This window comes from Physella acuta, unplaced genomic scaffold (genome assembly GCF_028476545.2).
Source record: "Physella acuta isolate Inbredline_101_S28 unplaced genomic scaffold, ASM2847654v3 ptg000627l, whole genome shotgun sequence".
Lineage (NCBI taxonomy): Eukaryota > Metazoa > Mollusca > Gastropoda > Physidae > Physella > Physella acuta.
The window spans coordinates 494,692-566,780 of record NW_026732146.1 but is presented as its reverse complement, the minus strand read 5'-3'; the positions used below and the strand labels follow the sequence as shown (position 1 = coordinate 566,780).

General features: G+C 34.4%; 3 protein-coding genes and 1 long non-coding RNA gene across 6 annotated transcripts; all 4 read left to right on the top strand.

Annotated features, from left to right (window-relative positions):
- Nucleotides 1-15,398: 15,398 nt before the first annotated feature.
- LOC131948165 (uncharacterized) lies at nt 15,399-16,474 on the top strand. The gene is made up of 3 exons (XR_009387983.1): nt 15,399-15,454; nt 16,141-16,234; nt 16,400-16,474. It is a non-coding gene; the product is annotated as an uncharacterized LOC131948165 (long non-coding RNA).
- Nucleotides 16,475-20,841: 4,367 nt separating this feature from the next.
- On the top strand, nt 20,842-26,850 carry LOC131948164 (uncharacterized). Its single transcript, XM_059309696.1, has 5 exons — nt 20,842-20,956; nt 25,575-25,632; nt 25,770-25,959; nt 26,274-26,370; nt 26,718-26,850. Exons 1-5 carry the CDS (start codon nt 20,931-20,933, stop codon nt 26,848-26,850), a joined length of 504 nt encoding a protein of 167 aa, XP_059165679.1. The 5' UTR covers nt 20,842-20,930.
- Nucleotides 26,851-31,141: 4,291 nt separating this feature from the next.
- Nucleotides 31,142-33,012, top strand: LOC131948163 (uncharacterized). Its single transcript, XM_059309694.1, has 4 exons — nt 31,142-31,181; nt 31,471-31,536; nt 32,096-32,502; nt 32,818-33,012. Exons 1-4 carry the CDS (start codon nt 31,142-31,144, stop codon nt 33,010-33,012), a joined length of 708 nt encoding a protein of 235 aa, XP_059165677.1.
- A 2,018-nt stretch (nt 33,013-35,030) lies between these two features.
- Nucleotides 35,031-51,127, top strand: LOC131948166 (uncharacterized). Of its 3 annotated transcripts, none has more exons than XM_059309698.1 (5): nt 35,031-35,618; nt 37,191-37,256; nt 37,487-37,546; nt 37,817-37,882; nt 49,884-51,127. In XM_059309698.1, exons 1-5 carry the CDS (start codon nt 35,543-35,545, stop codon nt 50,792-50,794), a joined length of 1,179 nt encoding a protein of 392 aa, XP_059165681.1. In that variant the 5' UTR covers nt 35,031-35,542; the 3' UTR covers nt 50,795-51,127. The 3 variants fall into 3 exon arrangements, with proteins under 3 accessions (XP_059165681.1, XP_059165680.1, XP_059165682.1); XM_059309697.1 differs by lacking the exon at nt 49,884-51,127 and adding an exon at nt 38,432-39,601; XM_059309699.1 differs by lacking the exons at nt 35,031-35,618; nt 37,191-37,256; nt 37,487-37,546; nt 37,817-37,882 and adding exons at nt 45,310-45,378; nt 46,534-46,599; nt 46,819-46,878; nt 47,167-47,232.
- The last annotated feature ends 20,962 nt before the right edge of the window (nt 51,128-72,089 follow it).

Here is a 72,089-nt window from a genome sequence, read left to right as displayed (position 1 = left end):
AGAAAGAAGAAAGAAAGAAAGAAAGAAAGAAAGAAAGAATGCTCTATTGGGCTCCTTGTTTCTGAAAAGATCAAGTAGAGCAGAGGACCGCGGCTGATAGAAAAATTCCTAGAAATTAAACCTACGATCAAGACTTATCAAACGTACGTATAGCACACATTGAGGTCCGAAACTTACATTAAATTCCATCCCACGTCCCACCTCAATTCCCATATTTTCATTCACTGACTTTGATTTAATTTTTTTTAGTTAGTCGTTTTGTTTTACCGATATACTACATTACATTTAAGTTGTGTATCTGTTGTTAGTGTTAAACATTTTTTTAAACTTATTAAAAAACCTTGATTTAGCAGACTACATGTTTCAATCTGTAATGAAAAGCTAGATCTAGATTCGTAGTTATGTGATGAAGGTGTCCACCATGACCTAGTAATTTGTCATGAGTACCACTGAAATACTCTGCGTCGAGACAATGACAGCATTATAAGGCACTTAAGGTAACTCAATTTTATTAAGTCTCTCTTACTGCACGCAGTTGTTCCCCTTTATGTAACCCACCGCCGTATTGAGGCACTGTTCTTGTATTGATAAACAGGTCACAGACTATCTAATATGTGTTTAGTTTGCTTACGATTTTGTCCAAAACAAGTTAACAATTGCCTACGTAGTTCTTTTTTATTCCAGTAATATCACAAAGTATTTCATACAAATTTTAAAACCAATATTATTTTTACATGTTCCATGTTTTATAATATAATGCAATACTAACTATTAACTAATAAATTAACATTTTTTTTTACATTTTTAAAGATAAAGGGAAATTTAATAGAAAAAAAAAAAAAAAAAAAAAAAAGAGAAATTTAAAAGTCAGTAATTCTGATGATAAAATGTCATATACATTTACTATAATTTTATATTTAGCCTTATTTTTCCCCTTTTCCTATCAAATTAAAAACCATGGTTAATTAAAGGTTAAAACTTAAATTATAATTTTCCGATAAGCTAGTAGGCCTACAGATTATTACAGTAACCGTTAGAGTTATCCTAAAGATCATTTTGTTTTTAAATGTCCTGCCATATTTTCTGTTAGTTTAAGTGCGATTATAACTTTATATTTAAAGGTAGGATTACGATTAGTACAATGATCCGAGTTAAAGTTTTGGTGGGTTTTTCAGCATGAAAAAACATTCATGTGGAGAAAGTGGCTTGTTTATAACGATGTTGTTTACAGTCTCATGGTGATCATTGAGGTAAATGCCAAAAATGTTTTAAGAAAACCTACAATGGCAGAGTATTACTTTAACCATAATGTATTAAATACGTGATTTATTATAACTTTGTTAACATAATACGGTATTGTTTAGTTTATAAATTCGTATCGTTTCTGTTAATAGTTAAGTACCTTTCTCCCACAGTTTCTGTATTGATATAGCCCTATAACTCTGTCATATTAAGCCTCGTTGAGATTAGCCACTAATTTGCTTTATCTACACTGTTAAAAGACTGCGTCTGGTTGATTAATTATTTTTGTGTGGCGACTAGTGGTTGACGTGTTGGCTGCAGAGAGAGGTGTGGGGTAGTGGGGTAGTAAGGTTCAGGGTGTGGGGCTTAGATGTGGTTTAAATTGGAGTGTGGGCGTGATAGTGTAGCTTTTCGTTCGTGGTGGAGTTCATGGTATTGCTAGAACTGGGTGGTGAATTTTTGGGGTGTAAAGTGTGGTGATGTAAGGTGTGGTGTAGGCCTACTCCGTATGTGTAGTGTGGTGTGGTGGCGACAGTGGGGTGGTGTGAGGTTTGGACTACTTCGTGTGTATTGTGTGGTATTGTGTGAAATGTGTGGGGACTGTTGTGTAGTGAGGGATGTAGATCGTATGTGGATCATGGGGTTATTATGTGAATTGTATTGCTTGCGGGTTGGGTGAAGGGATGGCTCGATTAGGGGTTGGGTGTGGGTTTAGGTGGGTCTATGTGGTTTTTGGTTTTCATTACGTGATAACCCTTGCAGCTTAAAGCAATGTTATCCTTTGAAATTAATTAAATTAATTAATCCGATCCAGCCCCGTAAATGCATTTGCAGTTGTTTTTTTGTTTCATGTTTTTAAATTTAAAAAATTGATTTATAAAAAATATATGTAATATAAACACATATTAAAAGAGAATGTAAAGATATTTACTGATTTTATGAAGGTTATTTTCCTGGTAAACCAGTGTACTTAAAGTTACGGGAGAGATGCTTGTAGGTGTATGGTGGTGGAGTTTCATTTCGTTCACTTACTTGTTAAATTGCTTAACTCTTGCGATCACGTATTAAGTTTCCCTTTCAAACCTGACGTTCTATGGGTCAAGTGAAGTAGACTTTACTTGTTTCTGTGACCTCGGCATATGAAGAGATAGTGTGGTCAGCACTATGCCCGATCACTTACTTACTGACTCCTTATACTCTTAATACTACACTTGATACATAAACTTAATAGCATTTAGTTAAACTTCACTGAACGTAACTGATTCCAAATAATACCGTACACAATTTTCTCTATATCAGTCATTGCCAATATCACCACACTTTCCTTACTTTCACCGGCAGGCTAGGGGTCGGCGTGGTTGAGTCGGTAAAGCTCATGGTTGCTAAACCGAAAAGTCTCGAGTTCGAACCCTCGGGCAGATGAGAGCTCATTAGCTGGGGACAGCCACTCTTCTAGGAGAGACAACTCCAAAATTAAACAACTGCTGCCTTGTAGTTTGTTCTTGGTTGGACAAAGGCTATGGAAGCAAATCCAAAAAGAAAAGCAGGCTGAAATCGGAGTCAAAGGCCTCAATGGCGCAAAACCAGTTGACACGTAATCCTTAATTGTGATGGAAACATGGTCGAGTCGGCAAAGCTCATGGTTGATAAATTCGAAAAAATTCTCGAGTTCAAACCCTCTGGCAGATAAGGCTCGATCCCTCCAAACACTAAAAATTAAGAACGAAGAAGAAGAAGAAGAAGTCCGGCAGGCTGTTTTACAAAGAAACCTCATCTAGGCTTTTAATTGTCCAAAACTTTACTCGTAATTCAAAGTAAAATATGTATGTATATTCTCGTATTCCAGGTACTAGTGCCTCGCGGTGACGCTGTATATTTACCTACAAGCTGGGTTTAGTCAATGTTGAAAAAAGATAATACAAAGATGCAATAGTATGTTCTTTTCACAACTACTATCATGCGTGGACGCTCAACAATTAAATTTTTATTTTTTTATTGTATTGAAATTGTTTATAGTATGTATGGTCCACTGTGGAATCCCTAAACGCGTTGCTTCTCCTCAACCGCAATTTCTGTTTGCGCGTTTTCTGGTTTTCTGGCGCAAATTTCAGTTTAAGCTTTTTCCTGGTTGCGCATTTTTCTGTTGGCGCATTTTTCTGTGTGCGCTATTTTCTGTTTGCGCTTTTTTTCCTTTGCCCTTTTTCCCGTTGCGCATCTTTCTGGGAACCGTTAATTCTACTACTTACTTAATTAATTAACTAGGCAGTACCTTTATCATATTAGCTTTTGTTTTAAAACGTTGTATCAAATATATTGTGTTTTTATATCATTCATATTTCTATAAATTTAGTTCTGTTAACTGTATTTTGAATTTACAGTAACGTTTCCTTTACCATTTCGACCTTCAAATATTATTATTTGAATACTACTAAGCTATACCACGCTTCACTTGCCTTTTATAAATTCCATGTTTGAAAATTCGGCTGGTGTCAATATCTTCAATACAACTTCCTCTTTGACTTCCTTCTTCACTTCAGCGCGGCAAACTATTGAAAACATTCAAAACAGAATAATCTGACGGCAGTAAATCATTCAAGAGCAAAATAAACGTTAGGGGAAAGTTTTCGTTCTTTCATATGGTCTTTTTCTAAATGATTACATGTGAAAGATATCTGTTTTCTACTCTACTCTACTCTACTCTACTCTACTCTACTCTACTCTACTCTACTCTACTCTACTCTACTCTACTCTACTCTACTCTACTCTACTCTACTCTACTCTACTCTACTCTACTCTACTCTACTCTACTCTACTCTACTCTACTCTACTCTACTCTACTCTACTCTACTCTACTCTACTCTACTCTACTCTACTCTACTCTACTCTACTCTACTCTACTCTACTCTACTCTACTCTACTCTACTCTACTCTACTCTACTCTACTCTACTCTACTCTACTCTACTCTACTCTACTCTACTCTACTCTACTCTACTCTACTCTACTCTACTCTACTCTACTCTACTCTACTCTACTCTACTCTACTCTACTCTACTCTACTCTACTCTACTCTACTCTACTCTACTCTACTCTACTCTACTCTACTCTACTCTACTCTACTCTACTCTACTCTACTCTACTCTACTCTACTCTACTCTACTCTACTCTACTCTACTCTACTCTACTCTACTCTACTCTACTCTACTCTACTCTACTCTACTCTACTCTACTCTACTCTACTCTACTCTACTCTACTCTACTCTACTCTACTCTACTCTACTCTACTCTACTCTACTCTACTCTACTCTACTCTACTCTACTCTACTCTACTCTACTCTACTCTACTCTACTCTACTCTACTCTACTCTACTCTACTCTACTCTACTCTACTCTACTCTACTCTACTCTACTCTACTCTACTCTACTCTACTCTACTCTACTCTACTCTACTCTACTCTACTCTACTCTACTCTACTCTACTCTACTCTACTCTACTCTACTCTACTCTACTCTACTCTACTCTACTCTACTCTACTCTACTCTACTCTACTCTACTCTACTCTACTCTACTCTACTCTACTCTACTCTACTCTACTCTACTCTACTCTACTCTACTCTACTCTACTCTACTCTACTCTACTCTACTCTACTCTACTCTACTCTACTCTACTCTACTCTACTCTACTCTACTCTACTCTACTCTACTCTACTCTACTCTACTCTACTCTACTCTACTCTACTCTACTCTACTCTACTCTACTCTACTCTACTCTACTCTACTCTACTCTACTCTACTCTACTCTACTCTACTCTACTCTACTCTACTCTACTCTACTCTACTCTACTCTACTCTACTCTACTCTACTCTACTCTACTCTACTCTACTCTACTCTACTCTACTCTACTCTACTCTACTCTACTCTACTCTACTCTACTCTACTCTACTCTACTCTACTCTACTCTACTCTACTCTACTCTACTCTACTCTACTCTACTCTACTCTACTCTACTCTACTCTACTCTACTCTACTCTACTCTACTCTACTCTACTCTACTCTACTCTACTCTACTCTACTCTACTCTACTCTACTCTACTCTACTCTACTCTACTCTACTCTACTCTACTCTACTCTACTCTACTCTACTCTACTCTACTCTACTCTACTCTGTTCTGTTCTGTTCTGTTCTGTTCTGTTCTGTTATGTTCTGTTCTGTTCTGTTCTGTTCTGTTCTGTTCTGTTCTGTACTGTACTGTACTGTACTGTACTGTACTGTACTGTACTGTACTGTACTGTACTGTACTGTACTGTACTGTACTGTACTGTACTGTAATGTAATGTAATGTACTGTACTGTACTGTACTGTACTGTACTGTACTGTACTGTACTGTACTGTACTGTACTGTACTGTACTGTACTGTACTGCACTGCACTGCACTGCACTGCACTGTACTGTACTGTACTGTACTGTACTGTACTGTACTGTACTGTACTGTACTGTACTGTACTGTACTGTACTGTACTGTACTGTACTGTACTGTACTGTACTGTACTGTTCTGTTCTGTTCTGTTCTGTTCTGTTCTGTTGTGTTCTGTTCTGTTCTGTTCTGTTCTGTTTTGTTCTTCTCTGCTCGAGCAAAGATGAAAAAAGTAAACTTAAAAAAGATGGACCAAACGAGACACGGCCTTATGGGATGGCCACGGAAAATACTCAGACTCTGCCCCAAAACTCCCCACTAAAACAAAAATTGTACTAGAAATTGCTGAGTTGGGGACGAATGTTCAGTTCTTCGGCGATGTTGAACTGGTTGTATGATGGTTCCAATAGTAAAGATATTTAAAATAAAAAAGAACAAGATTGATATTTTTTAAAATTACCTATATACAAATATAGTGCAACATTGTATCATTTCTTTTCAAGTGGTTGTAAGCATTTTGATTTATGTTAGTTGTTTAGACAAGTATCCTGGTTTGAGTTATGCAGTGTGTTAAGTTATTGAGGTCAGTTAATAGGACAAAAATAAGGCTGGTTAAAGAACCATTAAAAAGGCAATAACAAAAAAAAACATCCAAATAAGAATTGGCGAATATAACATCGTAACGTAGAAATGGCAATTCCTATTTAAAAAAAAACAAGAGAGAACCGTAAAAAGTAACGAAAAGTCAGGAAAAATAAAAACTGAAACGGAGAAATTGCGAACTATTACATTGAACCGCAGCACCGGCGTAAAATAATGTCGCAACGGTGAATAGAAAACTAAATGAAAAAAAAAACAACCGAACAAACAACAGTCAAGAATAACTTGAACAAAATTAAATTTTTGATGTAGGCATACAGAAATTTCTACTCAATTTTTGCGCTAATTTCAATAACAGCTTATTGCATGTTAATTACATGATAGATTCGGCAGTTAGGTAAATACCGCTTCTTTTCACGCCGTTACCATCAAGATTGCTCAAAATCTGATGCATTGTATTTGAGTTATAAACATGATTGGGTACTTTATCTTAGTAACAACTACTTTATAGCGTTTATAACAATGACACGGTATACACATTTTATTAATACACTGATTATTTTTGTTTTGCGTTTTTTTTTTGTTTTTTTTTTTTATGTTCACATGTATAGTACACAATCATTGTTTGAAGCAGTGAGTAACAAAAAATAGCATCTAATATATAAACCTCAATTGTGTATGTAAAATGTTGGTAAAATGTTTGTCGTGGATACTTCGATGGATTTAAGTGTTAGATTATTATAGTGCTCATGGTCTAAATTTATGAGAAAAAAAAATATTATTGAAAGTCTTTAAAACAATTTTCATTTTATATACTTCGAATAATAATTTTCAATTATGAACATTACATTTGCATTTTGTCCTTTTGTTCTCATAACGTCCCTTGAATTGGAAAACACAGTTACTTCCCTTTAAAAAACCCATTAAATCGGGGGAAGAAAGAATTTACTTTTTATTACTTTGTTTTGGTGTTAGGAAAAAAAAGTACACAATTAGCGGGGATTGATTAAGTGCAATGTAGTTGGTATTTTTAATATTGCCTTTTATTTATCCTATACACTGAACATACGGTTTACTATTAATTTTTTTTTAAATCAATAACATTTAATAAGCCAGGTCATACAAATCCTATATGTTTATTTCTTTCCATTTACGGATAAGCTTGGAGTATTATAATTTCGTTCACTAAATTGAAACAGGCGCGACCGCCGGTGCCCCTGCACGGTTTGATTTGGCGCCCTGGGTTATCATATGAGCGCTATGCTGCATAATTTCGTTTTAAACAGTGCGATAGACTATGGATAAGAAAGGTTACTATAGTCTTTAAGGAAATCAAATCCGGGCGTCCTCCGGCACCCCGATAGTGTGCTATTTGGCGCCCCGGGCCTTCCTGTGTTCGCAATGGTACCTACGTTCGCGTAAGTGACTATGAATAAGTTGGGTACTATAGTCGTTTACTAAGTTGAATCAGGCGGTTACGCCGCACGTCGTCATGGTGCGATTTGGTGCCCCGGGCTAGACTGCGGACACTTTGAGTTTATATTTGCGTTTGTGTTTTCTTTGTGTTTAAGTTTGGGTTTGCGTTTGTGGTTGTGTTTGCGTTTGGATTTGGGTTTGCGTTTGTTTTCGTTTGCTTTTTTTCTTTGCGTTTGTGTTTTCGTTTGCTTTATTCTTTGAGTTTGTGTTTTCTTTGTTTTTGTGTTTGTGTTTGTGTTTGCGTTTGTTTTTGTGTTTCCGTTTGTGTTTGTATTTGCGTTTGTGTTGTGTTTGCGTTATTTTTTTGTGTTTTGGTTTTGGTTAGTTGTTGTTGGGTTTGTGTTTGCGTTTGGATTTGTTTTCGTTTGCTTTTTTGTTTGCGTTATTGTTTGTGTTTTCTTTGTGTTTGTGGTTGTGTTTGTCTTTGCGTTTGTTTTTGTGTTTTCGTTTGTGTTTGTTTTGTTTTAGTGTTATGTTTGCGTTTTTTGTGTGTTTTGGTTGGTTGTGGTTAGGGTGGGTAATGCCGGATAAATGCTGATTACTAAACACACAAGTTATGGTCTTTTACAGATACGTTTTTCAAAGATGCCAGTGCAAGGCTTGGCCGGGACGGCTAGTAATATATATTAAATCAACTGTATAGAAGACAAATGCAGCATTCAAATTTTTGTCAAATCAATGTAGTTATACTTATATTGTCAGTAATATAGGTACACAACTTTCTTGTAAAAACTAAAATAAAAATATGTTTTAACATATGTTACTCAATTTTGAAAATGGAAATCGAAATATTTTGTCAAAATAATTTCCAAAATAATTTTCCTATTTAGGAAAAAGTTTTTGGTTTCTTTTATATAACCGTTTAATATATTTTCTAATATATTGACACAAGTTCAAGCAAGTAACTAGACAAAGACACCATTGACGATCTAACCGTGCGTATAATTTAAGCTTTAATCAGCGATAACGCTGAGTCCCATTCCGCTAGCTTTTGGTTTGCTCGAAATACTTTGTCCCCCTTAACTGAATTAGTAAGGTCAATGTGATTTGTAGCATGGTATGAACGCTCAGTGGCATTTCTGTAATTTGTATGCAAATTACATTTGGGTTTTTAGACGGAAAATACAGTCTGAATTCGACATCTCTCATTGGCTGAGTTGCAACCAATCACATTAGCGTTTTAAAAGTTTAACATATTCGAACATTGCCTTCACCAATACACACTCCTACTTCCCGATTTAACGCTTTGAATACAAATCTTTTGACTATTGCACCTGTTCTGCACCTGAATAAAAGACACTTTCATGTCTTCATGTAAGCATGAAGCGGTTATTGAACCGATTAGCGGCCGGATGTTATTGACGCAATAGCACGCGAGGAAAGGTCTGGTGTGAAGGACACAGCCACAAAGACGGAGCAGCACAAACCGGTTGGTGTCGAACTAGCCGGCGCTGTTAAAAAAATTATTTTCCGAGTTAGTTGGTCACGTGACAAATAGACCATAAACCTAATATCGTCAATACAGACGCCATTATTTTTAAACACCTTTTACGGTATATCTAGTAATAATTTCTTTTTTTTAAATTAATTTTAATAAACACTTAGTTCATAAATGCGCGTTTATTTTTTCGCCATCATAATGTTAGTTTTATCTTTTTCGTAAACATTATTTGTTGGAAACAAAAATTTGAGGTAAACAGCTAATCTGAAAAAAAGGTAACTGTGCTTACTGCCGCCTTTATAAATAACTTAATAAATTATTTATTTATTAAAATTAAAATACATATTTGAAACACTAGCTAAATATAAATTCAATAATTGTTATAATGAAAAATGGAATTACTTTGTTTTTAAACTCAGCATATTAAACTATCTTAAACACCGACATTTTGACAAATTACAAAACTAATTTGTATTTGTTTGTGAAAATATTAAAGTTTTTTTAATCTATACTCCTTACATTTAAGTTCCTTTACATGTTAATTTAACTGTTTTCTTGAGTAACACCAAAACGAAAACCGTTAGGGGACTGTGATTGGTAAAAAGCTGCCCCCAAAATGACTAAATTGGAGTGTATGGCGCTTTTTCACCTACGTAAAATTGCTATATACAATGGGGAATTGCAAAATCAATAGGTAGCAGATAACCGCTGAATGAAATTGAATTGTTTGTGTATTGTGTGATAAAATTGTATTGCATAGTCAGTAAAACGCCATACCGAAAAGGAAAAATAAATTATATTCATTTCAAATAAATAATATATATATATATATATATATATATATATATATATATATATATATATATATATATATATATATATATATATATATATATTTATATATATAAATTTAGATCGTTAATATATTTTAAGACGTTTGTCCCTTTGGGTAAATGAATTTCATGCAAGTGGTTTTCGGACATTGCCCCATTTGGACAAACTTCCATTCGGGCGTTTGTCACTTCTGGAACTGTCCATCATTCGAGCAAAGCCCAGTAGGGAAAACGGCCGGCAAGTTTCTCTCAGGCGCTGGTTGTAAACCATATATATATATATATATATATATATATATATATATATATATATATATATATATATATATAGTGGTCACGCAGTGTTTGTGTATAAACCTATGCAAATCTGACTGATCAGGAAGTAGAATGTTGATGGTCGAATGGTTTGCACGCCAGGGCAAAATGGTGAAAGCAACGGCAACACAGAAGAAACGTCGATTGGAAAAGGCACGTGTTTTTTACGAGTAGTCTTCGTTTACCCCAAAAAAAAGTGAATGCGAGAAGATAAAATCGATAGCAAGATTTGAATGCAAACAAACAGACAAAGACTAAAAAGTAGAAAATAATTATCATTAATTTCTTTTTTAAAAACCCACGTTTTCTGATTGAACTAAAAGGTAGAAAATAAATGCTATACATCACAATAATGCAAGCGATCACTCTACTATAAGCGATCGCAAACACCAAGTGCACGCCTAATAAAATGTGTATAAGAGTGCGGGATATTATTATTACTTTATAAATTTACATGCGTTTTTTGAGAAATCGGAAATAGCGTAAATTAGTACTTCCGGTCAACGGAAATTACTAAAAATTTGAAAGTAGGTAGAGAATTAGATCTTTAACTTACGTGTGAACTTTCATGCATCTATCTAAAATAGTACGCAACTTATAGGCTTTTGAAAAATTCAAAGTAGAAAAAGTATCACTTCCGGTTATTGGAAATCGCTCAAAAGTTAATCAGGATCAACGATTTTGATAAAATACTTATATATGAAATTTCATCAACCTAGCTGTAACGTTACTCAAGTTATCGTGTTTACACACAGACAGACACACAAACACACAGACATACGGACAGAATTGCTAAGTCCAGTTTTTATGACTCGATAACGCATAAAACGCTAAAACGTTTATATATTTGTATTTATAATTTTTGCCTGATTAAAATAAGTCCTCTATACTCCGAATGTGATGAAGGACTGAGGAGTAAAACTGTGAAAACTGTCAAAATTTCATGTTATTTTTGTGCACGATTACAATACTTTCTCTATACTTCGTATATACGAGAAAGTAAAAAAAAAAAGTTTTGTGGTCGGACGCGCGTCTGCTAAAACTCAACTCTAGACCGTGGGTCCAAAGTTTGTGACAGTGAGAAGTCCCTCTGTCACACATAGTTAAAGTATTGGGGCATAGAACGTAACCAAGCTATCCCTTTACAAGGTCACAGAAACAGTTCAACTCTCTTTCTTTTGCTCAGCCTTTAATAAAGGAGTAAAATTTTACCAACCCACCCACTATATTCCTCTATCCCGCGGTGCCCTGAAATATAAACCACCTCGTTTGGTTTGCATAATGTATGCAAAAATCTAGCTCCATATATGGGAATATTCACACACTTCTTCCCTATTTCGATTAAACAGATATGATTGGTTAATCTATGGTCCAATCAAATAATATTATCATGAAAAATTATTATTTTTGTATATTCGTGTTGGTGCACGTGGTGTAACTTCCTCAATACTCTGTATATAAGCTGGCCAGTCGTCAGTGTCAGGTACCCGGTGTGGCAGAGCTGTTCATCAAGTTTGCTTGCAATCTTATGGGTAACATTTTTTACAGCTCTAATTTCTTTTTTTTTTTAAATTACATCTAGAATTTAATGTTTTAATTTTATCCATCATTTTTTTAATATGCTAATCGCAGTAAATGAAATGTTTATATCGATTTTTTTTTCTAATAAATATTTGGGATTCAAATGTTAAGAAAAAATAAATTTTAAAAAAATGTTGTTTGTTTACTAGATGATAATTAATTTCAGAATCAGCATGCTCTATTGCCACGAACAATAAATTGTAGAACAATTAGAGTCATTTTTGTACAGATCAGCATTGCTTTTGTTTTTATTGACTTATACAATATATTACAGCGTCACTTAACATGGTGATTTATAAATTAAAAATTATTGTTTATTTCCTTTTATGTTTTTTTTTTTTTTTACTTTTCAGTATCCAACTTCCAAACGAGAATGATGCGTACTGTTGTATCATTGGCTGCTGTCTTGTGTGTTGTACTTCACGGTACAAATGGTAAGTATTTTTTGTACCGTCTGTCGTTCAATTATTAATGTCTTCCAATTCTCTTTCAGGTATCTCTTGGGGGTGGGGAGTGGGGCGGACACCAGAAGCACATCTACTGCCCACACCCCAACGAACGAAAAAAAAAATATATATAACTTTTATAAGTTTACTAGTGTCCACCCCCATCGGAAAATTTTGTCCGCAAGTTTCAAATCGCCCCCTCAACTGAAAAAATCTGAAATAAACATATAATTATATGCACAGTTTAAAGCAATGAGACTTTCTTGTGCTCTGTTTTAAATATTTAAAAAATAATATATTGTCGCATTTTTATACGAAATTATTGGGAATATGTTCCTAAAATGTTTTTATTATTTTGTAATGTTATAATTCATACAGTTTACATCTTCCTGTAATTCGATTTAATTTAACCCTTCATTTCATGAATTAATTTTGTGAAAGCTTTTTGAGAAAAAAAAAATCTTACAAGGTGGGTTGTGGTGTGTAGAGAGCATAAATAATGAGGAAATTGAATTATTTTATCAAATAATGTTTATTTTGCAAAATAACAGTATGTATCAGATTTGATACAATATGCAACGGTGGGTACAAATTTGTTAAAATTGACAAAAAATTATTTTTTACTTATAATTGAAAATTTATTGAGTAATTATTGATTTGAGTAAAACACTAATTCATCCCAATCTGGAGCATCAGAAATTCATTTACAAGATAGCAATTTACATTTTTTTTACAATATTGCTATTACCAGTTATGTCATATTTCTTGGTAATCATGCATCTTTTTATTGTGTAAGTCAATAAGCAGCCTCACTTTGCTCAGCAGGACCTCTATCTAGTATAATTTGAAATTGTTATTGTTTTAAATGCAAAGTTGTTTTCAATTACTCAAACTTGTTGATATGAAAGAAATTAGAATATATCTACAATTCTGATATTTGGCCATTATTAGAACTTTTTCCTATGCAATGAAACCAGAGACATGACTGTTAGAAGCCAATGAATTGATTTATTTCTGCTATATCAAAGACTTCAAGCTTTATTTGGATTCCTCTGTGCATTGTAGATCTAGAAAATCCTTTCACCCAGTATACTAAGATAGTCTTTATCCATGGTGTGAAATAAAATAATCTTGAACAGCCGGAAGGCCTTGCACTAAAAACTATGTTGGTCAGTTCCTATTCCTCACAAATAATAGAAAACATTCATGTGTTTTAGTTAACCACTTTGCTGGACTAGCATCTGCTTACATCTTATGAATGTACATCTTATACATGTAGGCCTAAAGCTTATGAATGTATATCAGAATAAAAGTCTACCGCTTTACTTGCTCCGAACCAATCCCTTTATTCTCTCTACATTACTTTCTATGTGTTCAATTTCAGTTACAGTAACACCTTCAACATCAGGTAAATGAAAAGATAAATAACTAGACATTAGTGACCAAAGAAATATGCAGTCTCTATTTCAGACAGAATTCTTTTGTGAGAATCTTTACCCATGCTGTAAAAAAAAATATTTCATTACTAAAAGAAACTATATATTATTTTTAGATTTATTTACTTTATCTTCATGCATGCACAAATTAAATTATAATTTAAATAAAAATAATGTATAACTGCTACTTTTTATATACTAGAGGATTAGGATTTTATTTGCAAGTATAAATACTATATGCAAGAATGTCAATCAAATATTATTATGCCATTTTTTTTAAAACAATAATTGCAAGTAATAAGTACAATATGTACTATAGGCCTAGTTATTAGATTGTAACTTCATAAGATAAATATTCAAATATTACACCAACTTCACTTTCATTTACATTCTCCTTGAAGTCTACCATCTATTTCATTCAGAACAGTTTTGCGACAAAATTTATCGCTCAGTCTAGACAAAAAGAGATCCTGTAAAAATAAATAAAACACTGTCAGCACTAAAACAATCTCTAATCATTCATGAACTTCATGGATTTATAAATTAAGTTTTAATTACTATTATAAACATAAGGAAACCACCACTGCCTATAGTAATTGTTACTGTTTGCGTACCGGTATGAAGTAAATAATAAGTAGACTAAGTATGTAGGCCTATGCCTAATATTATTACTATTTTTCTTCCATAATAATTACTATACTACTTTCTAAGCTTATTAGACCCAAACACTGTCTCTGGGTATGAATTAGTATGATTAGAGAATTATCTGCAAGTTATTCTAAGCAGCAGCTAGTAAATATCAGTCTAATACTATGTTATTATTGTTATACATTATGACACTTTTTTTGGTCTTCAATAGCAGCACTACAATGTACACCCTATATTATAGGCTTATTATAGTAGCACACTGATCATCTGTATATATATAGTACTGAGTAAGTGCTAAATCTAAGTAAAATTAGTATACAATAGTCTACAACTTGACTATGTTTCTATTGTTACAGATTTTGACACTATTTTTCTTCTATAATTTACATATTATTATTGTAAAAATATGAAAGAAAAACAAACCTAAGCTAGTGTAAGAACCAACAGTTGACTAGAGTCTACCTACTAGATGTTAGGAATTGTTCTATCAACTAATTATTATACTACAGAAAAGTCACTATACAGTAGTCCCAGCTAATGTCATGGTCATACCGTTGCATGGTGTATCAAAACTGTTACATACCGTAATTGGACATTATCAGCACAAATATAAAGAAACAGTATGAAAACAACTTATTTTTAGGTAAAATTACTCACCTGAGATTGGTGAATATTTTTTTCAAGAAGAAAAAGACGGCCTGTGAATTTTTATTATTTTCTCAAAAACACCTCGATCACAGCTGTCAGACCAGTGTAAAAAAACGGAATCAAACTCGAATTGTGTGAGACGAAACACACCTATAGTCTGTTTCGGGTACGAATTTGGGTCAAAAGTGATCAAGCTAGAGTATGGCATATTAAAAACTCAGATTTTAACATTTGTGTAGATTCAATGTGGGTTATTTCACTTTGTATCAAAATTGATACAACATGAAATGAAGGGTTAAATGATGTAAACCATTGCAGCTCAGTCCTATGTAGTTGAGGTGTACGTGGCTGTTGAAAACAAAATAACTACAAAGTAAGTCAAGTTACTCTCCTAAATTCATTGTTCCCGTGTTAACATATCACTTACAACAAGCTTCACCAACCTCTGGTACAAGCTAGCTTGGTTTGTCCAACTTCTAAATATGTAAGCTGGTAGACATCCCCTAAATCTCTAGCATAGCCAACCACTGGGCATAGCGCTAACCAGAGTTTCTTCCAGGCATCTTTTCGGGGGGGGGGGGAAGCCCCATCGAAGAAAGCCTACCGCCCCCCCCCCTCCGAAATGGAATTTATTTAAAAAGTATATAGCTTTAACAGTGTCCGCCCCCACCCCCCGCAAAATTTTAATCCATTCCCCCACCTTTCCGAAAATTTAAAGTGCTCCCCTTAGAAAAAAGTCCGTAAAACCACTTGCGCTGACCACACTATCCCCTTATATGCAGAGGTCACAGAAACAGGGAACTCTACTTCCATTGCCTCATACACCGCTGGGTTCGAAAATGGAACTTTAAACAAAACAAGATTAATTTGCGATAAAAATTAATTATTTGTATTCGATATTACTTAAATAGCGTATTTTGCATAAAAATATATGCTAATACTTAAAAAAAATGTTTCTAATAAATTAACGAGCTAGCGATATAAAATCTTAAATCAAACAGTTGTTTTTACAAAGTTCTATATTTTTATATTTTTTTTACTTCCGTGTTTATTGTTCAGCTACATGAACTACGTGCCATATAGCTACACTGGTAACAGAAGACAACTGGCTCAAGACAACATTAGCAAAGATGTGCAGTATGCCTTGGCTGAGGTATGGCTAACTTTTGTGTATTTAGTTTATATATATATATATATATATATATATATATATATATATATATATATATATATATATATATATATATATATATATATAACATCTGATAATAAAGATTACCGAGTAGCTTTTTTAACGCTAATTTATTTGTTTATTAAGGTGAACAAGATGTTGTCTACCTTGAGCATCTACGGACTGAATATTGACCTACGTCTACGTAAACTGGATTTTCTGGTAATTTCTGCTGATTATTTTACTTTACCTAGTAATGAGTCCTGACAATTTCACCTGGTTGTATCCAGGCTCCACCCCCCCCCCCCCTCACCGAAAAAAGTCCCCTCCCCTCCTCCCCCCCCCCCCCCCCTCCCCCGAACGAGATGGAATTTATATAGTAAACATACACTTTTATTAGTGTCCGACCCACCCGTAAAATTTCGACCGCCCCCCGAAAATATCAAGTGCCACCCGGGAGAAAAATGCCTGGAAGAAACACTGGTTGTATCATTCATTTTCTTAAATGCATTTATTGGTTTGTAATCTATTCCGCTATATTTTAAAGGCAAATAAAAATGTGATCAACTTCACTTATGTCTCTATACAAAGCTGTGCACCATTTCGCTAACTAGATTTATCTCACATGTTCCTATCTAACCTTGCTGTTGTTTCTCTACACTATAGATTAACATTTCGCTAACTAGATCTAACACACTATAAATAAACATGTGCTTAATTTTAGTTTTTTTTTCTTCAATTTTGTGCACCAGTGCGCTAATTAGACCTAATACACTCTATATAAAAATGTGTTTAGCTTCTGTTATCTCTCTACAATGTTGTGCACCATTTCGCTAACTTGATTAATCACACTCTATATAAACATGTGTTTAACTTCACTAGAAAATCTCTACACTCTGGTGCTCCAGTAAATCTATCACACTCTATATAAACATGTGTTGCACAACATATGTTGTACACGTAATCAGACTCTACATGAATAGACTGAGAGTTGATTATTACTTTCTCCCCAACTTCAAATAATACTATTAGTAATGTCTTCTCAAAATGTCTCTCTACAATTGTGTGCACTATTTTGCTATCCAGACTTTTACACTTTGTATAAACATGTGTTTAACTTCACTAGAAAATCTCTACACTGTAGTGCTCCCGTACGCTAACTAGACCTATCACACTCAATATAAACAAGTGTTTACGTTCACTGTTGTTTCTTCTACAATGTTGTGCACCTTTTCACTATATAAACTATAAACAGACCTCCGACGTCCTCACCACCTACATGGCTGGCACCACCAACACCGTCAACAGCGCCACTGGTAAAATCACCTTCCAGACCTGGCTTCTACAGACTGCCGCCTTTGCCACCTACAGCTACGACTTCGCCTTGTTGCTTACTGGGTAAGTTGTTTCACGTGTCTTGTTGTCAGAGTGCGTCGTGGTCGAATGGTAGAGCGTTCAACTACTATCTCGATAGTCCTGAGTTCGGATCTCAGTCCGGACCCGGGTCTGCAAGACGTTCCGGAGTCCACCCAGCTCAGATGGGTACATGACTTAAGTTGAGGAAAGAAATGGTTTGGAATTATGTTGAACTTACCATCCCTTCATAAATTAAAATAAAAAATATAGCAACTCTACTCCGTCTGTCGTATGCATCTGTAGGTATAAATGTGGATGTTAACTTTTAGTATTGTCTTCATTCTCTTATTTAAGGAAACGACCGTCCTTATAATACTTTGTATTCGTAGAGGAGATGGAGCGCAGACCAATTGGCGATATGTCACGTGTGAAGAGATGTCACAAAATCTAAAATCACAATTTTGCTTTTTTTTTAAAATGTTGTTTATCACTTAGGTCGCAATTTAAAAATATATATCTGTATGATGCAACACATAAGTTCAATATAGGTTTGAATTACCCAGCCAAGTTAATATTTTTAGAAACACGCACATTTTATATTTGCAAGATACATTCAATCAAAGATGTTACAATACCTTTTAATGATTAACGTTTTGTCTTAGTTCTTCCATACATTGTGACACATAATCAACCCCAGCAGTCAGTGTTTCTTCCAGACTTTTTCTTGTGAGGGGGGGAGGGGACTAAAATTTCTCTATATTGTCTACATTTTCTCTAAATAAATTCTGTTTTGTTGTATGAATGCTCCATAAAATATATTTCTTTTATGTATATTTTTAAATATATTATACAGAAAAAAAATCTTTAAAATTATATTGACATAATGTTTCTATTTTGTTTTAAATTAAAAAATGTGTGACTTTAAATAGCATTTCATCGTCAAAGTTTTATGAATGGACTAAAAATGTTAGTGAAAATTCATAAATGTACTTAATGTTTAATAACTATTTTTTAGAGCGGATTTGTTTGGCACAGGTGGTTCAGGAGAATCAAGTGAGTTGTCGTTTATTTAACAACTACGTCATTCATCGTAGTTCAGTGTTTCAAAACTATGCCTTACATTTACATTATTCATTGTGTTGAGGATCATTTCCCTTCGTTCTTTAATGTTTTTAAAATTTATCAGCTCACACAAACGCATACAAACCGAGATGCACGTATACATACATCACACACAGACACACATACAGATGATCAAATAAACCCTCTCACACATAGCCTAGACACCTATACATACACATATACACACAATTAAAAAAAAAAACACTCGCACAAAAACATGTGTACAACATCAGATACAAACTCACAAACATAAATTTGAACAAAATTGAACATTAATGAGTGCAATTGATTATTATTATAATATTCTGTTTTAATATAACACTTTAAAACTCCAGGTAACACCAACATTGGCTCCGTCTGTAACGGTTTGTCCGCTGTGACCATAGCAGAGTTCCAGGGAACATACCGTGACGTCGTTTCTCTTTCCCACGCTATTGGCTTCATGTACGTACGCCGATGTCACAAAAAAACTAGTAGGCCTACTGTTAAAACAGACAACATACTATATGCAATTTGTTTTTTTAACAATTAAATGCTATTGTGAATAAGTAGGCCTATATACCTAATCTACGTTCTCTAATTTATGATATCGGTGATATTGAAATAAACTGACATTCTGGTACGTATGTTTATTAGGTTGAGTGCCAACAACGACGACGCCACATCTACCTACATCATGTCGCCCTACAACTACGCCACCGAGCCCAACCGTTGGAGCTACTCCAGCATTACAGCAGCCTACATGAAGCTGTTCTTCAGTCAGCTCTCGTAAGTGGCGGGGATTTATCACTTCAAAGCACTAAATCCCACCCTTAACTATATTTTCACAACACTAAACTCCATCCCTCAACCATAGATTCTTAGGACAAACTTCCATCACTCTTACATAGTACCACATCACTAGTTGCTGTCCCTTGACTATAGCACCACATCACTAGCTGCAATCCTTTAACCATAGTACCACAACACTAGCAGCTATCCCTTAACCAAAGTACCACATCACTAGCTGCAATCCTTTAACCATAAAACCACATCACTAACAGCTATCCCTTAACCAAAGTACCACATCACTAGCTGCAATCCTTTAACCATAGTACCACATCACTAGCTGCAATCTTTTAACCATAGTACCACATCACTAGCAGCTATCCCTTAACCATAGTACCACATCACTAGCAGCTATCCTTTAACCAAAGTACCACATCACTAGCTGCTATCCCTTAACCAAAGTACCACATCACTAGCTGATGTCCCTTAACCAAAGTACTACATCACTAGCTGATGTCCCTTAACCATAGTACCACATCACTAGCAGATGTCCCTTAACCAAAATACCACATCACTAGCTGATGTCCCTTAACCAAAGTACCACATCACTAGCTGATGTCCCTTAACCAAAGTACCACATCACTAGCAGCTATCCCTTAACCAAAGTACCACATCACTAGCTACTAACCTTTAACCATAGTACCACAACCCTATCTTCTAACCCTCCCTTCAACAGCCCCAACTGCCTGCTGTCCACCAGCTACCAGTCCACCAGACTGACCGTCTCCTACGGTACCTACACAGGTGATGAGCTCAACCCTGACATAGTCTGCCAGAGGGCACTGGGCACCACTCAGACGTCATTCTGCAGGGTAAATACACTATTAATTATCTTTTAACTGCTTGGGCTTTTCTAAATATGCACAAGATTCTACAGGCACTTAAAATAAATACATCATGTTGAAACCTTCACTCAACATTTAATGTAAGCTCTGATATTTTACTACCTTGACACATCCACGCTGAACTGATCATTTTAGCCAATACAAACCATCTAAGAACTTTGAACGTTTACTACCTAAACAGATTTATAATTTACTCTAAACACATACTACCTATAGACAACCCCAATGAACTTGGACCTTTATTTTCTCCTTTGATCTTAAATCAACTGAGACCTTTTATTTCCTCTACAGACCCTCTAACTTTGTTACTTTACAACCTCCAGAAATTATCAATTAACTCTGACATTTATTTCCCAATGCAGATCATTAATAGTCTTTGACTTTTCATTACCTTTACAGTCAACCAGTGAACTCTGACCTTTCATTACCTCCCCAGACCCTGAGCCCACTGAACGGTGACGACGTCTGCTCACAGATCTACTGCCGTGTACCTGGTACCCTGACCTGCACCGCCATCTTTCCGTCTGATGGGACCCCATGTAACAGACAAAGGGTAATGTCACAGGCCTTTCTCCTACCTTTTATATTACACATACAAAATCAAAAGACAAGCCTTCTTTTGCAGTTTTTCATATTTATTTTGTTTTCACACAGGCAGCGTGTTCACTCAAGCTACGCCATCTTCTTGCCTCCTTTTTCTCCGTCCCTTCCTCTCGCGCATGCGCACAGCCACTGTCTCCCTGATGCAATATCGCCTTTTTCAACACACACACACTCCCAACATACAATCCACTAACATTTCACTGTTATACGCCCTTTCTCCCGTTTAAAAAAAATTAATTTATTATTTTTTTTTTGTTATATAGATCACATTCACTATAAAATCTTCATGATACATGTAACAGTGAAATGAAAATCATGTTGAAAAAGAAACTTGCTAATAAACATCCTAAATTATTGTATATGTACACTTTTTAAATTAAAACAATGATATACTTAAAATACATGGCAATATGCAAAGTTTCACTTATCTAATAAGTATCACCATTAAAGAAAATTGTAACTAAGGTAAACCTTCTTAGTTTAATAAGAACAAGTGACTCTAACTAAGGAACATCTCTTCTTAGTGTAACAAACAAAAGAAATCATTAAACCTCACTAAGGAATATTGCCTCTTAGTGTATCTCAAAATAAATCTAACTAAGGAAAACTCTCTCTTAGTAGAACAAAATCATAGCTATGAAATAGCTCCCATGGGCAAATCATATCCTTGATTTCCCTACTTCAATGGCTGAGGTACACTCCTCATCATAACATATGTAAATTACCACATCTGTCAGGTCATACTGCCATAATCATGTTCATTACTTAACAAGATATACAGTATACATACAAATCATAAAAATACAACAAAATGTATGTTCATTTTCATTACTAAATTAAAATAGTGGTAAAACATATTTATACAAGACATTTTATGACTTATTCCTATCTTGCTCACATTTTTAAAATGTTAATGTTCTCTGGAAGTACACATCACATACTACATTATTCAAAATCTCCTTATAAGAATTGGCTGATATGTCTCAGGTCATTATTTTCTTTATTCAGTTCCATCTTTGTTTTTTCATCTTCAATCTGTCTTGATAAAAAATTCAGCTAGTGTATTGTGCAGTCTCTTTACAGGTTAGCTTATCTTGACATAATGTTCTTAGACAAATCCATTTTCCTTATGAAAGCAATATTTACCAAGTCAAAATTCCAAACACATAGTTAAGCTCTGTTAATTGAATACAACTTTAAACAACAATAGGATCCATTAGCATTACCATATAAAGTGCACAAAAATACACAACTGTTATGTTCATGAACATCCGTTAACAAAATACAAGGTTCTATAACAAACTAAACATTTGTTGACAAATTATGATAACAAACTCCATGCTTTACCTTAAATGGTTTTCTAACTTACAAATGTTCCTAAAGTCAATAACATGTAAAATAATGTATGTTAGTAGTCCTCAGTGTTGGTAGCTATACTTTATATCACTGATGCTCAAGTACCAATGCACACAACATAAAGAGTAACAGATTTTGTTAGCCAAAAAAGGAATGTGTAGAACTAATCAATGAAATAAAAATTTTAAACTCTTGAGGTTGGTGATACACTAAAGTGGTTAAAAATTATATTGTTACATCCACCAAATCAGGTTCTATATGCATGATAACTGATGTTATATATTAAAGCTTGAAAGTAAAATCTTAAAGGAGTAGTAAGTTCAGCATATTTATCCACAAAATATTATAAAATTGCATAGTTCAAACAATGATTTCACTTCTTTCTTTATACTAGGAGTTTTGATATTTAATATTTTGTCCTTATTTCCTTCAGTAGGTCTAATTTCTTTATTTCCAACCTTGAATCCTAGGAATTCTACTGTATTTACTCCCACATGCAGTTTCTGTGGTGCTATGGTAATCCCATGTTTTCTAAGTCTTTCCAGTAGTTCTTTTAGTGTTTCTATGTGTTCTGCCCATGTGTTATTATGTATGCATATATCATCAACAAAGAAGACCAGGTTTTTCATTCCCTCTGTCATTTTATTCATGAATTTTTGGAACGTGGCGGTACTGTTCACAAGTCCGAATGGCATCACCTTCCATTGACATAGACCTTTGCTAGATGTAAAGGCGGTGTATTGTCTTGACCCCTTTTCCAGTCCTATTTGCCAGAAGCCTCTGTTCAAATCACAAGTGGTGAAAATTGAGGATTTACTGATAGTTTCCAAAATGTCTTTAGGATCATTCATGGGTTCAGCATCTATCTTGGTCCTTTTATTCAACTCTCGATAGTCACAACATATCCTTACTTTGTTGTTCTTTTTTCTTACTATCACCATGGGTGATGAGTATGCTGATTCTGTTCTTTCTATTTGCCCAGACTCAAGTAGAAAATCCAGTTCTGCTTCAACAGCTTCTCTATAAGCAACCTCTACTTGGTAATGCTTCCCTTTCATAGCACTATAATCAGTCAATTCTATTTTGTGTTGAATTTTTCAGTAAAACCCATTTCTGTTGTAATCATATCCTTGTACTCATTTATTATTTTGTCCATTATGTTTTTCTCCTTTACTGGGATATTATAAGTCTTAATTTCTTGTGTATTACAGCTTTCACTTATTATAGTACAGGCCATATGTTCTTCATCTATCAGTTTCTCTGGCTCTACATATAATTTCTTCATTCTGTCTATGTGTATAGGAGTGCTATTTCCCTTTATGTTTATTTCATAATTTACATCAGATAGTTTCTTGATTACTTCAAAAGGTCCTTGAAATGCTTCTATGTTTTCTCTGTTTGGCAGTTTGACAAAAACTAAATCTCTTCTTTCAAAAGTTTTTAAATATCTATGTTTGTTTTTTATATTTCTGTGCCTTTCACTGGCTAACTGTGCATTCTCTCGGGCTGTCTGGACACCATAAACTATCCTCTCTCTAGTCTGGTTTACTAGTTCATGAGGATCAAATTCCTCTTCCTGTTTATTTAATAATTCAAGTTCAAAAGGAGAAAAACCTGTTGCCTCATGTTTAGTCTCCCTGTTTGCGAATAGTACTTGAGATTGGTTACTTTTACTTTTTTCTAACTCTACCTCATGCTGTCTCTGTTTGTCTTTGTCTTCGGCCTCCATTTTAACTTCTGCTAGATCTAGTTACCTATCAGCCACCCTTTTAACTTTTTCTTTCTCAGTCTCCATTTTAAGTTTTTTCACCTCAGCCTTTATTTTAACTATTTCTTGCTCAGCCTCCATTTTAATTTTATCCATCTCAGCCTCCCTTTTAACTCTTTTCTTCTCAACCTCCATTATAAAGTTATTGAATTCCCTCTCTAACGCTCTGTCTTCCCTTTCCATTTCATCAGCTACCTTCTTTTCTACCCAATTTGCCTTCTCTGCCCCAGTGTATCCTAACGAATCAGCCAACTCAATGTATTTGGCATAGAACTCGAACTCCATCATAATGATGCAAGAACAGTTATTCAGTTACACTACTAAATCTAGATTTAATTCTTTCTTTTACGGTGCAGAGCACCGACCACTTCTGACACCAAAATGTCACAAGTTTTTCTCCTACGTTTTATATTACACATACAAAATCAAAAGACAAGCCTTCTTTTGCAGTTTTTCATATTTATTTTGTTTTCACACAGGCAGCGTGTTCACTCAAGCTACGCCATCTTCTTACCTCCTTTTCTCCGTCCCTTCCTCTCGCGCATGCGCACAGCCACTGTCTCCCTGATGCAATATCGCCTTTTTCAACACACACACACTCCCAACATACAATCCACTAACATTTCACTGTTATGGGTAAGAGTTAACTTATCTTGATTTGTAATGTACTTCACATAACATGGCATACACCAACTACATGGTAAGGATCAACTTTACATTAGATGTTATACAACAATACTAGGGTAACTTTCATCTTCATATTAGATGTCATACAACACTAAATGCGGAAGAATCAACTTCACATTAGATGTCATACCATAACAAAAGAGCAGGGATTAACTTCACGTTAAAAAGCATCACGATTGTTTTGTGTCTGTATGGATTACCTGATATTTTCTTTTCAAAGAAGCTTAGGATTCATCTTTTTAAAATAAGTTCGGTTAAATGACTAAAAAGGATTTAGCCGCTTACGACACAATAAGAATATTTTATGTTTCTGAATGAGAACATCAAGTAGCCAATGTGTTTTGTAAAGGATTATTGTTTTGTCATTACATTTGATTTTTTTGACCATATCAAAAACGAGTATATATTCATAAAAAATAATTTATCAGCTATATCTTTGACATTTAGGTTTACGTGTTTACAAATATTTTAGAACTGTTATTTTTAACGAAGAAACCTCTATTTGTCTTTACGCGATTAAATCTGTGCTTGTTCATTAGAGAAAGTATAAGCGTGAATTATTACTTAACATTTGATTCTCGTTTATTATATAATTTAAGCTTCCATTTTTTATATAGTATCATAAAAACAGAAAATATGTTTGTAAAAAAAGTGTATTATTCACATATAAATTGAACTCAATTATCTACATAACGCTATTTGTTGCGAGAGGATATCTTCATATTCTTTCATAATTTAATGCTCTATTCTATTTCAGAGATGCAACTCAGGAAAATGTCAGCCCGACTCTACTCCAGCTACGCAAAATATTGACCGTAAGTCGAAATAAAATAATCTTAAGAAATTATCTTACAATAATTTGGCAGGTTGAAGTAGGTATAAATTAACATTAAAATAATGTATGCTGTATTGCATGGCTTTAACTAATACCTGCATCTTTCTACCTGTACAGCCAACTGTGTCTGGAATGACCAGAGCACTCTGGAACTACCGTCCGTCCCCTACATTGGAAGCTGCCCAGGGTTCGTTGCCCTCTACAAACCCATCAACTGCTACGTCACATCACTACAACAGCAGTGCTGCGGCACGTGCAAGCAATACTACACTGGCCGTGTTGGTGAGTCGTTGTTTGATGGATTTAGGTTAGGTCTAAATCGTATCGCACTTGTTGGTTAGTATCATAGAGTCTATAGATATAGCCTACTCAATTTGGTTTAAGATACCGTGTAAGTTGTTTGCCTTTACAAATAGGTTTTTATAAAGAAAGAATTAGGAATATGGATTATATATATATATATATATATATATATATATATATATATATATATATATATATATACCTATAAACAGTGGATACTGTTTTGATTTTTATTAACTTAACCAGTAATATGTCTAGATTTATATGATCATTACAGTGGTTTCACTAATTATTTAATGACTCGACTTCTCCATCTAGGTTGTGAGTACGGCGACAAGTCCCTGGACTGCACGAAATACAGCAAGGCTTTAGTCTGCCCATATTATGGGAACACTCTATGTTGTGGCTACTGCTAGTAAGTCTTTTTGGTTTTCTACACAATGTCTTGTCTTATAGATATGTTATGTAAATCTATTTGTCTGGTAGCTTTGTTGTTTATGTCGATAATCTAACTTGGTGTGCCCAGCGTAGGAAAAACAGAAATCGTATCAGTTTGTTAAAAGAAGGACCCATATAATGTATCTCTCTCTCTCTTTATATATATATATATATATATATATATATATATATATATATATATATATATATATATATATATATGAGTGTGTGTATAAATGCCTGTTAAATTAAAAACGTATTATCCTATTTATTGTGTACACGTAGAATTGAAATAATGAGCTCAACTTCTCATCTTTCTACCAGTGGCTATATGGGCAAGCGTTCTATCCTTGACGGCGACGGTCAAGCTCGAGTTAACATCACCCTCACCCCACCGGTCAAACCACGGGGCATCATACGACAGGAGAAGAAGGAGAGGATCAGTGGCCCTCATTAGGTGGTCATTAGTGGACCTCATTAATTGGTCGTTAATTAAACTCCTTAAATGATAGTTAGTGGACAACATGTTTAGTTAAGAAATGATAGTATAGTCTAGCTTTTTTAAAAAAAAAAATTTCTTTAAACTAATTTTGCTGTTATTGTTATTATTTTTTTTATGATGTAATTTACAGGTCAATTATATACATATCACACTCATGTTTTAGCAGTAATCTGAAAATACTATTTTAAAACTATGAAATGTAGAAATTCATTGTTTTTACATTTTTATTTTTGTAAATATTAATTTAAAAAGTTCTATAATTACATGATACAATTTTAATTTACTAAGTTCGTAGGATAACTATTTATCTTTGTTTTTTTAGTTTTCATTTTTTTCTTTAAAGTAAATTTGATTTTTTGCAAAAAAAGTTCTAGACAGTTCTCCTTACTCAAGTATTTTACTATTTTAAACAGCCTTTTGAATTAGTTATTTTTCAACAATTTAATAAGGAATTACCTTTATTTTATCTCTTTAAACTAGATTTTTTTAAAAACACATTAATTTAATTATTTTACAACAATATAATTTTCAATGCAAATTGTTTTGTCTTCGCATAAGTTATTAACCAAAGAAAAATGTCAATAAGTTACTACGCAAAAATTTTAAAACTACTTCTTCATGTTTTTTTATTTCGTTACATGAGATTTTTTGAAATGTTGTTTTGCAATGGACCTTTTAATACAATCTGAAAAATTGTATTCTTATTTTATTACTTACTGTTCATTTTTATTAAAAACTATTTCAAACAAGTATTTTGCAACAACTTAATATAATTCATACTAGAACAGCGTAAGCTACATTTATTTTTTAGATTGATAGTTTCAATTAAAAGCTTAATTCCTTCATACCTAAGGTTTTTTTTTCAATGTTGCTTTTGTTATCTTCACTGTTTAGGAGTGGTATTGAAAATCATTCTAGTTAGTTAAATGAATGTTGCAATACAACGCAAGGATTTTTTACATTTAACTTGTCATAAAAGGGCTTTTGTTGGAGCCTTATCGTATATTACCTGTGATGAATGTAGGGCCTATTTGTGTAAGCCATCACCATGATCAACCCCCCCCCATACCCCCATACCCCGTGGACAGCCCTTTTGCTGTGGTCAAATATCACAGGGACTAATCACCTATGCGGCATTGATTCTATGTGTGTACAATCGTACAGAAGCAGCCTGAATATCGTTGGCCCAACTTGGTGGAATCGCCCAGAACCGAGTACGATGGAGAAGTGTGTTTGCTCCACAAGGGATCCACAGCAACGATGATGATGATGAAGCTGAATGATCGGTATTAAAATTGTAAAATAGATTTCATTTCTCATCTTTAAACGGGAATATCCGGGCCTCGTATTTGGTAGCTTAAAACTGCTTTCGACGGTGGACAAAGATCGGGAAAACCTCACATTACATAAAGATGGCTGAAAAATCTAAAAATAAACCTATGTAATATCCAGGCACCATCGCCATTTTTCAGCAGTTTGCAACGAGTGGTACGTTCTAGTTAATCGTTGTGCTCCTTCAATATTGTATTTTTGAATAAATCCCTAATATTATTCTTAAATTATATAAATATTACCATTCATACTAGAGCAAAGTATTGCACGATTGGATGTACGAAATAAGTTATTGATATTGAATTTGCAATTTTAAACTTCTGAACACCGCTACCCCATCTTATTCTACACATTTCTAAAAATGTGTATCTAGTTTGTCTATTATTCGAGTGAAATTGCAATTATATTTTAATGTGTGTTTTTAATTAGTGTGTGTAGGGGAGGGGTGGAGGGGGGGAAGGGGGCAGAAACTAAATTAAATCTCATTTTTTCTGTTTTTGTGGCAAAATGGATATTTAAGAAATAGACAAAAAAAGTATATTTTATAGCGTATTTTTATCACTTCATATTGAATTCGAACATATTAGTTACATTTACATAAACTAATTATTCTCTCGTGTTTATTCTAAGATTCGACATATTTTGATAATTTACATACAAATAGCCTTTTGAAGTTCTTTAACTGTGAAAAAAAATGTTCTAATTAGGCCTAGATCTAATTATATTTTAATATTCGCCTAGACTTTAAACAGCTAAGCCTAATAATTCACTTAACCATCAGACACGCTATTTAAGATGTAGTGCTTCTTTTTTTAAACATGCTAAATCTAGTATTAATTGTAGTAAATCATTTTTAATTAGGCCTAATCTTTTTCTTTTTCAAATCAGGACAGACAGAACCTTAGTGAACACACAAAAATTAATCTAACCCACAGTCAAATAAAAAACTGGATATTTAATATTCATTCTTGCTAAACTAGGCCTAATCATAATCGATTCAATTATTTAAAAATCGAGTTTCACCAGATATAGCGCTAGTTTTAAGAAATACTTTTAGGCTTAAGATGTAATTAATATTGTTTAATCTAGTTTTAGCTTTTTGTAATTAATTATGTATAGGACCACTTACCTTTGAATTACACTGAACATTCAAACAAAAAGATAACAGTTTTGAACTGGACAGTCCAGTATTTGAGCAGACTGTCCAGGATAAAATAAATATAAATACTGGACAAGTATATGAATAATACTCTGTTACCCCCCTTCTTCTGCTTTGCGACATACCTGAGAAGGGAAGGATGGAAAGGTGTCCAGTATTTTCGGAAAAGGTATCTTGCAACCCTAGGCCCAAATCCAAGTGAAGCACGCCTGCTAACATGACTAGATCTCACTTGGTTAAAGTTAAAGAAAAACAATAACATAGATCTATATCTAGATCTAGTGACTAGTCTAACATGAATTCATAACACATTTTTATGAATTCATGTTAAAAATGGAATGAGATCTAGATTCTAGAATCATATAGATCTAGATCTCTAGTCTTTTCTAAAGTCTAAAGTAAAGACTAGAGATCTAGAGACGTATTGAGAACAATTGAGTTAGTGAGTTTGCCACGAACATCAGAATCTAATCTAATCTAGAATCTAGTCTTAATCTAGATCTAGATTCTTTCTAGAATCTAGATCTAAGTTCTAGATAGATCTAGATCTAAGTACTAAAATCTAAATCTTGTAGAATCAATCTAGCTAGATTTAGAGAATCTAGTTAATGTTTTTAATATTTCTTATCTAGATCCAGAGGCGTAGCGAGGGGGGGGGTTGTGGACCGCACGGGGTGACACCAATTAGGAGGGTGACACCAAGGCAAAAAATAGCTAAATATATAGAGAAAAACTAAAAACTTGATGCTGAGTGGGAGGGGGGGGTGCAAATCGAAAACTTGTCCCGGGAAGGGTCGCTACGCCTCTGGGGAGTGACACCATTAAGTGCCGCTCCGGGTGACACCCGACCTTGCTACGCCATTGTCTAGATCTACATTTCTAGATAGAACTAAATCTAGATCTATACTCTAGGCCTATTTAACTATTTAGTATTTATAGTCTATTTAGTTATTACTATAATTAGCCAGTGTTAGCTAAAAATCAAGTCTAGAGACTAGCTATCAGCTTAAGACTCTAGATCTAGTCATGTTTAAATCTCCAGCATCTAGATCTAGATCTATCATAGCTTTGTCGCGCCTAAACCTATCTAATTAATATGGCTCTAATTAACTAATGCTGTTAATTCCAAAGCTACGATCTACATTACAGTGTTTTGTCGCAATTAATTTAAGTGAATTTATTATTATATAAAGGCCTACATATCTAGAGCTAGTCTATCTAGATGTAGATCCTTTAGACTTTAGGGGCCGATAAATAATGTTTTGAAATAATTAGGTATATTTATTGGAGTTTAAGAATTCTAATTAATTAATGATAAAGAATTTGTTAAAACAATAAAAAGTTTAGGCTATGGCAACTGTTAGTCAGTAGTTTATAAATCAAACAAAGTTAGTTCCATATTTTCTAACTGCCACTCTACCTGCATGATACAACGGGACTTTTATTGTCTTGATGTCTGTCTTATGTTTCTTTTAACTTCCATACAGAGACCTCTTTTTGTCCTGACCTTCTGGTTATAGGTTATTACTCTAATTTGCTGTAGTTATTTTTTTTTCTAATCCATTCTCTATTTTAAGCTGAATATATTTCTATTGATATCTTTACAATGATTTAAAGAAGCACAATCACATACAACAAAATATGTTACTTTTTAAAGCTGCAACATTCTCTCAGTAAAAAAAAATATGATAACCTTGTAAAAATTATCACTATCATGCGATAATATAAAAATTTTCTGACACAGCTCTGCAAGACATGGAAACAAATGAAGAGAAAATTGAGCAAGTTCCTACAGGTAAAATATGTGTATGTCAATCAGCGAAACTGTCAGATTTGTAAATATTATGAAGTTAGTGGAAATCTGTGTCGTGTAAGAATAAGCCCTCACACAAATCAGACTTAAATAATTAAAAATTGTGATTGTTGATTCAACATGAGTATGTTTTAAAACAATTGTTTATAGAAAATAAAACTATACGTATTATTGAATGAAACTGCTTTATTTTATTTTATAAAATATTAATTTCCTAAAAGAATTTGTGTTCGTTTATTTGAATGGCTCTTGCATTTAATTTTTCTTTTAGGTGTAGCCATAAAGAAAATCGAACAAGATCCATCAAATTCTAGGATGACAGATATTTTTTATCCAGGTAAAAATTTAAACAGTAATTAAATTAAATTCAGATGGTTGACCTGATGTTTAATTTCTTACGGTCAGATTAATGGTAATAGGCCTACTCCTGTCTCTATATATATGTGACCGTTTAACTTTTTGTTTTCTATTAGGCCTCTGTTGCTTATTTTGTTACAATGAAAGAGGAATTGTGTTAAAAATAGCGTCCTGATAACTCATAAGACAAACTTTAGTTATGACATGTTGCAAAAAAAAAAATCTATGTCAATTCCCAAAGAATAAAGCTATTTATTTTACTCAGACATGAAATTTTATTTTTTAAAAGGTATGCAAGCTTACGAATATTATCTACATGGTCAATAAACACATTGAAATTCTTCAGATCTCCATATTAATATGGTCCATCTATTGCTAATTTTTATTGCACTCTATTAAGTATGATAAGACAGTAAAATTAAAAACATACCATAAATAAACTCACATTTTAAAAACTTTTTAATGTTTACATATTTCTTTTATATGTTTTCTTTTAAATTTAAAAACCTTTATATTAAAAAACGTTTTTGTTCCTGTAGGAAATCATGAAGCTGAGATGTGCTATGGAGGAGAAGCTGATCTACACAAACATGTTACTGGCTGTAAGAAGAATCCAGGTCACAAAGGTTTTATACCTCTTAAAGATTTCAACGCAAGTTATCTCCCCTCACGTTACCATGACGACAAGCTCATGTCTGAGACAATCAAAACATTGGCAGCCCTAACTGTCCAGGTAAAGACTAAATTCACCAGTCCAGAGAGACCAGAGTTTTACCCAGGCACTCAAATTCCATATCCATGTTATAAAGACAGAGGAAGTCACGTGATGAGGTTAGGGACGGGGAGGGTATGGCGTGTGGATAAGTACAGAGAGAGTGACAGAACTTGTCCTTGGCATTGTGTCGAATTTCAAGTCTCTGCTACACCCAGCAAAGTGTGGGGGAAGGTTTGTGTGGTGACAGCCAGACACGTGGTGTTTGATGACATTGAGGGGAGACAGACCAGGTGTGTTTTAGGTTTTGATAACAATAAAAGTCCAGTGGTCAGTCTTGATGGCTGGCGGGTGGATGAGGCAGACATTAAGGGAGACTGGTGTCAGTTGAGTTATGTGACATATGACTTAAAATTGGTTGATGTACTGGACAAGATGTGTCGGCGCTTTGATGGTCTATGTGGGGAAGTTGAGGACAAATACAGGAGATTTGTTGATGTGGACAAGTTGACCGTTATAGTGTCACATCCTCATGGCTGTCCTAAACAGGTGTCTGTAGGACAATGGACACACAGACGTGAGAGGGATGGCAGGTACTCCAGGTACACCAGGTACTGGTACACAACATGTACATGTCCAGGCTCCAGTGGAGCGTTTGTCTACAGGCTGGGATATGACGGGTTGTTGTATCAACATCCCCACAGTGGATCAAACTCTGAAGGAAATTATAGTGGGGAGATGTGAGACTTATGTAACTGTTAGTTCTCTCCCCTTGTCTACACAATATAAACAAACAAAATGGCGGAACTGTTACCGTCTATATCGCCATGTACAATGTATTTAATGTCTTCTAAAATATGTTATACACTTTACTAATTGATTGAAATGCTTTGTTTCTGTGATATGCTTTAATCGTCATCACTTTCATCTCTCTCTCTCTCTCTCTCTCTCTCTCTCTCTCTCTCTCTCTCTCTCTCTCTCCATATCTATCTATCTATTCTTACTTTTATCTTGTAGGCCTAAATATGAACATTATTTGTTTTATGAATGTCATGTGTTGAATTGTTTTGCACATATTTTAAAATGGAGCATGTTTTGATTCGAATAAAATAATTAACAGAAAACTTTCTCTTTTGTCTTTATTGTTGTTTACTTTTGTAGCTGCTGTGATGTAACCTGTACATTTTGTGTTTGTGGTGGATATTGTTATAAGGCTCAGTTAAACAATTATTGTTGATTTGTCGCTATATGTGTAAGTCTTGTAGTGGATGTAAAATGTAGGTTAAATTTGACAACAAACCCGATATGTTTGAACAGCTGTTAAGGTCGGGTCGGTTAAGCTCATGGTTTCTGAAAAGTCCCGAGTTCGAACCCCCATGCAGATGAGGTTGGAAACAGCAACTCATCTAGGAGAGAACTCAAAAATCAAACCACTCACCACTGTTTTGTAGTTGGTTCTTGGTTGGACAAAGACTATGGAAGCAAATCCAAAAAGAAAAGTTTGAGCCAACGGCTTTTATGGCGCATTAGTTCATACGTAATACTCTAATGTGTTGGGTGGAATCCCTTTCAACAATTGGATTAAGAACGAAGAAGAGGAATAACAGCTATACAATTGTATAGATGAAATACTCAATGTTGGTTGATCACATTGTCTTACCCGTACTCAAAATAAAACAAAATCGGTCAAGATTTGCCGCCGTTGTTTTAATGCCTTAATATCTCAAATGAAAGTATGTAGTAAAAAAGAATGCGATTTTATGTTCTTAAAACAAAACTGATTTTAAACGTCCAGAAATAACTTGGGATCTGTTAGGTCTGGTTTCTTTCAGGCAGCTAGATTTGGTTTCTTTTCCATGGTTAGTGTTGTTTGCTTTCCGGCAGTTAGGGCTGGTTTCTCTTCGGAAGTTATGGCTGTTTTCTTTCCAGCGGTTAGGGCTGGTTTATTTCCCGATGTTAGGGGTGGTTTCTTTCACGCGGTTAGGGCTGGTTTAGTAAAATTAACACACAAAAGTAATCAGTAATCAAACAAGTGAATATTGTATTTCAAGGGGCCTGAGTAAAAAAAAAACTTGTTGTAAACAAAATGAAAAGTACTTTTAAGTGGTTTTGTATCGATTCTCATTGTAACATGCCTTTAATAAAGCCTTGAAAACAGCCTACATAAAGGTTTAATATTTAATTAGATGAAAAAAAGTAACAACTACTGTCACTTTTTTCCAATTTGAAACTGCGGAAAGGGTAGATAGTATACACAAGAAATTGGATTTCGAAGAAAATATTTACGGTCTAAGGGGTGTAACAAAGAAAGAAAATTAGAATGTCATTGAGGATGGCATTAATTACTTGTCTTGTTTTATTTTCTTTATAATCGTTATTGTTTATCATATTCCTTCATGCTCGAATGTATTTTGATGTATTAAAAAAAACTTGCAGCTGCTCAACAATTAGTTCAAGTTAGCCACAAGAAAAGAGGGTGGGGTGGAAAGTAAAGACAGCCTAAGCATAGAACAGGCTTACTCTGCTATTAGTCACATTACTTCAATGAATGGCACGTGAAGTTATTTAATTTGACACGTTATTTATTGGAAAACCTGGTCCTTGTATCAAATAACTAAGCTAGAATTATATGATAAAATTTTAATTAACTCATTTTCTGCACATACAAAAAAAAGTGTTTTTTCGCAACAGTTTACTAGACAATTCTCCTTACTCAATTTTTTTAAGTCTTATTATTTATTCTTTCCCAAACAGCCTTTTTAATTAGTTAATTTTCAACAATAGATTTTTTTGTTGTCACCACATACATCAGTCTGGGCACATCATATCTGGCATCGATAGCCAACTCTACTCAATTCCCGAGCCCGACGCCAATATTAGCATTTATTGAATCTCCTACCTCATTATCTTTTCTCTTTTGTGCCTAAGACACTTATGGCCGCAAAAAAAAGCCTCTCCGCTTTTGTTGGTCTATTTTTATTTTCTTGGCAGAACACCAAAAGAGTCATTTCCAGTGTTTCTTCCAGACTTCGATCTTTGGGCTGGGACTTGAAATTTTATGGGGAGGTGGGGGGCGGACTAAAACTTCCAGGGGAGTCGTAGGATCCACAACAACGATGATGATGAAGCTGAATGACCGGCACTCAAATTTTAAAATAGATTTCATTTCTCACTTTTAAATGGAAACATCCGGACCTCGAATCTAGTAACTAAAAATAGTAAAAACTTATTTCGACGGTAAACAAAAAACGGGAAAACCTCACATTACAAAGATATGACTAAAAAATCTAAAAATAAACCTCTGGAATATCCAGGCACTATCGTCATTTCTCAGCAGTCTACAACAAAAGGTACGTTCTAGATCTAGTTCTAATTGTTGTGCTCCTTAAATATTATATTTTTGAATAATTCCATAATATTAATCTTATATTATATAAATATTACCATTCATACTAAACTTTATTTACCTAAAGTTCAAACGTAGAGCAAAGTATTGCACGATTCGATGGACGAAAAAAATTGTTGATATTCAATGTGCAATTTTAAACTTCTTAACATACCAACTACTCCGTCTTACACCACACATTTATAAAAATGGGTATCGAGTTTGATCAATTATTCGAGTGAAATTGCAATTAGGTTTTAATGTGTGTTTTTAATTAGTGTGTGTAGGGCAGGCCAGGGGTGGGGGTGGGGACAGAAACTAAATTTAATCTCATTTCTTCGTTTTTGTGCTAAAATGGATATTTAAGTAGATCTAGGCCCTAATAGACAAAAAGGTATATTTTTTAGTGTATTTTTATCACTTCATATTAAATTCGAACATATTAGTTACATTTACAATAGCCAATTATTTTCTCGTGTTTATTCTAAGATTCGACATATTTTTGATACTTTACTTACAAATAGCCTTTTGAAGTTCTTTAACTGTGAAAAAGCACTGTTATAATTAGGTCTAGAATCTAGATTTAGTATTTTAGATCTAATTATATTTTAATATTCGCCTAGCACTATTATTATACTATAGCAGCTGACCCTTGTAATTCACTTAACCATCAGACACGCCATTTTAAATTTATTAGTAGACTAGTACTAGAATCTAGTAGTAGGCCTAACAAATTATTAATTATTAGTAACAGTAGATCTAGGGCCTAGGGCTATATTATTATTATATTATATAAATATCATATTATTAGGCCTACATGAATTCACAACTAATTTTCTATCTAGAATTCTAGATAGATATAAGTACTAAAATCTAGATCTATATCTTGTAGAAATTAATCTAGATCTTGAGAGGCTAATTAATGTTTGTTAATATTTCTAATCTAGATGTAGATCTAGATCTAGACCTAGATCTAGATTTCTAGAAAGATCTAGATCTAGATCTATACACAATCTATCTATACTATACTTTATACTAAGTCTATTATTTAATTATTATAAGACAGTGTTATAACACTGTTATAGTTAGAATCAAGTCTAGAGACTAGCTAGCAGCTTGAGTCTCTAGATCTAGTCATGTACAAATCATGTAATATGGCTCTAATCAACTAATGATGTTAATTCCATAGCTACAATCTACATTACAGTGGTTTTGTCACTAATAATTTAAGTTAATTTATATTTATATAAAGGCTTACATATCTATAACTAGTCTATCTATAGATGTAGGTCCTATAGGGGCCGATTTATAATTTAAAAAAAAAAATTAAATAATAAGGAGTATTTATTGGAGTTTAAGAATTCTAATTAATTAATGATAAAGAATTAGTTTAAACAATAAAAAGTTAAGGCTATGGCAACTCAAACTGTTAGTTAGTAGTTTATAAATCAAACAAAGTTTCATTTTTCTACCTGCATGATACAACGGGACTTTTATTGTATTTATGTCTGTCTTATGTTTCCTTTAACTTCCTTAGAGAGACCTCATAGACAAGAGAGACTGTCTTGTTGTCCTGCCCTTCTGGTTATAGGCCCTATAACAGTTAATTACTCTAATTTGCTGTAATTTTTTTTTCCTAATCCATCCTGCATTTTAAGCTGAATATATTTATATTGATCCCTTAACAATTATTTTAAGAAGCACAATGACATCCAGCATAATAATAATGTGCTACTTTTTGAAGCTGCAACATTCTGTCAGTAAGTAAGAAAAAATTATACCCTTGTAAAAGTTTTCTTTATCATGTATTAATATACACATTTTCTGAAACAGCAATGCAAGACATGGAAACTACCGCAACAATAGAAGAGAAAATTGAGCCAATTCCTACAGGTAAAATATGTGTATGTGAATCAGTGAAACTGTCAGGTTTGTAAATATTATGAAGTTAGTGGAAATCTGTGTAGTGTAGGATAAGCCTAAATAATTAAACACTGTAATGGTTGATTAAGCATAAATAGGTTAAAAATAATAGTTAATAGAAAAAAAGCCTATAACTAATAATTATTGTAACTACTTTATCTTCTTTTATAACATATTAAATTCCTAAAAGAAATTGTGTTCCTTTATTTGAATGGCTCTTGCATTTAATTTTTCTTTTAGATGTGGCCATAAAGAAAATCCAACAAGATCCAGCAAATTCTGGGATGACAGATATTTTTTATCCAGGTAAAAGTTTAAACAGTAACTAAATTAAATTCAGATCGATGACCTGATGTTTAATTTCTTACGGTCAGATTAATGGTAATAGGCCTACTCCTGTCTCTATATACATGTGACCATTTAACTTTTTGTTTTCTATTAGGCCTTTGTTGCTTATTTTGTTGCAATGAAAGAGGCATTGTTTTAAAAATAGCATCAGGATAAGACAATCTTTAGTTATGACATGTTGCAAAAAAAAATCTATGTCAATTCCCAAAGAATAAAGCTATTTATTTTACTCAGACATGAAATTTTATTTTTTAAAAGGTATACAAGCTTAAGAATATTATCTACATGGTCAATAAATAAATTGAAAGTCTTCAGATCTCCACGTCAATATGGTCCATCTATTGCTAAATTTTATTGCACTCTATTAAGTATGATAAGACAGTAAAATTTTAAAAAAGTAAAAAAAGACTGGCCATAAATAAACTCACATTTTAAAACTTTTAAATACTTACATATTTCTTTTAAATTTAAAAACCTTTATATTAAAAAACCTGTTTGTTCCTGTAGGAAATCATGAAGCTGAGATGTGCTATGGAGGAGAAGCTGATCTACACAAACATGTTACTGGCTGTAAGAAGAATCCAGGTCACAAAGGTTTTATACCTCTCAAATATTTCAACTCAAGTTGTCTCCCCTCACGTTACCATGACGACGACCTCATGTCTAAGACAATCAAAACATTGGCAGCCCTAACTGTCCAGGTAAAGACTAAATTCACCAGTCTAAAGAGACCAGAGTTTTACACTGACACTCAAGTTCCATATCCATTTTATAATGACAGAGGACGTCACGTGTTGAGGTTAGGGACGGGGAGGGTGGAGAGTGTGTACAAGTACACAGAGAGTGACAGAAGGGGAACTTGTCATTGTGCCAAGTGTCAAGTCTCTGCCACACCCAGCAAAGTGTGGGGGATGGTTCGTGTAGTGACAGCTAAACACGTGGTGTTTGATGACAGTGAGGCGAGACAGACCAGGTGTGTTTTAGGTTTTGATGACAATAAAAGTCCTGGAGTCAGTCTTGATGGCTGGGAGGTGGTGGGTGGGGCATACATTGAGAGAGACTGGTGTGTGTTGAATTATGTGACATGTGACTTAGATAAGTTAGAGTTGGTTGATGAACTGGACAAGATGTTTGATCGCTTTAATGGCCTATGTAGGGAAGTAAAGAAAAAATACAGGAGATTAGGTGATGTGGACAAGTTGACCGTTATAGTGTCACATCCTCATGGCTGTCCTAAACAGGTCTCTGTAGGACAATGGACACACACACTTGAGAGTGATTTCAGGCACACCAGGTACTGGTACACAACATGTACATGTCCAGGCTCCAGTGGAGCGCCTGTCTACAGGCTGGGATATGGCGGGTGGTCGTATCACCATTCCCACAGTGGATCAAACTCTGAAGGAAATTATAGTGGGGAGTGGCAGTACTGATGTAGCTGTTAGTTCTCTCCCCTTGTCTACACAATGTAAACAAACAAAATGGCGGAACAATTCCCGTCATGTACAATGTATTTAATGTCTTTTAAAATATTTTATACACCTTAACTAATTGATTGAAATGCTTGGTTTCTGTAATATGCTTTAATCGTCGTCACTTTTATCTCTCTTTCTCTCTCTCTCTCTCTCTATCCATATCTATATATCTATTCTTACTTTTATCTTGTAAATATGAACATTATTTGTAATTGTATTGCTTTATGAATGTATGTCATGTGTTGAATTGTTTTGCAAATATTTTAAAATAAAGAATGTTTTGACTGGAATAAAATTGTGTGTGTTGTAACCTGTACAGTTTTTGATATAACGCTCAGTAAAACAATTATTGTTGATGTCGCTATATGTGTAAGTCTTGTAGTGGATGTAAATTGTAGGTTAAATTTGACAACAAACCCGACATGTTTGAATAGCTTTTGAGGTCGGGTCGGTTAAGCTCATGGTTTTTTGAAAAAGTCGCGAATTCGAACCCCCAGGCAGATGAGGCTTAAAAGCAAGGAACAGCAACTCATTTAGGAGAGAACTCCAAAATCAACAACTCACCAGTGATTTATAGTTTGAACTTGATTGGACAAAGCTATGGCAACAAATCCAACAAGAAAAGTTTGAGCCAACGGCCTTTACGGCGCATTAGTTCATACGTAATACTTAAATGTGTTGGTTGGAATCCCTTTCAACACTTGGATTAAGAACGAAGAAGAGGAATAACAGCTATACAATTCTATAGATGATATACTCAATGTTGGTTGATCACATTGCCTTACCCTACATAAAATAAAACAAAATCGGTCAAGTTTTTGCCGCCGTTGTTTTAATGTCTTAACATCTCAAATAAAAAGTATGTAGTCAAAAGGAATGCGATTTTATGTTCTTAAAACAAAACTGAATTTAAACGTTCAGAGTTTAGCTGAAATAACGCGTGGTTTGTTAGGGCTGGTTTCTTTCCTGTGGTTAGGGCTGGTTTCTTTACCGCAGTTAGCGCTGGATTGATAAAATTAATACACAAAAGTAAGCAACAATCAAACAAGTTTAAATATTGTATTTCAAGAGGCCGGAGTAAAAAAAATACTCATTGAAAACAAAATGAAAAATACTTTAAATGGTTTTGTTTCGATTCTCGTTGTAACATGCCTTTAATAACGCCTTCTTGAAAACAGCCGACTTAAAGGTTTCGTATTTTAATAAATTGAAAAAATACAACTCTATCACTTTTTCAAATTTTTAGCTGTGGAAAAATAGGCTCGTACTTATAAGAAATTGGAGTTCGAAGAAAATTTGTACGGTCTAAGGGGAATAACCAAGAAAATTAGAATGTCTATGAGGACGGCATTTATTACTTTTCCTGTTTTATTTTCTTTATGATCGTTATTGTTTATCATCATCCTTCACGCTAAAGTTAGAATCAACAACATAAGGCTAATGTGTTTTTTCTACATTTTATTATACAAATAAAATAATCTCTTCTACATTTTAAAATTTACCATTGTTTTTGCCGGGTTGCAGGCTACAACAAAAGGTTTAAGACCCTATAATTCCTCAGGCCCAACGACAATTGTCACCTAGATATTACAATTTTAGGTGGTCTGTGTGTGTTTTTAGAAACGAACAATTTTGTTTTGAATTATGGTGTTAGAGCTACTCTGTCTAGTTCAACTTTTTTTATTTAAAATATTTCTCGTTTAATCTCTTACTCCCCATGTAAGTCATCTGATGAATCAGTTAAAAACGTCAAAACGTGAACATTTGTTGTCCTATCAACGTATCTTCACACTGAATCCAGGTGATCCGGTTGACCGTGGAGAAAGCAAAAGCCAGCCATAAACCCACGGGCTTAATGACGGACAGTATGGGGATGAGAAATTACACATCCTAATTAGTACGCACAGTTCTATGTACTAATACGTGGAGTTATATTTGAATAAGACAGGCAGTACACTCTGACCTTTAGATAATTTAGTTATTTTAACTCTCGTCACCCCCTGTGGATTATAGGGAAGCAACAAGTATTTGCCATTCCACTCTGCCTTGGGCGAGCCACTTTAGTTCATGCCAGGTCTTGCCAGTAGCCTGCACTTCTTCTTCCATATTTTGCTCTTTCCAGGTGGAGTCCATTTTAGCACCACGTTGTGGATTCTTCTTCTGTTCACACGAATGGCATGGCTCAGCCATCGCCATCTTTTCATTCGTACTTCTAAGACAATATCTAAGACAATGTTGCTTAAGCCTGTCCTTCGTCGTATTTCCTTGTTCGGTAATTTGTCGTTCCACTTTATCTTGAGAACAGATTGGGGGGATCTTCTTTGCAAACCTCTAAGGCGGCTTTCTACTTTCTTGTTTAGTTTCCATGACTCTTCAGCATAGAGGAGTACAGAACGAAACTTAGACTTGTAAATACTTATTTTGGTTCCTCACTGCAGTGAGGATGGTTTCCAGATCCTAGCTAGTCTTTGGAAAGCCTGTGATTCCATTGCTATTTTTTTAGTCTATATCTTTCTCGTTGCAGCCATTTGCTGAGTTATAGCTGCCGAGGTAATTTAGGTCTTCGACCTCATCTAGCTTGAGAGCACTTTTAGTTTTTACTTTCATTAGTATTTTCTTCCCGGAGTTTATCTTTAGCCCAACGCTTTTAGCAATATGCTTTTCTTTAATTGGAACTTCTTTTTAGTCATATGAGAGTAGAGCCAAGTCATCAGCAAAGTCGCAGTCTTCCGTGTGGTTTGTAAGTTCCCCAACAATTCTTTTTGGCTTGTCCTGAGTGTCTCTACTCATAATATAGTCAATTACCAACAATAAGATGACATGTGAGATGACACAGCCCCGTCTGACTCCAGTTCTTACCTTGGATCATTCACTTTGTTGAATTGATTGGTTTTTACCGTATCAATGTTTTCTTAATTCACTATCCATGATAATACCAACTCCTTCCCGGTGTTGACCATCAGACAACAAAGAATATATTACAGTTGCTCCTAGTCCAGTTGTAGTAAGGACTTAGTCTGCCCATCTCATTGCGCTAACACCCAGATTGTTGATCCTGTATCATGACATTTCATTGACCACTTGAGTTATTTTATATATTTCGTACATGCTACGCACATTTCAAGCACCTACTCGTATAATTATTTTGGGAATCACAAAGGAATTCGTCGGAGTAGAGACTTCCTCGCTGCTTTTATCTAAACTCGTTATATCAGGTTAAGCTACCTCAAACCTCAGATGCTCTCCCATGAAGGTGTGATTTAGATTTGTTGCCGTTTCCGTAGCGCTGTGTTTACACATGACGGGTTGCTAGCCCAAACCCAAAAACTTCCACATGTTCATTCTGAAAATGGTCCCCTAAAACGTATGAACCTCAAGGTTTAGGGTAGTATCAATATCTCGCTGAATGTAAAACCCAACATGGATTGATCAATACATTTGCCTTGTCACACTTTAAAACACATGAAATGTTTTAAGAGAGTGCATTAGATGAGTAATCGTGTAGTTCTGTCTACCAGAAATTATAATCATTCCAAATGAAGAAGCTTCCTTTTATAAAAATAAATGTGCATAGCCATAATATTAATTAAATTTACTTAATTAGATTGTTAATTAACTTTTTGAAATAAATCAAGGTTTTATTTACAAGGTATTAATTTTACGCACTAGAACACACATTATTTTCTTTCATGTTGGTGCACCATCTTTTTTTCAACGCGATTCTATTCTAATTAACAAACATAAGTATCGAAAAAATAATTGGTAAAAACTATTTGCATAGTACGATTGCTCTGGATTTACCGACCTCCCATTATTGTTATACAAGAACATACGAGATAGTAAAGGGGAGATCACTCCCGCTGTGTTTCTAATCGCAACTTGAATGCACACGTTTTTCATGTACTAACAGTTCTCCAGTAATTGAAGAAGATTGTTGCTACAAAACACTAACTCTTTTTATTCATACTGATAAATAGTTCAAGTTATTCAGAAGCAAATATGATGGTGATAGTAAAGGACGTAAAATAAGACCGACCTATCAAAATTGATTTCCGTACAGTCCTACTATGCTGGTACGTCAGCCATGCTTTTTCGTTAGACTTAGAATTAAACATAACCTTAATAATGTACATGCACCTAAAGTGGATTATTTGAAACTATGCATTTGCTTTTAAGTCTTTTGATCGTCTCTGGAAGATATTTATTTTCACAGGTTATTTATGTGGAGAAACAAATCCTTGTTTCATGCGACGAAAACCGGAAAACCTTACAATATAGCAGATAACAAAGAATCTAAAAAATAAAACTGTAAAGTATCATGGCACGGGAGTCAATTTATTTATGGCCGCTATTTGTTTTCGTTATTTTTAGTTTTTCTTACATAATGTTGTGTTTATACATATCTAAATAATCTCTTACTATAAGAATATTACAATTCCTACTCAAATCTATGTTCCAAATTCGACAAAGTAAATTGAAGATTTATACAACTTAATGCCCAACCAGTGTCTACGAATACAAGATAAATATAAAAAAACTTTGAATAATGAACAAGCTGACACGCTGTGTGACTTCTGTCGTCAATTTACGCACCGTGTGCAAAGGCCGTTCACTCTGTATACGGTCACTACCTAATCATGCAATTCTTATTGGCAAGGGACATTGGAACATGGTAAACAAAATACGAGCATTTTTTTTGTTATTTGACCAGTGGTTTCCGGCAAGCTTTTACTTTCATAACACGAGTCGCAGTCCCATTAAAGGACGACCTACGATCAAAATTTGCAGCTTTCGGGTAAGCAAGCGAGACAGTTAATTAACCAAGTGGTGAGACTAAATCAGGTCCTAATATATAATTAGATGTTTAAAAAATAAGGTAATCTTTCGTTTTAAGTAAGTAAACTCGGCTAAAACTAGTAATATAAAAAAATGTGACTAAGTACATTTCGGTAAATATTTCTTACTCTAATGAGGATTAACGTTTTAAAATATATACAAAACTGTTTCAAAGTGTCATTCGTGTACTTGTTTTTAAACAATTGCATACAACCTTTTAGTAATAAATAGTATCGATGTTTTTATGAGATGCAACCAAGCTAATTAGCAGACATCTGGTCCATGGTTGTATTTTTTGTTTGTTTATTTTTTGCTCTCAAACACGGCTGTTTTAAAGTTAATTTCCCTGTCCTATGTTGATATATTTAAAAATTGCTTTAGGTTTAATATTTAATTATCTATTATATCTGACACAAAGATATCATGAAATACGTGTATTCAATCCATAATACAAAGTACAATTTTCCCCACATTACTAGCATTGGCCTATTCTACGTGCCTAAAACGATAGATTACCAAAAACAAGCACATTTAATATTGATCAACACCTGAATGATACATTGAAAATAATTTTTATTTTCTGTTTTTAGTGTAAAATACAACATGATATGTCTAATATAATGCTGTTACACATATTAAAAAAATATAAAATATAATAGACCATGACAACAATCTAATAAAAGCTTTATCTTAAGTAAAATAAATTATGCGGCTTTATGTAGGAGTCGTGTTTTGTTACCGTTTGAGCATTTTAACCTACACTAATACGTTAAAATGTAGAACTACATGGAATGACATCACTAGACCTGGTGTCAAGAGGTGTTGTAACACACAATTCACCGCAAAAAAAAAAGCATTTTCCTGTTTGCTATGAACACTTCCCAGTACTTTATTACTTTAACTGGACTACACCTCTCTCCCGCACTGCCTAAATGGAATAAATATTTTAGTAATATCGCGATTGAAACCGACAATGTTCTAAAATGCGTAATTATATTTTTCGGGAAAGTCCGGTTCTCAGAGATTTATTTCGAATATTTAAGATCGGGAAAGCCCTATATTACGGAAGTAAAATTTAAAGTAAAACCTTGTAATATCCATGTCGCCATTTTAACTTAATAAGTTTACTGCTAAATACCAAAGGTTGGTGGTGATAGATTAAATAGCATTCAATCTTTTTATACGTGTTTCACACTATGACAATATTACACATTTTATGTCGTTTTCTTTTTTCCAATAATTTAAGCTTGCTAATAATTTTTGCTTGTCTTATTGTAGACATAACTAAACTATATCGTGGTCTATTAAAATGGCCGTATAATAATTATAGATATAGTATATTTCTATTGCTAAATTTGATTTGTTTAAATTAATAAATCAGTGTGCTAAAATATTTAACCTACTTCTTATTACTACTAAAATACTAATGGTTCCATAATCAAATAGACAGTTGGATAACTGCGTTTGGAAGTTAAGACGCAAGGCCTGTGATGTAAGATGAGAAAAGCCAGATGTTGCCCATGTAGCAAAAACCTGTGTCCGCACTGACGACAACAATCCCACTAAAGTCCAAACAATATTTACTACAACTGTAAATACACACGGAACATTAAAAGTAGAAGTTGAACCAAATAACTGTGGTCAAATTTGAACTATAAAAGTATTGTCATCGGAGTATAAGACAGTGTGGTAATTAACAGGGGTGGGAGAAGGGGTGTTTTTGGCCAGTACCCGGGTTAAATATGTCTTTAAAGTCGAGGTGTGACCGATTAGATCAAGAAAATCTCATTTAAACTCCATATATCCTCCCTCCACAAACTACATGGCTAATTATTTAATGAGACATACACATTTTTTTAGAATAAGGAGATTTTCAATTACGACAGGCTACAATGTGCATTGTCCGCTTGTTCCACTGTGTCAATAGATTTTAACAAATAACTACGTTTTATATAAGCCTAATAGCTAAGACTTAAAATTATTTTGAGTATTAGGCAAGCATGGTTTTATTCCGTATCTAGTAGGTCCTTTAGGGGGAGATATATAAGTTTCAAAATATTTTTTTTAAAATGTATTGAAGTGTGAGATTCCTAATGAATTAACGATAAAGAGTTAGTTAAAACAATTTTAAAAAAAAAACAATTAAATCAATAAAAAGTGATAGCTAAGTTTACTGTTAGTTAGTAGTTTATTAATCTAACAAAGTTTTTTCTCCACTAACTGCAGCTCTACCTGCCTGTGTGTTACAACAAGACTATTTTCTTTATATTTGACTTGTATTTCTTTTAACATTTCCAGAGATACCGCATAGACAAGAGAGACTGTCTTGTTGTCCTCACCTTCTGGTTATAGGCCCTATAAAAGGTAATTACTTTACTTTGCTGTAGTTGTTTTTTCCTTATCTATTCTGTATTTTAAGCTGAATACGTTTCTATTGATAACGTAACAATTAGTTAAAGAATCGCAATGACATCCAACAAAATATGCTACTTTTTGTAGCTGCAACATTCTTTTAGAATAAAAAATGTTAACCTTGTAATAATTAACATTATCATGTAGTAATTATTAAATTGTCTGACACAGCTCTGCAAGACATGGAAAATGCTGCTACAAAAGAAGAGAAAGTTGAGACATTGCCTATAAGTAAAATGTATGTTTTTCGGAAATTTGTCAGATGTGTTAATTTTATGAAATTAGTGCAAATGTGTGTAGTGTAGGAATAAACTCTCACACAAATCAGATGTAAATAATTTAAGACTGTGGTGGTTGCTTAAGCATGAAATTGTTTTAAAACAATTGTTTATAGAAAATAAATCTATAAGTCATATTGAATGTAACTACCTTATTGTCTTTTATTAAATATTAAATTCCTAAAAGAAATTGTGTTCCTTTATTTGAATGGCTCTTGCTTTTATTTTTTTTTTATTTTAGATGTGGTCATACAGAAAATCCAAAAAGATCCAGCAAATTCTAGGATGACAGATATTTTTTTTCCAGGTAAAAGTTTAAACTGTAACTAAATTAAATTCAGATCGATGACCTGATGTTTAATTTCTTAAGGTCAGATTAATCGTAATAAGTTCTCTCCTATCTCTAACTATCTGTGACAGTTTAACTTTTTGTTTTCAACTAAGGCTTTTTAACTTATCTTGTTTCAATGAAAGAGGAATTGTGTTAAAAATAGCGTCAGGATAAGACAGATTATCTATAGTTATGACATGATGCAAAAATAAATCTATGACGTTTCCTGTAGAGTAAATGTTAAAGTCATTTTCTTTACCTGTATTTAAAAAGTTATTATTTTAAAATCAGTTATTAAAATAACTTTGTATAAGCTTAATAATATTATCTACGTGGTCAATAAATAAATTTAAGTTCTTCAGATCTCCTTACCAATGTGGTCCATTTTTTTTTCTTTTTCTATTTTTTGTCTCAGACATGTTATTGACAGCGTCAGTTTGCCTTGCATGTTCGCTTTAGTATTACAGTTTTCATCATCGGCTTGTGACAACTGATACAGATGTACTATAGTAATACTTCTTTTTTACTTGTAGCCTACTTTCATCATCTAAGATGGTTTACTTATACATAGATCTAATACAAAACGTCTAATTACAATTTTATTTTATTTTTTAAAAAACAACCTGAAAATGCAAATGTGTAATTAAATGATAATTCAAGGGATTTTACAAGCTTTTATTTAACTTGCTTCCTCTGTCGTCAGTCTGTCTAGATCGAAACGCTGGAGTGAAAATTCGCACACTTCTACTTGATCGATACCATACACACTTGGCACGTGGGTCAAGACATGAAGATAATGCAATCTGAAATTAAATGTGACTTAATTGGATGCCTAATTATTTTTTTATGAATTAATTAAAATTTGGACCGAATTAGTAGGCATGTCTATCCAACCACACTACACGCGGCATCACGTTCAATAGCTGCGCCATCACGTTCAATGGCTGCGCCATCACGTTCAGTAGGCGCACAATGGTTTTTAGGCATGTAACTCTATTGTAAATAAAACATGTAATGTACTGAAAAAAAATTCATAAAAAACGTTTTAATAACAAGTTTTTATGTAATAATGCACTAAAAAGTAGAAAATAAATTATAGACTACTATTTAAATAACTATAAAGAAAAGCGTGGGTGTCTTCCTTAACATTAGTAAAAGAATCTAATAGATACTAAAGTGACCAACGCTTTTCTTTATAGTAATTTAAATAGTAGTCTATAATTTATTTTCTACTTTTTAGTGCATTATTACATAAAAGCTTGTTATTAAAACGTTTTTTATTAATTTTTTACAAGCTTTTATTTAACTCACTTCCTCTGTCGTCAGTCGTCATTCTAGATCGAAACGCAGGAGTGAAAATGCGGTCACTTCTACTTGACCGATACGATTCACATTTGTCACGTTGGTCAAGACATGAAGACAATGCAATCTGAAATTAAATTTGACTTAATTGGATGCCTAATGAATTTTTTTTGAATTTTTTATGAATTAATTAAAATTTGGACCGAATTAGTAGGCATGTCTATCCAACCACACTACACGCGGCATCACGTTCAATAGCTGCGCCATCACGTTTCAATATGCGCGCAATGGTTTTTAGTCATGAAACTGTAGTGTGAATAAAAACGTGTAAAGTACTAAAAATAAAAACATGTAAAGTACTAAAAAAAAGTTTTTATAAAAAACGTTTTAAATAACAAGCTTTTATTTACTAATGCACTAAAAAGTAGAAAATAAATTATAGACTACTATTTAAATAACTATAAAGAAAAGTGTGGGTCTCTTCCTAAACATTCAAAAAGGTATCCAATATATAGATTAAAGTGATCCATTCTTTTCTTTATAGTTATTTAATTAGTAGTCTATAATTTATTAATATGGTCCATCAGTTGTTAAGTTTGTTTGCACTCTGTCAAGTATGACTAGAAAGTAAAACAAGTTAATTAAAAAGTCTAGTGACAATTTTAGCGCAATTTCCTTATGTTATCCAACCACACCACAAGCGTCATCACGTTCAATAGATGCGTCATCACGTTCCATGGCTGCGCCATCACGTTCAGTCGACGCGCAATGGTTTTTAGTCATATAACTCTATTGCTATATAGTACTGTAGTGTATTATGTATAATGTAAGTTTTAAAAAAAATGTGTGACCGAACGAAAGGATATTTTTGAAAACTTTCTTCTGCAATATTGTTCTAATTTATGGCAGGAATCGATTGGTAAATGTTTCAAGTCGCTAAGTGGTCTGGTTGCCGAGATAGATATGGGCCAAAAGCTGCATTTTTTCGAGGTTTTTTGGCTTTTGAGGGAAATCCAGGAAGGAATTCCGGAATTTTTTTGGCCCACTATCATCCTCGTACATTTCTTAACATAATTGCTTTTAGAACTAGTCCTCGATATTGCTTCGTTGAGGAGGAGATACGACTTAAAGCTGCGGACACACATCCATACATTCATCCATTCATTCATACATCCAGAAATGACGGGTTAATAAACAAAATTCTCCAGAATGGAAATTGCGCTAAAACATGCCTTAAATAAACTCACATGGTAAAAACTTTTTAACATTTACTAATTTCTTTTGTATCTTTGCTTTTATATCTAAAAACGTTTTTGTTCCTGAAGGAAATCATGAAGTTGAGGTATGCTATGGAGGAGAAGCTGATCTACACAAACATGTTACTGGCTGCACAAAGAATCCAGGTCACAAAGATTTTATACCTCTTAAAGATTTCAACGCAGGTTGTCTCCCCTCACCTTATTATGACGACGAGCTCATGTATGAGACAATCAAAACATTGGCAGCCCTAACTGTCCAGGTAAAGACTAAATTCACCAGTCTAGAGAGACCAGAATTTTACCCAGACACTCAATTTCCATATCCATCTTATAATGTCAGAGGACGTCACGTGATGAGGTTAGGGACGGGGAGGGTGTGTAGTGTGTACAAACACAGAGAGAGAGATAACAATGGCACTTGTCGTTGTACCAAGTGTCAAGTCTCTGCCACACCCAGTAAAGAGTGGGGGGTGGTTAATGTGTTGACAGCCACACACGTGGTGTTTGATACTAGTGAGGCGAGACAGACCAAATGCGTTTTAGGTTTTGATGATAATCAAAGTCCAATGGTCAGTCTTGATGGCTGGGAGGTGTTGGATGAGATAGACCTTGGGAGAGACATGTGTGAGTTGAGATATGTGACTTGTGACTTAAATTTGGTTGATGAACTGGGAAAGATGTGTGTGCGCTTTAATGATCTATGTAAGGAGGTATGGGTCAAATACGGGAGATTTTTCGATGTGGACAAGTTGATCGTTATAGTGTCACATCCTCATGGCTGTCCTAAACAGGTCTCTGTAGGAAAATGGACACACAAACATGAGAGGGATGGCTGGACCAGGTACTGGTACACAACATGTACATGTCCAGGCTCCAGTGGAGCACCTGTCTACAGGCTGGGATATGTCTTGTTGTATCGCCATCCCCACAGTGGATCAAATTCTGAAGGAAATTATAGTGGGGAGTTTTTTCACTAATGTAACTGTTAGTTCTCTCCCCTTGTTTACACAGTTTAAACAAACAAAATGGCGGAACTTTTCCCGTCTATAGCCCCATGTACACTGCATTTAATGTCTTCTAAATTTATTTTATACACTTTTAACAAATTGATTGAAATGCTTTGTTTCCGTTACATGCTTTAATCGTCATTTTAATCTGTCTCTTTCTCTCTATTCTACTTTTGGAAGATCTAATCAGTTTGGCTGTAAATATGAACATTATTTTGTTAATGAATGTCATTGAATTGTTTTGCACGATTTAAAATGAAGAATGTTTTGATTTGAATAAAATATTTATCAGAAAACTTTTCATTTTGACTTTATTGTAATTCACTTCTGTGCCATAGCTATTGTGTGTTGTAACCTGTACATTTTATGTTTGTGGTGGATATTATAAAAAGGCTCAGTAAAATAACTACTGCTGATGAAGCTATTTGTGTAAGTGTAAAACGTGCATATAAATTTGACAACATATCCGACATATTTGAACAGCTTTAGTGGTCTGGTCCCTCAATGCTCACTGTTGCTGAACCGAAAGTCTCGTGTTCGAACCCCCGTGTAATTGAGGCTCGATAGATGTGGACAGCAACTCATCTAGGAGCAACTTAAAATTTAACTCACTTCTGCCTTGTAGTTTGTTCTTGGCAGCAAATCCAAAAAGAAAAGCTGGCTTACTTGTTTACGCGTAATACTTCCCTTCCAACAAGAGCATTAAGATAAGAGCGAAGAAGAGTAACAGCTTTACAATTTGACAGATGAAAATAATACTTTAACTAATGTCTGTTTCTCACATGGACCTATCCGTACAAAAAAAAATCTGTCAAACTTTTGTCGCCGTCATTATTTTAATGCCTTAAGATCTCTACTGAAGGTTATGTAGTAAAATAGAATGCGACTTCTTCTTCTTCTTCTTCTTCGTTCTTAATTATTAGTGTTGAAGGGAATCGAGATTTATCTGCCAGTGGGTTTGAACTCGAGACTGTTCGAATGCATCAACCATGAGCTTTTTGCCGACTCGACCACGCCTCCAACACAATTAAGCGTTACGTGTCAACTGGTTATGCGCCATTGAGGCCATTGACTCCGATTTCAGCCTGCTTTTCTTTTTGGATTTGCTTCCATAGCCTTTGTCCAACCAAGAACAATCTACAAGGCAGCAGTTGTTTAATTTTGGAGTTGTCTCTCCTAGAAGAGTGGCTGTCCCCAGCTAACGAGCCTCATCTGCCCGAGGGTTCGAACTCGAGACTTTTCGGTTTAGCAACCATGAGCTTTACCGACTCGACCACGCCGACCACAGAATGCGACTTTATTTTCTTAAAATAAAATTGAATTTGAACATAATAGAATAGCTGTAGTAGCTTTTGGTCTGTTAGGGTTGGTTTCTTTACCACAGTTAGGGCTAGGTTTTTTTTTTACCTCAGGGCTGGTTTCTTTACCTCGATTAAGGCTGGTTTCTTTCCCGCGGATAGGGCTGGTTTCTTTACCACAGCTAGGAGTGGTTTCTTCACACAGTTTAGGGCTGGTTTTTTTTACCTCAGTTAGGGCTGGATTGGTAAAATTATAACATGAAAGTAAGCAGAAATCAAACAAGTAAAAATATTGTACTTTCAAGAGACCGTAGTAAAACAATCCACTGAAAACAAAATGAAAGATACTTTTAAACGGTTTTTATCAATTCTCAATATAACATGCTTTAAATAACGCCTTCTCGAAAACAGACATCTAATAGGTCTAATAATTTAATAAAATATAAAAAAGGAAAAACTACTGTCAATTTTTCCATTTGAAACTGCTGAAAAGTAGGCTAGTCACTGATTTGTCAAATTACTTGAGTTCTAGGAACGGGTAGGAACAAGTCTGGAAAATTCCAATTACACACCAAGACAGTTTTAGTCCAATGATATGGGAGACGAAAGCCACCAACAAATTTCAAATGAAAAGGTTGCTTTCACTGGCTGTTTGCATTAGTCATGTCCATATACTTTCAGAGAAGCTGTACCAAAATGTTTGCATTGGACCTGTCAATATAATTTTAGAGGAGCTGTACCAAAATGTTTGCATAGGTCATGTCCATATAATTGCAGAGGAGCTGTACCAAAATGTTTGCATAGGTCATGTCCATATAATTGCAGAGGAGCTGTACCAAAATGTTTGCATTGGTCATGTCCATATAATTTCAGAGGAGCTGTACCAAAATGTTTGCATTGGTCATGTCCATATAACTTCAGTGGAGCTGTACCAAAATGTTTGCATTGGTCATGTCTATATAAGTTCAGAGGAACAAGTCTGGAAAATTCCAATTACACACCAAGACAGTTTTAGTCCAATGATATGGGAGACGAAAGCCACCAACAAATTTCAAATGAAAAGGTTGCTTTCACTGGCTGTTTGCATTAGTCATGTCCATATACTTTCAGAGAAGCTGTACCAAAATGTTTGCATTGGACATGTCAATATAATTTTAGAGGAGCTGTACCAAAATGTTTGCATTGGTTATGTCCATATAATTTCAGAGGAGCTGTACCAAAATGTTTGCATAGGTCATGTCCATATAATTGCAGAGGAGCTGTACCAAAATGTTTGCATAGGTCATGTCCATATAATTGCAGAGGAGCTGTACCAAAATGTTTGCATAGGTCATGTCCATATAATTGCGGAGGAGCTGTACCAAAATGTTTGCATTGGTCATGTCCATATAATTTCAGAGGAGCTGTACCAAAATGTTTGTATTGGTCATGTCCATATAACTTCAGTGGAGCTGTACCAAAATGTTTGCATTGGTCATGTCTATATAATTTCAGAGGAGCTGTACCAAAATGTTTGCATTGGTCATGTCCATAAAATTTCAGAGGAGCTGTACCAAAATGTTTGCATTGGTCATGTCCATATAACTTTAGTGGAGCTGTACCAAAATGTTTGCATTGGACATGTCAATATGAATTCCGAGGAGCTGTACCAAAATGTTTGCATTGGACATGTCAATATAATTTCAGAGGAGCTGTACCAAAATGTTTGCATTAGTCATGTCCTATAATTTCAGATGAGCTGTACCAAAGTGTTTGCATAGGTCATGTCTATATAATTTTAGAGGAGCTGTACCAAAATGTTTGCATTGGTCATGTCAATATAACTTCAGAGGAGCTGTACCAAAATGTTTGCATTGGTCATGTCAATATAATTTCAGAGAAGCTGTAACAAAATGTTTGCATTGGTCATGTCCATATAACTTCCGAGGCGCTGTACCAAAATGTTTGCATTGGTCATGTCTATATAATTTCAGAGGAGCTGTACCAAAATGTTTGCATTGGTCATGTCCATATAACTTCAGTGGAGCTGTACCAAAATGTTTGCATTGGTCATGTCTATATAATTTCAGAGGAGCTGTACCAAAATGTTTGCATTGGTCATGTCCATAAAATTTCAGAGGAGCTGTACCAAAATGTTTGCATTGGTCATGTCCATATAACTTTAGTGGAGCTGTACCAAAATGTTTGCATTGGACATGTCAATATGAATTCCGAGGAGCTGTACCAAAATGTTTGCATTGGACATGTCAATATAATTTCAGAGGAGCTGTACCAAAATGTTTGCATTAGTCATGTCCTATAATTTCAGATGAGCTGTACCAAAGTGTTTGCATAGGTCATGTCTATATAATTTCAGAGGAGCTGTACCAAAATGTTTGCATTAGTCATGTCCTATAATTTCAGATGAGCTGTACCAAAGTGTTTGCATAGGTCATGTCTATATAATTTTAGAGGAGCTGTACCAAAATGTTTGCATTGGTCATGTCCATATAACTTCAGAGGAGCTGTACCAAAATGTTTGCATTGGTCATGTCAATATAATTTCAGAGAAGCTGTAACAAAATGTTTGCATTGGTCATGTCCATATAACTTCCGAGGCGCTGTACCAAAATGTTTGCATTGGACATGTCAATATAATTTCAGAGGAGCTGTACCAAAATGTTTGCATTGATCATGTCCATATAACTTCAGAGGAGATGTACCAACATGTTTGCATTGGTCATGTCGATATAAAATTCCAAGGAGCTGTAACAAAATGTTTGCATTGGACATGTCAATATAATTTCAGAGGAGCTGTACCAAAATGTTTGCATTGGTCATGTCCTATAAACAATATGTTGTACCCACTCTCTAACCCAGCAAATACAATGGTACTAAAAAACCAAGTGGAAAGGTGCATTATATTTTTATTAAAAAGTAGAAACATATACAGTAACCTTGTTGATACTTACTGATGAATTTTGTGAAGGATCATCACTTTATAAGCAGCCGTGTCAGATGAACATGCATTCTTTCCTTTTCGGCTCAATTAACCGTCATCTCTGAAAGACAATTTTATTTATACTTTCTCGTATACGGAGTAGGCCTTTATAGAAAGTATTGTAATCGTGAAAATACTAGTTTTAAACCGCTTAATTTTGCGTCGGAAAAACAAAGTGTTACTATTTAGTTTGTGTGTTTGTCTGTGAACACGATAGCTTGAATATTATTTCCATTATATTGACTAAATTTCACAAGTACAGATTATGTCTAATTTTGTAGCTTTGTATAAATATTTTAGCAACTCCAAAACTAAGTGAACACATCCTTAATCTACATGGAGATGGAAAATACAAGAGCACAAAGCTCTCAAGGTGAGATGTGCATTTCTGAACTGCTATCGGAAAAAAATACAGCTGAGTCCCTACCGATTTGTAGTAGATATTTTTTATTTTGTTTTGTTTTTTGTGTGAATGTCATATTTTAATGATATCATTATTTGAACACAGTGATGTTGGTACACGGTTCAGTTTGTGCACCAGTAAACTATATACCTGCTAGATAAATGACCCGTTGATAAATATAACGGGCGCTAGGTTGATAGTGTTGTCTTTTTCTGTAAAGCTAAACCAAATCCAAAATAACTACCTTAACTTCAAATTTAACCAGAAACAAAAAATTTAATTGAAAACAGATTTTGATCCAGAATGGGCATTTTAACAGGATCCAAAAATTAACTTGACATAATACACCTAATAACACCAAACTTAATCCTGATACTAACGCTTAGTATGTAGACCCCTATATAACTCTTTTTTTAGACAATTAAATTAGGCGTATAATATTTTTACATCTATTGTCAATGACGTCATTATTATTGTGTATTTTTTCGGCATTCAATTCTTAATTTATATTTTTTATTTAACAATGAATAACGCCATTTTATTTTGTGTACTGACGCTAAATGTAAACATTACCATAATACTTTATCTGGTAACCTTGATCTACAAGTAGTTAGTGCTCATTAATTCTAAATATAGTCGTACTCATACCCTTAAACCTTGCACCGGTAAAATCACGATATAGCGTCGGTTATTATTCCGGAACTGTACAGCAGTAAAAAACAGTAAAACTATGGCGTAGTCTGTCGAGCCGTTCCGGAAACCACCGAAACTACTGTAAACAATCATTTATTTGCCGCCATACTATTTTTAATACATAATGTTTAAAAATGTGCAAGGATTGATTTTAGTTGCATTTTAAATACCTTTTTGCTAATTATTTTGTATTACTAATTATTTTAAGTGTACGTGCTAATTATTGCTGCTACTAAACATTATTCTAGTTATTCTTACTACTTTTAACTTTAGTCAATCTAATCGTCTTATTTATTATTACTAACAGAACTAGAGCTGGTTGTCGCAAATCTTCTGCAGGTTTTTTTCTGTTTCTAAAAAACAAACATTAATTACTACACTCGACTTTATTAATAATATTTAGATTTACTAATTGTTGCTAATTTTTTGTCAGTTAAACATTAAATTAAGTTAAAACATTAATTTAATGCACTTGACTTAATTTTTCTTTCAACGGTCAAATAAACTATGGTTTACAGTAACGAATGTTACCGAAACTCAACGAACATTACCCAATAATTTCCGACGCTATATCGTGATTTTACCCTTGCACCTAAGCTCAAACTTGACAAAAGTCTCATTCATACAGGCATTTTAAATTTTCGCGGGGGTTGACTAAATTCTCAGGGGGAGGGGGTACGAAAAAGGTCTGGAAGGAACACTGGGGAGGGCGGTGGACAATAATAAAAGTATATAACTTATATATGAATTCTATTTGTTCTGGGGGGAGGGGGGAAAAACGTTCTCCGGGATGGGGTAGGGGTGCTTTGCCCATCCCCAAAGAGATGCCTGAAAGCAACTCTGCATTCAGACCACTTTTAAGATTTGACAAATAAATTAGGCAGTATAATGTTAGTGTCTTTATTATCAAGTATTGACGACGTCATCTTAATTGTGTATGTATTTCGGCATTGGATTTTTAATTCGATGTTTACTCTAGATTCAATTACGTCATTTTATTGTGTGTACCTTTGTTAAGGGGGGGGGGTGCGGTCAAAAAAGTGTTAAAATCGGTCCCGATGTGCTATTTTTACTTTCTCGTATATACGAAGTATAGAGAAAGTCTTGTAATCGTGCAAAAAAAATCGAGATTTTTACAAATCTCGACGTTTTACACCTCACTAATACGGAAAAACATAATTTTGCAATCTTGTCCGTATGTCTGTGTGTCTGTCTGTCTGTCTGTGTGTAAACACGATAACTTGAGTACCGTTACAGCTAGGTTGATGAAATTTCATATATAAGTATTATATCAAAATCGTAGATCCTGGTCAAATTTTGAGCGATTTCCGATAACCGGAAGTGGTACTTTTTCTACTTTGAATTTTTCAAAAGCCTATAACTTGAGTACTATTTCAGATAGATAAATGAAATTTCACATGTAAGTAAAAGATCTAATTTTCTTCGTTCTGTCAAATTTTGAGTAATTTCCTTTGACGGGAAGTACTAATTTACGCTTTTTCCGATTTCTCAAAAACGCATCTAAATTTATAAAGTACTAATAATATTGCGCACCATTATGAACATCTTTATTCGGCGTTCGCTTGGTGTGCAATACTTTTTTCTATGAGATTCTATTTTATTTTAAAAAGTTTATGTATGTAAAATGGATTAAAAATCATAACTATATCCCGAGTTCCCATCCCCTGTTGTTTTATATAAGAATATTCGAGAAAGTTTAGGGGAGATCACTCCCGGTTTATTTAAAATGTATTTAAAATAACTTACATAATTTTAAGAATGTTACCTACACAATCAATAAACAACACGAAACTAGTCAGATCTCTATGTAAATATTGTCCAGACATTACAAATATTGATTTCACGTTGTCGAGCATCACTAGAATGTAAAGTAAAACATTTTGTAGAAAAACAAGTTAATTAAAAAGTCTAGTGACAACTTTAGCGCAATTTTCTTATGTTATCTAAAAATAGCTCTGTCATAGCGTAAATCAAGAGCAGGGTTAGTAAAACCATTGGTTAGTTATTAAAACGTTTTTTATTTTTAAAAAATTCAGTATTTTACATGTTTTATTTACAATAGAGTTACGTGACTAAAAACCATTGCGCGCCTAGCTACTGAACGTGATGACGCAGCCATTGAACGTGATGGCGCAGCTATTGAACGTGATGACGCGTGTGGTGTGGTTGGAAAAAATGCCTACTAATTCGGTCCAAATTTTAATTAAATCAAAAAATTTTTGTGACCGAACGAAAGGATATTTTTGAAAACTTTCTTCGGCAATATTGTTCTAAATTATGGCAGGAATCGATTGGTACATGTTTCAAGTCGCTAAATGGTCTGGTTGCCGAGATATGGGCCAAAAACTGCATTTTTTCGAGGTATTTTGGTTTTTCCGGGAAATCCATGAAAGAAACCCGGAATTTTTATGGCCTATGTTCATCCTCGTAACTTGCTTAACATAATTGTTTTTGTGACTAGTCATCGATATTGCTTCGTTGAGGAGGAGATACGACTTAAAGCTGCGGACACACATCCATCCATACATTCATTCATTCATTCATTCATCCATCCCCAGAAATGACGAGTTAATAAACGCAATTCTCCAGAATGGAAATTGCGCTAAAAAACTATTGTTTTTGCAGGAAATCATGAAGTTGAGATCTGCTACGAAACTGATGTAGGCAAACGTGTTGTTGGCTGTAAGAAGAATCCAGGTCACAAAGGTTTTATATCGATGAAAGATTTTAATAAAAATCTTCTCCCCTCACGTTACCATGACGACGACATTATGTTTGAGACAATCAAAGCACTGGCAGCCATAACTGTCATGACAGTGACTAAATTCACCAGTCTAAAGAGGGAGTTTTTCGTAGGCACTCAAGTTCCATATCCATTTTCTTATCTCAGAGGAACTTCCACGATCAGGATTAGGACGGGGAGGGTGTGTGATGTGCTTATATACACAGAGTGTGATAGAGCTTGTCGTTGTGCCAAGTGTCAAGTCTCCGCCACACCCAGCAAAATGTGGGGGGAGGTTCGTGTGTTGACAGCAACACACGTGGTGTTTGATGACAGTGAGGCGAGAAAGACCAGGTGTGTTTTAGATTTTGATGACAATAAAAGTCCAGTGGTCAGTCTTGATGGCTGGGAGGTGTTTGGTGATACAGACACTGTGAGTGACTTGCGTTGTTTGAGTTATGAGACATGTGACTTAGAGCTGCTTGAAGAACTGAGGGTGATGTGGCAGCGCTATGATAGTCTCTCTGGTGAAACAAGATACCAATACAGGAGATTTCTTGATGTGGACAAGATGGCCGCTATAGTGTCACATCCTCATGGCCTTCCTAAACAGGTCTCAGTAGGAAAATGGACACACAAATATGAGATGGCTGCTGGGAGGACCAGGTATGTGTACACAACAAGTACATGTCCAGGTTCCAGGGGAGCATCTGTCTACCGGTTGTTATGTGACGGGTTGTATCAACATATCCACAGCAAATCAAACTCTGAAGGGAATTGCAGTGGGGTGTATGGAGACAGTGTACCAACCTCTGTTAATGAGTATGGAGACTGGTTTTTGTTTCCCTTTCTTGAAAGTTGTGTACAATGAATTTGATGTCTTTGAAATATTTTATCTACTTAAACCAATTGAATAGAATGCATTGATACATTTATATCGTTTAATCATCGTTATTTTCATCTCTTTTTTTTAAATTATAGCTTTAATATTGTAAATTGTTTGGATTTTATTGTGAACACTGTTAAACGTTTGAATTTCATATATTGCACGTTTTAAAATGTAACATGTCTTAGATTCTGATTAAATATTTATCAGAAAAAGTTCTTGTTTGCTGTTATTTTAATTTAATTCAGTAACTAATGTGAGTTGTAAATTCTACATGTTAGATTTTTGTTGGAAATTGCTATAAGGCTCATAAAAAAACAATTATTACTTATGCCTTTATTTGTGTAAGGCTTGTCGTGGCCATTAACCATACATTAAAATTGGACAACACTCGGTATATTTAATCGTTTGATAATCCTAAACAAATGATGTTGAGATGAAAAAAAAAACAGTGGTGTGAAGTATATAACGTAACTCTGGTACAATAAGTTTAGATAAAACATCAAATAGTAGTATAAGGCCTATATTTTATAATATATATTTGATTTATACTTTGTTGATGATCGAGTTGAATCTTTTACTGTTATTTTGCTTAAATATTTAAGTAAATATATTTTTAACACATAAACTTGTATTATATTTTAAACTGATGTCTTTACTAAGGAATAAGTATAACAACTTGAAAATATTTAGGTTGCAACTAAAAAAGAGCAGAGTCGAGCTTTTTTCAGTTTGAGCGGTCGGACAATATGTATTTACAATCAGTTTTAAAATACGAATGTATGTGTTCAACCTGTGAGATTAGAATGAGATTTTAATATGTATAGTACAAAGAGCGTATTAAAGTTTAATTATACTGTTTGTTAGCGAGCCTTCATTTTTTATTTAGTCCACATATTTGTGGTTTGTCTTTATGCGTTGTGCTAAACGTTTTGATTTCACCTAATGGTGTGTCAGTGTGTTCACAATTAATATTGTGAGTCCAGATTTAATAATTGAAGACAACTGATAGAACTATTGAATTACTCTAGAGATGAATGATTGGAACCAAAAGAGACAAACATTTTTTTTAAATGTAGTTTGTGGGAAAACCCCATTATTCTATTTTAAAACATTCCTGTATATGTATAAGATCGGGAAATCCTGATATTACAGTAAGTCTCATGAGAGTTTAGAAAGTACAGAACCCCACTAGTTTTATAGAAGCATTCAACGAATACTTCTTAAGAGATTTATCGTCCGTACTTACCAAATCCGAACTTGAAAAAAAATGAATCGGGTACGTTTTGACCTCCACCGAACCTCTGAGACTAATTCAAGGACCGAACCCATGCGGTTCAATCGAAACCAGTTTAAGAACCGCGGATCAAGTGTAAATGTTTTAGTTTGAAACATCCAAATAAGATCAAAAGTTTATCTTTTTTAAGTTTGCTGTGAAGAACTAAGGTGGGTTCTGATACATTAAAAGAAAGAAAAATTGGTTCAAAGTCCAATGCCTACGAGTAAAAATATTTGGATGTTGAATCAGACAAATAATTATTAGATGTATTATTTTATAAAGTTAGTGTTAATCTGTGAATTGTAGAATAAGCCCTCACACACATCAGACTTAAATAATTAAAGACTGCAATGGGTGATTCAGGATAAATACGTTTAAATGCAAATGTTAATAGAAAACAAATCTTTAAGTAATAACATATAAAAGTAATTACATTTCGATTATAATAATATATATTAATTGCTCAAATTAGTTTTGCTTTATTATTTAAACGTTTCTTACATTAATTTCTTTGCAGATGTTACAGCTAATAAAATCCAAATTGATCGAGACAATTCTAGGATGGCAGATATTTTCTATCCAGGTAAAAATTTAAGGTACGACTAAATTAAATTCAGACAGATTGCTATACTCCTCACTAGCAGAATTAAACAATAATTCTATCGGTTACACATTCACGATAATTGAGCTTGGTTTTTTTCTTTTCTAATTACTTTAGACTTATTGGTTCTGATTTTGCAAATATTTTGAGGCAAAGAGAAAAAGTTTTTAGTTGTGATATTTCTCAATATACGTCTCTAGCATTATTCTTTTGAGTAAATTGTTGAAATTCCTTTTCTTGCTCAAAATTAAATTATGTTATTTTTTTAAAAAAAGGGGGCCTCTTTGAAATAAGTAAGCATAAGCTTTAAAACATTACATAAAATGTAAATAAATAACATGAAATAAGAACGCCATGTTAACATCACATACATAAGGCAAAAAATTTTCTTGCACTGTATCAAGAATGACTAGAGAGCTAAATGAAACACGCGACTGATAAAGACAGTATTGAACATTTAATATTTTCTTTTCATTTAAAAGATAATTTTCTTCCTGTAGGAAATCATGAAGCTGAGATGTGCTATAGAAGAGAAGCTGATCTACACAAACATGTTACTGGCTGTAAGAAGAATCCAGGTCACAAAGGTTTTATACCTCTTAAAGATTTCAACGCAAATTGTCTCCCCTCACGTTACCATGACGACGAGCTCATGTATGAGACAATCAAAACATTGGCAGCCCTAACTGTCCAGGTAAAGACTAAATTCACCAGTCTAGAGAGACCAGAGTTTTACCCAGGCACTCAAGTTCCATGTCCATATTATAATGACAGAGGAAGTCACGTGATGATGTTAGGGACGGGGAGGGTGTGGTGTTTGTAAAAGTGCCAGATAGTGACAAAACTTGTCGTTGTGGCCAGAGGTGTAGCGACCCCTCCCGGCGCCCGGAGATAAACTTTCAATTTGTATCAACATCCCCACAGTGGATCAAACTCTGAAGGAAATTATAGTGGGGAGTATTATGACTGATGTAACTGTAGAAAGTCTAGCTGTCTACGCAAAGTAAACCATCAAAACGGCGGACTTTTAAATTATGTTAGCCCCCGTTATTAGTGTATTAATCAATATTTATCCACTTCGATGCTTATATTTTTTTAATGTTTAATCGTTGTTTACATCTATCTCTTGACATGTTTTTACTTTTAAATGTGTTTACTGCAGAACCTATAATGGTGATATGACTCTTTATTTTAACAACTATTTTCCATAAAGCCTGACAATGACAAATGGCGTAGACAGACATAAAAACACGTTTATGATGAGGGCGGAGCTGTAGCCTTAAATTGTTTAATGCCATTTATTAGTGGGTTAACTATTCATTGTAAACGATGTAGTATTGGGGTTAGGAAATCTGCTAATTCGAGTGGCGTCATGTTATAGTTCTACAATATCATGATAATGACTATGTCAGCGTGATGATTATCTCTAGCGTCTAGGTAAACTGAACAAGTAAGGTGCCTTTGGAATTTCAATGAATTTACTTATTTTCAGAATTGCAATAACGACAACCGGCAAAGCAACTATCTCGCTTCATTATGGTGATAGATGCCTAAAACACTGATGCTGTAATCTTTGAGCGGACGGGTGTTCTTATATCTATACGGTCCTGTGCGTTTATTTATATTACCAGGCAAGCGTTGGGAATTGTTAGTTTTTGCTGTCTCCAGTACATTAGACATTAGTGGCAGTTCGGTCAGGAATAACCTACTGTCTTAAGCCCGGGGTTCGAACCATGCTGTCCCCTTATATATGCTATTGACAGACTAAAAGATCCTATAATTTTACCACCAACTTGTTATAGGCAGAATATACACACACACACACACATATATATATATATATATATATATATATATATATATATATATATATATATATATATATATATATATATATATATATATATATATATATATACATATATATATATATATATTACACACTTGCTACTTTCAAGTTTTATACTCGGATCACGTAATCTATCAATGGCATCAAACGTAGACTGTTAGTGTGTAAAGTACTGAATGGTGTAATTGTGTATCCTATTTTAAAATAAAACATCCCTTCAGTTGTTTGAAAAGTTTTAAGGTTTATAGCCCATATTTTAAAAAAAAGAACATAATAAGTATAAAAGTATACACTTTGTTAAAAAAAGCTAGTCCCTTGTTGAATTTTGGTCAGTTCTGTTTCACTATTAGGTCGTCACAGAGTAAATATACAAGTTCTATTTTTAGTTTAGCTAGCTTGCTAAGTGGTATGACGTCACAAAGCTTTGACACGGCATCCTCCCAGCAGGTCTATAAATATCTGTACATTGACCCACTTTCTCATAGTGAGAAAACTGGCCAGAGAACGTTGTTGCAAGCCAATTGAGGTGAGCTTTATGTTTTCTAATATTTTTTTTTATATAGGCTTGTTAACTTACTCTATCCGAAATATATAGGCCTATTTGCATGGGATTTAGATTTTTAAATTTAAAACATCAAGAGTTTAAGAAATTTAAGTCCTTCGACCTTCGTTAAAATTATAAATAATCGAATGAAACACTTTTATGTAGTAAGAATTTTATTTGTAAGTACTAGAATCATTAATTCTTAAATATACCCAACCATATTTAGAAGTGTATTTGTATATTTTTCATAACTTTTAATGAGCTTTGTAATAATGTATCCAGAACCGCATTATAGCGTGATTTGGGTTTTAGTATGTTAAACACCAATTCATAATACGGATCTAAGAAATATTCACAGTGCCATAAAGATGTGATTTGCTTTACAGTACATGCAGTACGTTTGTATTTAAATGCAGTTGTGCTGACATGTTTTTCCGATCATCTTTATTTTATTTTATTTTTTAAATGTGTGTAAACTAAAACCTAGCGACTTATTTGCAAACTTTAACTTTCCTGTGTTGAATTTATTAAGAAACTAGTAATACGACAGACACAAATTCACCTACTAAAACAGCTAGTATTAACTGGTAGATCTATAGACTCCCCAAGAGCTCTCAACAATCGTGACCATAACAATCACGGGGCAGGGCGGGACGACACAAAGAAAAATTAATTAAACATAACACCAGCTGGTGACACTAGTGGAAACAATACATCATATAGCGAAGATTTCACGAAAATTATATCGATTGATTCATTTTAAAAATTTAAATTATTGTATACACAATGAACTAAAAAAACTAGTGAATTGGAGCCTAATAAACACATCGGCCTATATATATAAACGTATAAAGTTTTCAAGACAAGTCGACGGGCGAGAGATTCATAGCAAATGTTAAATAAGATATAAAAAAAATTAAAACCAAAATAGGTAAATATTAAACAACGACAGGTTATTTTGAATAAAGTGATAAAATGGACTAAATCTGTAAAAAAAATATCACAAAAGAAAACAAACGAACTAGTTTTAATTCTCTTATTGATGGGTATAAAGGACAAACGTAATTTTTAAATACCATTAAAAAATCACATTAAAAATCAAATGCCAAAAACATAAATTAAAATACATCTCTAAGTGCGTTCCTATTTGTAGATACTTCAATGACGTTACACTATACTGAAGCACTGAAAAAGACCTATAGTTTGTGTAATTTTCCAAGCACATTTTTAGCGTATGTAAGAAGCTGAATATTTTACAAAGAAAAAATATTGCGCGTAGGCGAGGTGGGTGGGAGCGTAATGTTTGTCTCTTCGCCTCCTTTTAGGATGTACAGTTAGATGTAACGTTCGCGACTGGAATATTAATTCCGTGTATAAAGACTGTGTAAATAGGCCTATTATGTAAATATTGAGTAAATACTTTGTCAATAATACGTAACGAATCCGTAAATGAGTGTTTGATTATGTCACGGAGAGCACATAACGTATACGTAGACTTAGTAAAACACTCAGCACAGTAGCGTACGCAGGGGGGGGGGAGCAGGGGGAGCGGCCGCTCCCCCTCTGGCCATTTTCAGCAAAGTGGCGCCTTTTTGGAAACTTTTTAAACCCAAAGTTTTAAACAATGATATTTGTTAAAAAAATTTTGGTCGGCACATCTATGTAAATCACAAGATTTCTTTTCATGCAGCAATTAAGCATTATTGTATTAGTTTAGTAGTGTCTACGTTTACAACACATATTAACAGCTGCATCAGTTTGCCATTCTAAAAACAACCATTACGATGCATTGCAATGTTTAAAAAACCTCTACGGTAGTACCACTTGGCAAGAGGGGTGTTAAGTTTAAGGCAACTGTATAATGTATTTGCTTACGAATAATTGAATTAGAAAATGTTATACATAAAACTTCACACATAATTACTTTATATATACAGTTTGAATCGCGTGATTAATTTTTTTAAAATTACAATACAGAAACAAATACAACTGATGTGGCACCTCTATTTAAATTTACTTATGAGCAAACTGCGTAGTGGTGGGGAAATTTTGACGTCATCACGATGAAGTAGTAGTATTCTTACAGTTTGGGCGATAGTGATTACGATTTCAAATTATATGAAACAGTTACAACCCCCCCCTCCCCCATGGACCCCTCTGTAAAAGAAATATTGTCATAATACCACTGCTACTTATTTAAATCTATTCTGTAATATATATTTGTGTAATTTTTGGCTGTCGGCCTTTTGTCCAGAGTTTCTTCCAGGCTTCGCCCCCCCCCCCCCCCCCGAAAAAATTTACCGCCCTCCCGAACGAGATGAAATTTATATAATTTATTTAGAAAATATATACTTTTAACAGTGTCCGACCCCCCCCCCCCCGAAAATTTCAAGTCACCCCCGGAGAAAAAAGTCTGCTTTTGTCTTGTCGGCCTTTTGTCTTGTCGGCCTTTTGTCCATGTCGGTCTTTTGTCCGTGTCGGCTTTTTGTCCATGTCGGCCTTTTGTCCGGATCCCAAGTTGAACCCCCCCCCCCCCCCACAACCCACCCCGAACTGATCTGTTAAGTACATGTAGAAAACGGGTAATGATGTACCAAAGTACCATGCCGCCAGAAAATTAGCTTTTTAAACGTAAAACTCTGCAATTACCAGTAAAAAGTTGTGTGATCAATACAGTGATCTAACCCATACCTATCACTTTGTTAAAAAAATATCTTTAAAGAACACAAAGAAGCAGTAATTAAAATATATGATCTGAACTATAAGACCAATATTGAGTTAAACGTATGCTATTATTCCGAATGTTTTTTTATAATATCGAAAAGCGTGGTTTTATACCAACTCTGATTTTAAAAACTTTCATTATGCTGTAATACTATAGCATTTATGATGACGATATATTAAATTCTGATTATAGACAAAAAAAATTGTAAACACGAATAGGGTTAAACATTTTCTTTATAATCTAAAGTAATTATTTATTTATTTTGACATTTATAATTAAATGTGTAGATATATACATATTTATATTAAGAGAGTGATTATTTCCCCTATTTCACTTGTCTTTAATGATTTCCCAGGAATTATTATGTATTATTGTTTTTGGTTGTAGTGTGTATATATATATATATATATATATATATATATATATATATATATATATATATATATATATATATAAGTAGTATATTAGGTCGCTTTTGGTTAGTATTTTTGGCGGAGCAGGTGGTGGGAAGGCGCAAAGGTTATATAGTAAAATACTCGGAGCAGGATGCGCAGCCTGCCGCAGCCTGCCGCAAAGACATATAGTAAAATACTACGCCAGCTGCCGCAGGGTGGTGGAGCAGGATGCGCAGGCGGGACAACGACATATAGTAAAATACTACGCCAACTGGCGTTGGCGGAGCAGTGAAGGGTGAGTCACCTTTTGGTGACCTTGTGACGTAATCATTGACCTTGTGACGTAATCAGTCACATTGTGACGTCATCACTGACCTAGTTACGTAATTTTAATGCGTTTTTTAATTAGATTTAATGAGTTTTTAAATTTTTAATTAATTTTTGACCTAGTTACGTAATTTTAATGTGTTTTTATTACGTAATTGTTTAATTTGTTTGATTTAAATTGTTTAATTACTTTGTTTATATTGTGTAATTTTTATTAACGAGTTACGTAATTGGATTATTTGTTTACTTTTTAATTATTTTTATTTTGTTTATTTTTAATTTAATTTTATTTTATAATTAGTTAAATTATTATTAACTAGTTACGTAATTTGATTTTAATTACTTTTGTTTATTTATTTATTTGATATATTTCTTTTCTTTGATGTATGGTATTTAAAATAAAAGACACTGTTTATTTGATTGTATGTATGTTTAATAGTAAACTAATAGGGGTGTTGGTGGATGAGAGGGGGAGTAATGATGGGGTTTGAGGGTAGGGGTGCGTTAGCGTGTACTTTGTGAATAACATCCATTAACCAGACATGTAACACCTGTTACGTATCGACCGCCCGCGAAGTTTTCTCGGCGCTGCCCGTTTAAATGGGAATGTATTGATCGCACCCACTGGGCCATCACAGCATGATGTCCCACCTAATTAAATTTTTGTTATGCTTCACCGAGTTTCCCCCGCTCGGTTTGAAAGGTCATGGTAATTTACGACGTACATTAAGTGGCTTTCCGCGAAGTACGTAGGTCATTATGCAACAGCTGTTGTGCGACAGCTGGTGGTGTAATTAGACCGTCCAACCGTATAAATGAACGCGAAAATTTTTTGTTGTAAACCAATTCAACTTAGGACTTCACAGCAAGCTTCACCGCGACTTATCCTGCCTGCGACCGCCGTTGACCCCCGAGACTAAATTCACGCCAGTTTTACCAAGCAATACATCTACCTAACCCACCACGGACCGCATCGTTTGTGCGTTTTTATTCTATTAAAGGTAAGGTTAATATTACTTTTTGATTTAAGGGCGCTAACCCCATTAAAATCAAATCTTATTAAATAAGTAGTCACAGGTATTTAATTTTGTATCGTACGCCGAGGTAAGGTTAATAGTATGAATTATCCTTTAAATACCCTTTAAATAACTATGTATCTAAATTAGTCGCCACATGTATTCCTTTTTTTTTTAGTGTACAACCGACCAAACAAGACAACCAGTGAGCCTCCTACCCATCCCTGAGGCATCCACTGAACCAAAGGATTCAGCTACATCCAACTACACCACTTCGGCTCTCCACATACAGCTAACTTCACGTTCAGCTTAGACGTTCAAACCCGTAGGTACGTTTAATTTTCAATCTAGTTTTGTTTTGTTTTAATTATGTATTTTATTTCATGCATTTTATTTTATGTAATTATTTTAATCTTTTATTTTACAGCCAGCGACCTACCCAAGCACCCATCTGATCCACACACTAGCCACTTCGTCAATAATGCAAACCGCCCAGTCTACCAGCCATCCAGCCATGAACCGTAACAAGTGTGACATATGCGAGCGGGTCTTCACCCGCAAAGACAATTTAGTTCAACATCGCGATACGGTACATATTCGAGGAAGACATCTCTGTCCATCATGCGGGAAATTATTTACAAGACTAAGTAATTTATCGAGACACTATAAGACAGCACACAACAACCAAACATCACCGACCGACACTCCATCCGCGACTAACAGACAAACACACCAACCCTCATTACTGACCGAGACACATACTGTCCAACTCCCATCAGCGAGCCAAACAGCTCGTACCGCGACCAACACTAGCCCCTTAAAACGACAAACGATGTATGACGACATACCAAACGACAAACGAGTAAAGACTAACAACGATAGTTACATTAATTCACACACCCCTATTTTTCCTGTAGAGGACCTAGCCATGACACGTTATACATGCGAGGTCTGTGACCGAGTATTCACCCGCAAACACGGTTTGAAACGACATCACGATACGGCACACGGCCGACAAAGACATACATGTAGAGAATGTTGGCAAGAATTTACAAGAAAATATAATTTAACGAACCACTATAAAATAGCACACACCATCAAAACATTACCAGACGAAACATCAGCGACCGACACGAATATCCCAGAGAATGTCTTCTCACATACATTCCCAACACAGAAACTCACTTTTTAGTTTTACATTAAAAGACGCAGACAATGTGACAACATCTCCCCTAGACATATAAGAGCTTTTAGTTTACCAACCGTGACTTTAACGATACTTTAATGTAAATATGTAAATAAAACAGAACTTTGACTGTGCGCTGATGGGGTTGTTTTTGTTCAATAAAAACTTATCATATAAACGGTCTTTTGTGATTTTTGATGTGAGTTATTGTTTTGTTACTTGTCCCTGAAAGTTATGTAACTCGGTATCCTGTATAAGAGGTATGACTGGAATCAAAATCAGGGGAGAGAACGTGACGTCCATCGCGATATTTGAAAACATGGCGATGTTTAACCTCAACCAAAAAAGGCAATGAACCTAGAAGGAAGACGAATATATATCTTAGTCTTGCAGCAGATTACCTTCCCATGTTCGCTTTAGTATTACAGTTTTCATCAAACTTCATTTGACTTGAACTTCTTTAATTTTTAAGAAAGTTTACTTATACATAATTCATTACGTCTAATGACAATTTTTTTTATTTTTACCACTCAATGTATTTTGTTTTTCTATATCTTACATTGTCATCTTAATTTTTGATCACCTTAGTAAAAATTTGCTTAAGATTATAAACTTCAAGTTTTAAAAAAACAACAACGGCGTGTCAAATGACACACCGTTTAAAATGTCTACATTTAAAGTTCACCAAAATAATGACGTAAAAACTAAATATGATATGACATTAGCATACATATCATTCAATCTAATCACTCTAAAGTACAAATCAATAATTTTTATTGATTAAGGGGCTGGGTGAGTTATTTTTATCACTATTCGCCCTTCCCCTTCCCTTTGTCCACAACCCTTTTCCCCTTCTCCCATCCCTAACCTCAATACCAACCGCTAGATACACAGACCGTAACACTACCCATTCTATTCCATTTAAGAGACAAAGGCTGTATGACAATCCTAAAGACAAATATTTATTCAACTAATATCACGACCCCTAGACACTACTCCAACAGACTGGGCTATGTAACTTGTAGACGCCACTCCTCGTTGAATATCTCTTGCACCCTACCTACATCGACAACTTTGTCCGCCGCCCTCACCCCCGTCCCTAAACACCCGCTTGATAAACAGACCGTACCTCTACCCACACTATTACTTGGACAGACAAAGTAACAGACAAACTTGTATCTGTATTCAACTAATGTTACAAGTGACAACGTTCCCATCCAACTCCGAAACATACATCGCCGAATTTCGAAACCAGCCTCGTTGAAAACTCCCCTGACCCTAGTTTAACTTTGCCTCACCAATTCCAAACCAGTCCTGTACCAAACATCAATGTACCAATTTTGTTGAAAACAAAGACCGTCCCACTCTAGTGTAAACTCTACTCCGACCAACTCCGAAACAGAGATGGTCCCCGTTTGAAACCTGCCTCGGTGAAAACAAAATCCTTCCCACTCTAGTATAGACTCGGCCCCTAACACTTCCAAAACATTCCTGGACCAACCTTGAAACACGCCTCGGTGAAACCCAAACTCCCCCGACGCTAGTTTAAACTCTTCCCTCATCACTTCAAAAACATCCCTGTACCAACTTTGAAACACGCCTCGGTGAAACCCAAACTCCCCCGACGCTAGTTTAAACTCTACACCAATCGATTCCAAAATATGCCTGTAACAACTTTGAAACCGGCCTCGGTGAAAACAAAAACCATCCCACCGTAGTATAGACTCGACCCCTAACACTTCCAAAACATGCCTGTACTAACTTTGAAACCACCCTCGGTGAAAACTTCACCGACCCTAGTATGGACTCTACACCTACCGATTCCAAAACATGCATGTTCCGAGATCAAAACCAACCTTCACCGACACTAGTATGAACTCGGCTACCAACAATTCCAAAACATACATATTCTGAGTTCAAAACCAACCTTCACCGACACTAGTATGAACTCGGCTACCAACAATTCCCAAACATGCATGTACCAACTTTCCAACCTGCCTCAGTGCTAACAAAATTCCCCGACCCTAGTATGAACTCTACCCCTGTCCATTCCTAAACAGGCATGTACCAACTTTGTAACCTGCCTCGGTGAAAACTTCACCGACCTTAGTATGGACTCTACACCTAGCGATTCCAAAACATGGATGTACCAACTTCGAAAGCACTCTCGGTGAAAACTTCACCGACCCTAGTATGAACACGGCCCCTAACAATTCCAATGATGCATGTACGAACATTGAAACCACCCTCGGTGTAACCAAAACACATGCGTCCCTAGTGTAAACTCTACCGCATCCAACTCCTAAACATGCATGGTCCGAGTTCAAAACCCAACCTTCA

Excerpts from the sequence above, each read along its gene's own strand:
- LOC131948164 (XM_059309696.1), top strand. The coding sequence starts at position 20,931 with ATGGGACCCCATGTAACAGACAAAGG. Across the intron at positions 25,960-26,273 it reads TCGTTGTTTGATGGATTTAG|GTTGTGAGTACGGCGACAAG; the intron begins GTTAGGTCTAAA and ends TTCTCCATCTAG. Across the intron at positions 26,371-26,717 it reads CTATGTTGTGGCTACTGCTA|TGGCTATATGGGCAAGCGTT; the intron begins GTAAGTCTTTTT and ends TCTTTCTACCAG.
- LOC131948163 (XM_059309694.1), top strand. The coding sequence starts at position 31,142 with ATGGAAACAAATGAAGAGAAAATTGAGCAAGTTCCTACAG. Across the intron at positions 31,182-31,470 it reads AATTGAGCAAGTTCCTACAG|GTGTAGCCATAAAGAAAATC; the intron begins GTAAAATATGTG and ends TTTTTCTTTTAG. Across the intron at positions 31,537-32,095 it reads GACAGATATTTTTTATCCAG|GAAATCATGAAGCTGAGATG; the intron begins GTAAAAATTTAA and ends TTGTTCCTGTAG.
- LOC131948166 (XM_059309697.1), top strand. The coding sequence starts at position 35,543 with ATGACTAAAAAATCTAAAAATAAACCTCTGGAATATCCAGGCACTATC. Across the intron at positions 35,619-37,190 it reads TCAGCAGTCTACAACAAAAG|AGAGACCTCATAGACAAGAG; the intron begins GTACGTTCTAGA and ends TAACTTCCTTAG. Across the intron at positions 37,883-38,431 it reads GACAGATATTTTTTATCCAG|GAAATCATGAAGCTGAGATG; the intron begins GTAAAAGTTTAA and ends TTGTTCCTGTAG.